This window comes from Daphnia magna, unplaced genomic scaffold, assembly GCF_020631705.1.
Source record: "Daphnia magna isolate NIES unplaced genomic scaffold, ASM2063170v1.1 Dm_contigs392, whole genome shotgun sequence".
In the NCBI taxonomy this organism is placed as follows: Eukaryota; Metazoa; Arthropoda; class Branchiopoda; order Diplostraca; family Daphniidae; genus Daphnia; species Daphnia magna.
In genome coordinates, this window is record NW_025533289.1 from 1 (window position 1) to 54,397 (window position 54,397).

The 54,397-nt window shown below is 32.2% G+C and overlaps 5 protein-coding genes, 1 long non-coding RNA gene and 1 pseudogene across 8 annotated transcripts; 2 read left to right on the forward strand and 5 right to left on the reverse strand.

The window, feature by feature from the left end:
• Positions 1-18,969: 18,969 nt before the first annotated feature.
• On the reverse strand, positions 18,970-21,109 carry LOC116934915. Its single transcript, XM_045167910.1, is given in 4 exon segments — positions 18,970-19,790; positions 19,793-20,426; positions 20,487-20,786; positions 20,848-21,109. Coding segments are annotated over 4 exon segments (1,884 nt in total). The 5' UTR covers positions 20,977-21,109.
• A 592-nt stretch (positions 21,110-21,701) lies between these two features.
• Positions 21,702-23,119, reverse strand: LOC123468633 (annotated as a pseudogene).
• Positions 23,120-23,366: 247 nt separating this feature from the next.
• Positions 23,367-28,043, reverse strand: LOC123468634. Its single transcript, XM_045167911.1, has 3 exons — positions 27,754-28,043; positions 23,419-27,676; positions 23,367-23,372 (listed from the first exon to the last, which is right to left on the reverse strand). Exons 1-3 carry the CDS (start codon positions 28,041-28,043, stop codon positions 23,367-23,369), a joined length of 4,554 nt encoding a protein of 1,517 aa, XP_045023846.1.
• A 425-nt stretch (positions 28,044-28,468) lies between these two features.
• Positions 28,469-29,979, reverse strand: LOC123468635. The gene is made up of 2 exons (XM_045167912.1): positions 29,924-29,979; positions 28,469-29,307 (listed from the first exon to the last, which is right to left on the reverse strand). Exons 1-2 carry the CDS (start codon positions 29,977-29,979, stop codon positions 28,587-28,589), a joined length of 777 nt encoding a protein of 258 aa, XP_045023847.1. The 3' UTR covers positions 28,469-28,586.
• Positions 29,980-30,078: 99 nt separating this feature from the next.
• LOC116934914 lies at positions 30,079-32,329 on the forward strand. The gene is made up of 7 exons (XM_032942337.2): positions 30,079-30,266; positions 30,330-30,436; positions 30,529-30,884; positions 30,980-31,190; positions 31,257-31,408; positions 31,479-31,713; positions 31,771-32,329. The coding sequence occupies exons 1-7, from the start codon at positions 30,079-30,081 to the stop codon at positions 32,061-32,063; spliced, it is 1,542 nt and encodes a 513-aa protein (XP_032798228.2). The 3' UTR covers positions 32,064-32,329.
• Positions 32,330-34,526: 2,197 nt separating this feature from the next.
• LOC123468631 lies at positions 34,527-36,403 on the forward strand. Of its 3 annotated transcripts, none has more exons than XM_045167908.1 (5): positions 34,527-34,601; positions 34,683-34,823; positions 34,886-35,020; positions 35,080-35,148; positions 35,211-36,403. In XM_045167908.1, the coding sequence occupies exons 1-5, from the start codon at positions 34,598-34,600 to the stop codon at positions 36,314-36,316; spliced, it is 1,455 nt and encodes a 484-aa protein (XP_045023843.1). In that variant the 5' UTR covers positions 34,527-34,597; the 3' UTR covers positions 36,317-36,403. The 3 variants fall into 3 exon arrangements, with proteins under 3 accessions (XP_045023843.1, XP_045023844.1, XP_045023842.1); XM_045167909.1 differs by having other exon boundaries at positions 34,541-34,823; positions 35,211-35,356; positions 35,673-35,814; XM_045167907.1 differs by having other exon boundaries at positions 34,541-34,823.
• A 301-nt stretch (positions 36,404-36,704) lies between these two features.
• On the reverse strand, positions 36,705-37,168 carry LOC123468632. Its single transcript, XR_006642335.1, has 3 exons — positions 37,087-37,168; positions 36,889-37,024; positions 36,705-36,823 (listed from the first exon to the last, which is right to left on the reverse strand). It is a non-coding gene; the product is annotated as an uncharacterized LOC123468632 (long non-coding RNA).
• Between the last annotated feature and the right edge of the window lie 17,229 nt (positions 37,169-54,397).

Genomic DNA, 54,397 nt, shown 5'->3' on the forward strand with positions numbered 1-54,397 from the left:
GTTTACTGCATCAAATATACTTGTATTCAATGTGAATACACTGTTATACCATGAGTTTTAACTTCCATATTAAAACAGCTTCAAATATACTTGTATTCAATGTGAATACACTGTTATACCATGAGGTTTTACTTCTATATGTATACTGCATCAAATATACTTGTATTCAATGTGAATATTCTGTTATACCATGAGTTTTTACTTCTATATGTAAAAGGCTTCAAATATACTTGTATTCAATGTGAATACACTGTTATACCATGAGTTTTTACTTCTATATGTAAACTGCATGGAATATACTTGTATTCAATGTGAATACACTGTTATATCATGAGTTTTTACTTCAATATGTAAACTGCATGGAATATACTTGTATTCAATGTGAATACACTGTTATACCATGAGTTTTTACTTCTATATGTAAACAGCATCAAATATACTTGTATTCAATGTGAATACACTGTTATACCATGAGTTTTTACTTCTATATGTAAACTGCATGAAATATACTTGTATTCAATGTGATTACACTGTTATACCATGAGTTTTTACTTCTGTATGTAAAATGCATGGAATATACTTGTATTCAATGTGAATACACTGTTATAGCATGAGCTTTTACTTCTATATGTAAACAGCATCAAATATACTTGTATTCAATGTGAATACACTGTTATATCATGAAATTTTATTTCTATATGTCAACTGCATGGAATATACTTGTATTCAATGTGAATACACTGTTATACCATGAGTTTTTACTTCTATATGTAAACAGCATAAAATATACTTGTATTCAATGTGAATACACTGTTACACCATGAGTTTTTACTTCTATATGTAAACAGCATCAAATATACTTGTATTCAATGTGAATACACTGTTATACCATGAGTTTTTATTTCTATATGTATACTGCATCAAATATAGTTGTATTCAATGTGAATACACTGTTATACCATAAGTTTTTACTTCTATATGTATACTTTATCAAATATACTTGTATATATGTGAATACACTTTTATACCATGAGTTTTTACTTCAATATGTATACTGCATGGAATATACTTGTATTCAATGTGAATACACTGTTATACCATGAGTTTTTACTTCTATATGTAAACTGCATCAAATATACTTGTATTCAATGTGAATACACTGTTATACCATGAGTTTTTACTTCTATATGTAAACAGCATCAAATATACTTGTATTCAATGTGAATACACTGTTATACCATGAGTTTTTACTTCTATATGTAAACTGTATCAAATATACTTGTATTCAATGTGTGAATACACTGTTATACCATGAGTTTTTACTTCTATATGTAAACTGCATGCAAATATACTTGTATTCAATGTGAATACACTGTTATACCATGAGTTTTTACTTCTATATGTAATACTATCAAATATACTTGTATTCAATGTGAATACACTGTTATACCATGAGTTTTTACTTCTATATGTAAACTGCATCAAATATACTTGTATTCAATGTGAATACACTGTTATACCATGAGTTTTTACTTCTATATGTAAACAGCATCAAATATACTTGTATTCAATGTGAATACACTGTTATTCCATGAGTTTTTACTTCTATATGTATACTTTATCAAATATACTTGTATATATGTGAATACACTGTTATACCATGAGTTTTTACTTCTATATGTATACTTTATCAAATATACTTGTATATATGTGAATACACTGCTATACCATGAGTTTTTACTTCTATATGTATACTGCATCAAATATACTTGTATTCAATGTGAATACACTGTTATACCAAGAGTTTTTACTTCTATATGTAAACAGCATCAAATATACTTGTATTCAATGTGAATACACTGTTATACCATGAGTTTTTACTTCTATATGTAAACTGCATCAAATATACTTGTATTCAATGTGAATACACTGTTATACCATGAGTTTTTACTTCTATATGTAAACTGCATGGAATATACTTGTATTCAATGTGAATACACTGTTATACCATGAGTTTTTACTTCTATATGTAAACTGTATGGAATATACTTGTATTCAATGTGAATACACTGTTATACCATGGGTTTTTACTTCTATATGTAAACTGCATGGAATATACTTGTATTCAATGTGAATACACTTTTATACCATGAGTTTTTACTTCTATATGTAAACTGCATTGAATATACTTGTATTCAATGTGAATACACTGTTATACCATGAGTTTTTACTTCTATATGTAAACTGCATGGAATATACTTGTATTCAATGTGAATACACTGTTATACCATGAGTTTTTACTTCTATATGTAAACAGCATCAAATATACTTGTATTCAATGTGAATGAATACACTGTTATACCATGAGTTTTTTTATTTCTTATATGTAAACTGCATGGAATATACTTGTATTCAATGTGAATACACTGTTATACCATGAGTTTTTACTTCTATATGTAAACTGCATGGAATATACTTGTATTCAATGTGAATACACTGTTATACCATGAGTTTTTACTTCTATATGTAAACTGCATGGAATATACTTGTATTCAATGTGAATACACTGTTATACCATGAGTTTTTACTTCTATATGTAAACTGCATGGAATATACTTGTATTCAATGTGAATACACTGTTATACCATGAGTTTTGACTTCCTTATGTATACTGCATCAAATATACTTGTATTCAATGTGAATACACTGTTATACCATGGGTTTTTACTTCTATATGTAAACTGCATGGAATATACTTGTATTCAATGTGAATACACTGTTATACCATGAGTTTTTACTTCTATATGTAAACTGCATGGAATATACTTGTATTCAATGTGAATACACTGTTATACCATGAGTTTTTACTTCTATATGTAAACAGCATCAAATATACTTGTATTCAATGTGAATACACTGTTATACCATGAGCTTTTATTTCTATATGTAAACTGCATGGAATATACTTGTATTCAATGTGAATACACTGTTATACCATGAGTTTTTACTTCTATATGTAAACTGCATGGAATATACTTGTATTCAATGTGAATACACTGTTATACCATGAGGTTTTTACCTCTATATGTAAACTGCATGGAATATACTTGTATTCAATGTGAATACACTTTTATACCATGAGTTTTTACTTCTATATGTAAACTGCATGGAATGTACTTGTATTCAATGTGAATACACTGTTATACCATGAGTTTTTACTTCCTTATGTATAAGGCATCAAATATACTTGTATTCAAAGCGAATACACTGTTATACCATGAGTTTTTACTTCTATATGTAAACTGTATTGCAAATATACTTGTATTCAATGTGAATACACTGTTATACCATGAGTTTTTACTTCTATATGTAAACTGCATCAAATATACTTGTATTCAATGTGAATACACTGTTATACCATGAGTTTTTACTTCTATATGTAAACAGCATAAAATATACTTGTATTCAATGTGAATACACTGTTATACCATGAGTTTTTACTTCTATATGTAAACAGCATCAAATATACTTGTATTCAATGTGAATACACTGTTATACCATGAGTTTTTACTTCTATATGTATACTTTATCAAATATACTTGTATATATGTGAATACACTGCTATACCATGAGTTTTTACTTCTATATGTAAACTGCATCAAATATACTTGTATTCAATGTGAATACACTGTTATACCAAGAGTTTTTACTTCTATATGTAAACAGCATCAAATATACTTGTATTCAATGTGAATACACTGTTATACCATGAGTTTTTACTTCTATATGTAAACAGCATAAAATATACTTGTATTCAATGTGAATACACTGTTATACCATGAGTTTTTACTTCTATATGTAAACTGCATCAAATATACTTGTATTCAATGTGACTACACTGTTATACCATGAGTTTTTACTTCTATATGTAAACTGCATCAAATATACTTGTATTCAATGTGAATACACTGTTATACCATGAGTTTTTACTTCTATATGTATACTGCATCAAATATACTTGTATTCAATGTGAATACACTGTTATACCATGAGTTTTTACTTCTATATGTAAACAGCATCAAATATACTTGTATTCAATGTGAATACACTGTTATACCATGAGTTTTTATTTCTATATGTATACTGCATCAAATATACTTTATTCAATGTGAATACACTGTTATACCATAAGTTTTTACTTCTATATGTATACTTTATCAAATATACTTGTATATATGTGAATACACTGTTATACCATGAGTTTTTACTTCTATATGTAAACTGCATCAAATATACTTGTATTCAATGTGAATACACTGTTATACCATGAGTTTTTACTTCTATATGTAAACTGCATGGAATATACTTGTATTCAATGTGAATACACTGTTATACCATGAGTTTTTACTTCTATATGTAAACTGCATGGAATATACTTGTATTCAATGTGAATACACTGTTATACCATGAGTTTTTACTTCTATATGTAAACAGCATCAAATATACTTGTATTCAATGTGAATACACTGTTATACCATGAGTTTTTTTATTTCTATATGTAAACTGCATGGAATATACTTGTATTCAATGTGAATACACTGTTATACCATGAGTTTTTACTTCTATATGTAAACTGCATGGAATATACTTGTATTCAATGTGAATACACTGTTATACCATGAGGTTTTTACTTCTATATGTAAACTGCATGGAATATACTTGTATTCAATGTGAATACACTGTTATACCATGAGTTTTTACTTCTATATGTAAACTGCATGGAATATACTTGTATTCAATGTGAATACACTGTTATACCATAAGTTTTTACTTCCTTATGTATAAGGCATCAAATATACTTGTATTCAAAGCGACTACACTGTTATACCATGAGTTTTTACTTCTATATGTATACTGTATCAAATATACTTGTATTCAATGTGAATACACTGTTATACCATGAGTTTTTACTTCTATATGTAAACTGCATCAAATATACTTGTATTCAATGTGAATACACTGTTATACCATGAGTTTTTACTTCTATATGTAAACAGCATAAAATATACTTGTATTCAATGTGAATACACTGTTATACCATGAGTTTTTACTTCTATATGTAAACAGCATCAAATATACTTGTATTCAATGTGAATACACTGTTATACCATGAGTTTTTACTTCTATATGTAAACTGTATCAAATATACTTGTATTCATATGTGAATACACTGTTATACCATGAGTTTTTACTTCTATATGTAAACTGCATCAAATATACTTGTATTCAATGTGAATACACTGTTATACCAAGAGTTTTTACTTCTATATGTAAACAGCCATCAAATATACTTGTATTCAATGTGAATACACTGTTATACCATGAGTTTTTACTTCTATATGTAAACAGCATAAAATATACTTGTATTCAATGTGAATACACTGTTATACCATGAGTTTTTACTTCTATATGTAAACTGCATCAAATATACTTGTATTCAATGTGAATACACTGTTATACCATGAGTTTTTACTTCTATATGTAAACTGCATCAAATATACTTGTATTCAATGTGAATACACTGTTATACCATGAGTTTTTACTTCTATATGTAAACTGCATCAAATATACTTGTATTCAATGTGAATACACTGTTATACCATGAGTTTTTACTTCTATATGTAAACAGCATCAAATATACTTGTATTCAATGTGAATACACTGTTATACCATGAGTTTTTATTTCTATATGTAAACTGCATCAAATATACTTGTATTCAATGTGAATACACTGTTATACCATGAGTTTTTACTTCTATATGTAAACTGCATCAAATATACTTGTATTCATATGTGAATACACTGTTATACCATGAGTTTTTACTTCTATATGTAAACTGCATCAAATATACTTGTATTCAATGTGAATACACTGTTATACCATGAGTTTTTACTTCTATATGTAAACTGCATGGAATATACTTGTATTCAATGTGAATACACTGTTATACCATGAGTTTTTACTTCTATATGTAAACTGCATGGAATATACTTGTATTCAATGTGAATACACTGTTATACCATGAGTTTTTACTTCTATATGTAAACAGCATCAAATATACTTGTATTCAATGTGAATACACTGTTATACCATGAGTTTTTACTTTCTATATGTAAACTGCATGGAATATACTTGTATTCAATGTGAATACACTGTTATACCATGGGTTTTTACTTCTATATGTAAACTGCATGGAATATACTTGTATTCAATGTGAATACACTGTTATACCATGAGTTTTTACTTATATGTAAAGATGGATATACATGTGAATGTACTGTTATATGTTTTATTCTATATGTAACTGCATGAATATACTTGTATTCAATGTGAATACACTGTTATACCATGAGTTTTTACTTCCATATGTAAACGATGGAATATACTTGTATTCAATGTGAATACACTGTTATACCATTTGACTGTATGAAATATACTTGTATTCAAATATACTTGTATTCAAGTGAATACACTGTTATACCATGAGTTTTTACTTCTATATGTAAACTGCATGGAATATACTTGTATTCAATGTGAATACACTGTTATACCATGAGTTTTTACTTCTATATGTAAAACTGCATGGAATATACTTGTATTCAATGTGAATACACTGTTATACCATGAGTTTTTACTTCTATATGTAAACTGCATGGAATATACTTGTATTCAATGTGAATACACTGTTATACCATGAGTTTTTACTTCTATATGTAAACTGCATGGAATATACTTGTATTCAATGTGAATACACTGTTATACCATGAGTTTTTACTTCTATATGTAAACTGCATGGAATATACTTGTATTCAATGTGAATACACTGTTATACCATGAGTTTTTACTTCTATATGTAAACTGCATGGATATTACTTGTATTCAATGTGAATACACTGTTATACCATGAGTTTTTACTTCCTATATGTAAACTGCATCAAATATACTTGTATTCAAAGTGAATACACTGTTATACCATGAGTTTTTACTTCTATATGTAAACTGCATGGAATATACTTGTATTCAATGTGAATACACTGTTATACCATGAGTTTTTACTTCTATATGTAAACTGCATGGAATATACTTGTATTCAATGTGAATACACTGTTATACCATGAGTTTTTACTTCTATATGTAAACTGCATGGAATATACTTGTATTCAATGTGAATACACTGTTATACCATGAGTTTTTACTTCTATATGTAAACTGCATGGAATATACTTGTATTCAATGTGAATACACTGTTATACCATGAGTTTTTACTTCTATATGTAAACTGCATGGAATATACTTGTATTCAATGTGAATACACTGTTATACCATGAGTTTTTACTTCTATATGTAAACTGCATGGAATATACTTGTATTCAATGTGAATACACTGTTATACCATGAGTTTTTACTTCTATATGTAAACAGCATCAAATATACTTGTATTCAATGTGAATACACTGTTATACCATGAGTTTTTTTATTTCTATATGTAAACTGCATGGAATATACTTGTATTCAATGTGAATACACTGTTATACCATGAGTTTTTACTTCTATATGTAAACTGCATGGAATATACTTGTATTCAATGTGAATACACTGTTATACCATGGGTTTTTACTTCTATATGTAAACTGCATGGAATATACTTGTATTCAATGTGAATACACTGTTATACCATGAGATTTTTACTTCTATATGTAAACTGCATGGAATGTACTTGTATTCAATGTGAATACACTGTTATACCATGAGTTTTTACTTCCTTATGTATACTGCATCAAATATATTTGTATTCAAAGGGAATACACTGTTATACCATGGGTTTTTACTTCTATATGTACACTGCATGGAATATACTTGTATTCAATGTGAATACACTGTTATACCATGAGTTTTTACTTATATATGTAAACTGCATGGAATATACTTGTATTCAATGTGAATACACTGTTATACCATGAGTTTTTACTTCTATATGTAAACTGCATCAAATATACTTGTATTCAATGTGAATACCACTGTTATACCATGAGTTTTTACTTCTATATGTAATACTGCATGGAATATACTTGTATTCAATGTGAATACACTGTTATACCATGAGTTTTTACTTCTATATGTAAACTGCATGGAATATACTTGTATTCAATGTGAATACACTGTTATACCATGAGTTTTTACTTCTATATGTAAACAGCATCAAATATACTTGTATTCAATGTGAATACACTGTTATACCATGAGCTTTTATTTCTATATGTAAACTGCATGGAATATACTTGTATTCAATGTGAATACACTGTTATACCATGAGTTTTTTACTTCTATATGTAAACTGCATGGAATATACTTGTATTCAATGTGAATACACTGTTATACCATGGGTTTTTACTTCTATATGTAAACTGCATGGAATATACTTGTATTCAATGTGAATACACTGTTATACCACGAGTTTTTACTTCTATATGTAAACTGCATGGAATGTACTTGTATTCAATGTGAATACACTGTTATACCATGAGTTTTTACTTCCTTATGTATACTGCATCAAATATACTTGTATTCAAAGTGAATACACTGTTATACCATGAGTTTTTACTTCTATATGTAAACTGCATCAAATATACTTGTATTCAATGTGAAATACACTGTTATACCATGAGTTTTTACTTCTATATGTAAACAACATCAAATATACTTGTATTCAATGTGAATACACTGGTATACCATGAGTTTTTACTTCTATATGTAAAATGCATGGAATATACTTGTATTCAATGTGAATACACTGCTATACCATGGGTTTTTACTTCTATATGTAAACTGCATGGAATATACTTGTATTCAATGTGAATACACTTTTATACCATGAGTTTTTACTTCTATATGTAAACTGCATGGAATGTACTTGTATTCAATGTAAATACACTGTTATACCATGAGTTTTTACTTCCTTATGTATACTGCATCAAATATACTTGTATTCAAAGTGAATACACTGTTATACCATGAGTTTTTACTTCTATATGTAAACTGCATCAAATATACTTGTATTCAATGTGAAAACACTGTTATACCATGAGTTTTTACTTCTATATGTAAACAGCATCAAATATACTTGTATTCAATGTGAATACACTGTTATACCATGAGTTTTTACTTCTATATGTAAACTGCATGGAATATACTTGTATTCAATGTGAATACACTGTTATACCATGAGTTTTTACTTCTATATGTAAACTCCATGGAATATACTTGTATTCAATGTGAATACACTGTTATAACATGAGCTTTTATTTCTATATGTAAACTGCATGGAATATACTTGTATTCAATGTGAATACACTGTTATACCATGAGTTTTTACTTCTATATGTAAACTGCATGGAATATACTTGTATTCAATGTGAATACACTTTTATACCATGAGTTTTTACTTCTATATGTAAACTGCATGGAATGTACTTGTATTCAATGTGAATACACTGTTATACCATGAGTTTTTACTTCCTTATGTATACTGCATCAAATATATTTGTATTCAAAGGGAATACACTGTTATACCATGGGTTTTTACTTCTATATGTACACTGCATGGAATATACTTGTATTCAATGTGAATACACTGTTATACCATGAGTTTTTACTTCTATATGTAAAATACATGGAATATACTTGTATTCAATGTGAATACACTGTTATACCATGAGTTTTTACTTCTATATGTAAACTGCATCAAATATACTTGTATTCAATGTGAATACCCTGTTATACCATGGGTTTTTACTTCTATATGTAAACTGCATGGAATATACTTGTATTCAATGTGAATACACTGTTATACCATGAGTTTTTACTTCTATATGTAAACTGCATGGAATATACTTGTATTCAATGTGAATACACTGTTATACCATGAGTTTTTACTTCTATATGTAAACTGCATCAAATATACTTGTATTCAATGTGAATACACTGTTATACCATGAGCTTTTATTTCTATATGTAAACTGCATGGAATATACTTGTATTCAATGTGAATACACTGTTATACCATGAGTTTTTACTTCTATATGTAAACTGCATGGAATATACTTGTATTCAATGTGAATACACTGTTATACCATGAGTTTTTACTTCTATAAGTAAACTGCATCAAATATACTTGTATTCAATGTGAATACCCTGTTGTACCATGGGTTTTTACTTCTATATGTAAACTGCATGGAATATACTTGTATTCAATGTGAATACACTGTTATACCATGAGTTTTTACATCTATATGTAAACTGCATGGAATATACTTGTATTCAATGTGAATACACTGTTATACCATGGGTTTTAATTCTATATGTAAACTGCATGGAATGTACTTGTATTCAATGTGAATACACTTTTATACCATGAGTTTTTACTTCTATATGTAAACTGCATGGAATGTACTTGTATTCAATGTAAATACACTGTTATACCATGAGTTTTGACTTCCTTATGTATACTGCATCAAATATACTTGTATTCAAAGTGAATACACTGTTATACCATGGGTTTTTACTTCTATATGTAAAGTGCATGGAATATACTTGTATTCAATGTGAATACACTGTTATACCATGAGTTTTTACTTCTATATGTAAACTGCATGGAATATACTTGTATTCAATGTGAATACACTGTTATACCATGAGTTTTTACTTCTATATGTAAACTGCATGGAATATACTTGTATTCAATGTGAATACACTGTTATACCATGAGTTTTTACTTCTATATGTAAACTGCATGGAATATACTTGTATTCAATGTGAATACACTGCTATACCATGGGTTTTTACTTCTATATGTAAACTGCATGGAATATACTTGTATTCAATGTGAATACACTTTTATACCATGAGTTTTTACTTCTATATGTAAACTGCATGGAATGTACTTGTATTCAATGTGAATACACTGTTATACCATGAGTTTTTACTTCCTTATGTATACTGCATCAAATATACTTGTATTCAAAGTGAATACACTGTTATACCATGAGTTTTTACTTCTATATGTATACTGCATCAAATATACTTGTATTCAATGTGAAAACACTGTTATACCATGAGTTTTTACTTCTATATGTAAACAACATCAAATATACTTGTATTCAATGTGAATACACTGTTATACCATGAGTTTTTACTTCTATATGTAAACTGCATGGAATATACTTGTATTCAATGTGAATACACTGTTATACCATAAGTTTTTACTTCTATATGTAAACTCCATGGAATATACTTGTATTCAATGTGAATACACTGTTATACCATGAGTTTTTACTTCTTTATGTATACTGCATCAAATATACTTGTATTCAAAGTGAATACACTGTTATACCATGAGTTTTTACTTCTATATGTATACTGCATCAAATATACTTGTATTCAATAAGAATACACTATTATACCATGGGTTTTTACTTCTATATGTAAACAGCATCAAATATACTTGTATTCAATGTGAATACACTGTTATACCATGAGTTTTTACTTCTATATGTAAACTGCATGGAATATACTTGTATTCAATGTGAATATACTGTTTTATACCATGAGTTTTTACTTCTACATGTAAACTGCATGGAATATACTTGTATTCAATGTGAATACACTGTTATACCATGAGTTTTTACTTCTATCTGTAAACTGCATGGAATATACTTGTATTCAATGTGAATACACTGTTATACCATGAGTTTTTACTTCTATCTGTAAACTGCATGGAATATACTTGTATTCAATGTGAATACACCGTTATACCATGGGTTTTTACTTCTATATATAAACTGCATGGAATATACTTGTATTCAATGTGAATACACTGTTATACCATGAGTTTTTACTTCTATATGTAAACTGCATGGAATATACTTGTATTCAATGTGAATACACTGTTATACCATGGGTTTTTACTTCTATATGTAAACTGCATGGAATATACTTGTATTCAATGTGAATACACTGTTATACCATGAGTTTTTACTTCTATATGTAAACTGCATGGAATATACTTGTATTCAATGCAAATACACTGTAATACCATGAGTTTTTACTTCTTTATGTATACTGCATCAAATATACTTGTATTCAATATGAATACACTGTAATACCATGAGTTTTTACTTCTATACGTAAACAGCATCAATTATACTTGTATTCAATGTGAATACACTGTTATACCATGAGTTTTTACTTCTATATGAAAAAGCATCAAATATACTTGTATTCAATGTGAATACACTGTTATACCATGAGTTTTTACATCTATATGCATACTGCATCAAATAAACTTGTATATATGTGAATACACTGTTATACCATGAGTTTTTACTTCTATATGTATACTGCATCAAATATACTTGTATTCAATAAGAATACACTGTTATACCATGGGTTTTTACTTCTATATGTAAACAGCATCAAATATACTTGTATTCAATGTGAATACACTGTTATACCATGAGTTTTTACTTCTATATGTAAACTGCATGAATATACTTGTATTCAATGTGAATATACTGTTTTATACCATGAGTTTTTACTTCTATATGTATACTGCATCAAATAAACTTGTATATATGTGAATACACTGTTATACCATGAGTTTTTACTTCTATATGTATACTGCATCAAATATAAATGTATTCAATGTGAATACACTGTTATACCATGAGTTTTTACTTCTATATGTAAACTGCATCAAATATACTTGTATTCAATGTGAATACACTGTTATACATTGAGTTTTTACTTCTATATGTAAACTGCATGGAATATACTTATATTCAATGTGAATACACTGTTATACCATGAGTTTTTACTTCTATATGTAAATAGCATCAAATATACTTGTATTCAATGTGAATACACTGTTATACCATGAGTTTTTACTTCTATATGTATACTGCATCAAATATACTTGTATTCAATGTGAATACACTGTTATACCATGAGTTTTTACTTCTATATGTAAACTGCATGGAATATACTTGTATTCAATGTGAATACACTGTTATACCATGAGTTTTTACTTCTTTATGTATACTGCATCAAATATACTTGTATTCAAAGTGAATACACTGTTATACCATGAGTTTTTACTTCTATATGTCAACTGCATGGAATATACTTGTATTCAATGTGAATACACTGTTATACCATGGGTTTTTACTTCTATATGTATACTGCATCAAATATACTTGTATTCAATGTGAATACACTGTTATACCATGAGTTTCTTCTTCTTTATGTATACTGCATTAGATATACTTGTATGCAATGTGAATACACTGTTATACCATGAGTTTTTACTTCTATATGTAAACAGCATCAAATAAACTTGTATTCAATGTGAATACACTGTTATACCATGAGTTTTACTTCTATATTTATACTGCATCAAATATACTTGTATTCAATTTGAATACACTGTCATACCATGAGTTTCTACTTCTATATGTAAACAGGATCAAATATACTTGTATTCAATGTGAATACACTGTTATACCATGAGTTTTTACTTCTATATGTAAACTGCATGGAATATACTTGTATTCAATGTGAATGCACTGTTATACCATGAGTTTTTACTTCTATATGTAAACTGCATAGAATATACTTCTATTCAATGTGAATACACTGTTATACCATGAGTTTTTACTTCAATATGTCAACTGCATGGAATATACTTGTATTCAATGTGAATACACTGTTATACCATGGGTTTTTACTTCTATATGTAAACTGCATGGAATATACTTGTATTCAATGTGAATACACTGTTATACCATGAGTTTTTACTTCTATATGTAAACTGCATGGAACATACTTGTTTTCAATGCAAATACACTGTTATACCATGAGTTTTTACTTCTTTATGTATACTGCATCAAATATACTTGTATTCAATATGAATACACTGTAATACCATGAGTTTTTACTTCTATACGTAAACAGCATCAATTATACTTGTATTCAATGTGAATACACTGTTATACCATGAGTTTTTATTTCTATATGTATACTGCATCAAATATACATGTATTCAATGTAAATACACTGTTATACCATGAGTTTTTACTTCTATATGTAAACTGCATGAAATATACTTGAATTCAATGTGAATACACTGTTATACCATAAGTTTTTACTTCTATATGTAAACTGCATGGAATATACTTGTATTCAATGTGAATACACTGTTATACGATGAGTTTTTACTTCTATATGTATACTGCATCAAATATACTTGTATTCAATGTGAATACACTGTTATACCATGAGTTTCTACTTCTTTATGTATACTAAATTAGATATACTTGTATTCAATGTGAATACACTGTTATACCATGAGGTTTTACTTCTATATGTAAACAGCATTAAATAAACTTGTATTCAATGTGAATACACTGTTATACCATGAGTTTTTACTTCTATATTTTATACTGCATCTAATATACTTGTATTCAATCTGAATACACTGTCATACCATGAGTTTCTACTTCTATATGTAAACAGGATCAAATATACTTGTATTCAATGTGAATACACTGTTATACCATGAGTTTTTACTTCTATATGTAAATAGCATCAAATATACTTGTATTCAATGTGAATACACTGTTATACCATGAGTTTTTACTTGTATATGTATACTTCATGGAATATACTTGTATTCAATGTGAATACACTGTTATACCATGAGTTTTTACTTCTATATGTAAACAGGATCAAATATACTTGTATTCAATATGAATACACTGTAATACCATGAGTTTTTATTTCTATATGTAAACTTCATCAAATATACTTGTATTCAATGTGAATACACTGTTATACTATGAGTTTTTACTTCTATATGTAAACTGCATCAAAAATACTTGTATTCAATGTGAATACACTGTTATACCATGAGTTTTTATTTCTATATGTAAACTGCATCAAATATACTTGTATTCATTATGAATACACTGTTATACCAGGAGTTTTTACTTTTATATGTAAACAGCATCACATATACTTGTATTCAATGTGAATACACTGTTATACCATGAGTTTTTACTTCTATATGTAAACAGCATCAAATATACTTGTATTCAATTTGAATACACTTATATACCATGAGTTTTTACTTCTATATGTAAACAGCATCAAATATAGTTGTATTCAATGTGAATACACTGTTATACCATGAGTTTTTACTTCTATATGTAAACAGCATCAAATATACTTGTAAAAATGTGAATACACTGTTATACCATGAGTTTTTACTTATATATGTAAACAGCATCAAATATACTTGTATTCAATGTGAATACACTGCTATACAATAAGTTTTTTCTTCTATATGTAAACAGCATCAAATTTACTTGTATTCAATGTGAATACACTGTTATACCATGATCTTTTACTTGTATATGTAAACAGCATCAAATATACTTGTATTCAATGTGAATACACTGTTATACCATGAGTTTTTAATTCTTTATATATACTGCATCAAATATACTTGTATTCAATGTGAATACACTGTTAAACCATGAGTTTTTACTTCTATATGTATACTGCATCAAATATACTTGTATTCAATGTGAATACACTGTTATACCATGAGTTTTTACTTCTATATATAAACAGCATCAAATATACTTGTATTCAATGTGAATACACTGTTATACCATGAGATTTTACTTCTATATGTAAACAGAATCAAATATACTTGTATTCAATGTGAATACACTGCTATACCATAACTTTTTTCTTCTATATGTAAACAGCATCAAATATACTTGTATTCAATGTGAATGCACTGTTATACCATGAGTTTTTACTTCTATATGTAAACAGCATCAAATATACTTGTATTCAATGTGAATACACTGTTATACCATGAGTTTTTACTTCTATATGTATACTGCAACAAATATACTTGTATTCAATGTGAATACACTGTTATACCATGAGTCTTTACTTCTATATGTAAACAGCATCAAATATACTTGTATTCAATGTGAATACACTGTTATACCATGAGTTTTTACTTCTATATGTAAACAGCATTAAATATACTTGTATACAATGTGAATACACTGTTATACGATGAGTTTTTATTTCTATATGTAAACAGGATCAAATATACTTGTATTTAAAATGAATACACTGTTATATTATGAGTTTATACTTCTACGTGTAAACAGAATCAAATATACTTGTATTCAATGTGAATACACTGTTATATTATGAATTTATACTGCTACATGTAAACAGAATCAAATATACTTGTATTCGATGTGAATACACTGTAATATTTTGAGTTTTTACTTCTACATGTAAACAGAATCAAATATACTTGTATTCAATGTGAATACACTGTTATACCATGAGTTTTTACTTCTATATGTAAACAGGATCAAATATACTTGTATTCAATGTGAATATACTGTTATACAATGAGTTTTTACTTCTATATGTAAACAGAATCAAATATACTTGTATTCAATGTGAATACACTGTTATACCATGAGTTTCTACTTCTCTATGTAAACATGATCAAATATACTTGTATTCAATGTGAATACACTGTTATACCATGAGTTTTCACTTCAATATGTATTCTGCATAAAATATACTTGTATTCAATTTGAATACACTGTTATACCATGAGTTTTTACTTCTATCTGTAAACAGCATTAAATATACTTGTATTCAATGTGAATACACTGTTATACCATGAGTTTTTACTTCTTTATGTATACTGCATCAAATATACTGGTATTTTATGTGAATACACTATTATACCATGAGTTTTTACTTCTATATGTAAACAGCATCAAATATACTTGTATTCAATGTGAATACACTGTTATACCATGAGATTTTACTTCTATATGTAAACAGCATCAAATATACTTGTATTCAATGTGAATACACTGTTATACCATGAGTCTTTACTTCTATATGTAAACAGCATCAAATATACTTGTATTCAATGTGAATACACTGTTATACCATGAATTTTTACTTCTATATGTAAACCGCATCATATATACTTGTATTCAATGTGAATACACTGTTATACGATGAATTTTTACTTCTATATGTAAACAGGATCAAATATACTTGTGTATATGTGAATACACTGTTATACCATGAGTTTTTACTTCTATATGTAAACAGCATCAAATATTCTTGTATTGCTTGTGAATACACGGTTATACCATTAGTTTTTACTTCTATTTGTATACTGCATCATATATACTTGTATTCAATGTGAATACACTGTTATACCATGAGTTTTTACTTCTATATGTAAACAGCATCAAATATTCTTGTATTGCTTGTGAATACACGGTTATACCATTAGTTTTTACTTCTATTTGTATACTGCATCAAATATACTTGTATTCAATGTGAATACACTGTTATAATATGTGTAAACAGGATCAAATATACTTGTATTCAATGTGAATACACTGTTACCCGTGCGAAAAATATAGCTAGCCGTCCCCTCCACTTACTAGCGACAAGCGTGTAATTCTTAAGAATAATGAAAAACAGCTAGCTACAAGGATAATCCTAACAATTTGAGGTTATCCCATAAAGAAACAAGGTAAAAACTAGGTTGCGGGTAGCTCGAAGAAAAAACTCTTACCGATTTTTACTCATCGAATGGTTGTTTATCGACACTGATGCATTAGCTTTCAGAAAACCACTATGTTGTGCGCATTGAACTACCTTGCACATTTTAGCTACAGAAAATAGTTGTTCGTGACTTGTATATGAACAACATATGTATAACTACCATGTTAATTACATAAAATTTTCTTGCTCTTTTCTTGTTCGTATTTTTTCCATAACCAATATTTAATTAATAACCATTCATAGAATTATTATTAACCGTGGTTTGAAGAATTAATATAACATAAAACCCATTCCCAAAATGAAGATATTGTAATTCAGATTTTTACTTTTTATTGTATTTAATGCTCGCATGTATACATAAGATTATTCATTCAGTATTAGCAAACAGGTTTAAGATCCAAATTAATCACTTTCAAAGTGATTTACCAATGCGGTAATTAGATAAGTATCTGTTAACACATTATTCATCGCCAAAACACACTTTTTCTTAATTTGCAAAGGATCAAAAGCCAACTGATGTTTTGATTTTCCCACAAGTCGTGTTGTTTGTCCGTGAGTTGGACTAAAATCGATTCCGTTCAAAGAGGGAGGCAAAAACGTTTGCTTCGATTCTGAACCATATTTTCTACCTATAATGAATGTCATGAATATCAATGGAAAATAAACTATGCTGTCAATAGCAACAAAGTCTCCGCTTTCAAGTAATGCACAGTAATTGATTCTTTTTGGCGATTTCTCATAATCGGTAGTAGTGAAAACAGAGCCAATAGAATGAAGTTGGAACCGAGGAAAAAAATCAAAACTTTCTTGGAAATCTAATTGGTCTAGAAGATTATAAGACTCTGGGAGGTATCGCATCTTATTTCTTACTGCCACTTCCTCGCTGACTGACAATTTACGACTGCTTGATCCACCAATTAATTTGACTGCACCCGAATTAGTGATCTTTCCCTTACCCAGTTGACGCACAGAGTCGTTGGATAAATGAAGTAATTCTTTAAAAAGGTTTTCGACATTTGGTGGGACCTCTTCATTTGTCAGTAAACTAATTGCCTCCTCTCTAACTGCCAAATTCATTAGATAATTAGTACTCATTTGTTCGGTAATTGCCTGAGTCCCTTTGCACATTGAAATTAATACCACATTAAACCATTCAGGTATATAAGCCGATGTTGCCCACAAACACCCCCATTTCATTACACATTCTGGCAAATGAATCAAAAATGCATATTGATTCCAATGTGTTCGATCCCGTAAAGAATTTCTGAATCAATGACAAATTTGTGAAACAGAGCCTCTACTTTAGAAACATCAGCCACATTCACACGTTCTTGTAACAACAGGGACATGCCGTAAACGAGGCCTGAGAAATGTTCAAAAAAAGGTGATGGTAAGAGACCCTCTAACAGATGGAAATAGTATAGGACAAAAGTACGATACATAGAAGCCTTCCAGTCAGTCAAATCGTTGAGTGAATCAATGGTGCGGGATATATCATATGGAGGTTTGGCTTGAGAAAGGCGGGCATTGATAAATGCTAGATAGTAACCTATATACCATTTTTCCTTCTTATGTTTCTTATCAGTCCAAAGCTTGATGAACATCTTGAAAACACCAAGGCAACAAGAGTGCATATACTCCGGGACGTATGCTTCGACATGGTCAAAATCAGCCAATTTTTGGAAGGGATTAGGGCCGACAATTCCATGGACTGGTTTATTTTTCAACATACCAACCAGTTCTAGATCCTTTTTGTGCTGTTCCATGGATCTTGGCTTGAAGGTTGGGTAGGAATTTGGCTGCGGATATACCCGGACACTCCCTTTTCCTTTTGGCACTCGCTCACCAGGATGAAGGCAAAAGTCGCATCCAAACTCGCCGTTGAATTGGGTTGAATTGCGAACAAGTGGACGAGCGACAGTATCAGTAGAAATAATCAAGACGCGTACTTTGTAGATAATTCCGTTCACTTCTATGCCATGTTTTTGAAGCTTATTCAGTTCTTCAATGGCTTGTTCAAGCAGAGTATCTCTAGGGGTTTTTTGTTACCATACCATAGGGCTAATAGTATAATGCAGGATCGTCGTGTCTTGAAACTTGCTTCATTGATTATCCCCATCAGAGGCCAAATTCCGAACTTGCTAGATTTAAACTTTTGAGCTCCATCAGTATTGATCTGCGTGGTAATGGTGTTTTCATCGATAACACCGGCCTCTTGTAGTCTTCTGTAATTTCCGCCAGAGTTAACATCGCTGCGAGTGTCAGGATCATCTGAAGGGCTTGTTGATTTTTGCTGTTTATTATGATAAGTTTTGATGTAATAAGAAATCTGTTCTGCAATCGGAAGTTGAAGAATGTAGCAGTCACTTGAGCGATTATTTGTGTATTTGTGTCCACAAGGTTGTTTTTCGACAGGGACTTTTTTGTCGTCCAACACAAGGTGAGAATTACAATCCTTTAACCTACAGACGAAGGTCTTTTTAATAGTTGTCTTCAGGTGACGGTATTTTGATAGCAGGTTGTGCACACTTGTTAGTTTTCTTATGCTAGTCTTTGTAGCCACCATCAATATTTTGAGATGATGCTGTAAGGCAGCCTTAGTCAAATGATCTCTTAGGTAGAAGAGTATGCAAAGTAATGGCAGGTATACCGATGAATCAGTTTTTGTTTTTCCCTAAAATGTATGTTTTTATTAGTATAACCACCAATTAATAAAAAAATTACTATAATATACTTGATATCCTAAATCTTCTTCTTCCATTTCATCACAGCTGCCATCATCTATCATGCTATCGGTATCTCCCCAACTTTCATCATCTATTAATTCATTTGACTTTTCCAGTGGTGGGATGCTAGACATATCTTGAAATACACTATCTGAAGCTTGGTGTGAAGTTTCGCTACCTGCTGCAGCATGAATTATTGCTTGATGTTCACAATCTTCTGCTTGAAGAGGCAATATTGTCTGAGTATCACCGTGTAATGGAGATTCAACTGTAATGTCTCTAGCTTCTTCTCTAGTAAAAACAGTAGTCTATACAAAAAATAAATAAATAATTGTGAAATCCTTAATATTAATTGGAAAGTCTGCATACTTCTTTGTTAATTGTCTCGCAATCAGGATTCAACAATTTATTAACTAATTCAGAGGCTTTCTTTCTCCCCATTCTGTTGAGAGTCCATCTGGAATATCCAGCTCTTTTTTTGTTTTGACGGAAACTCATGGTTAGAAAGAGAATTTAGTCTTAATGTAATGATTAAAATCCAAATTCAGTACAAAATCATTTTTAAAAAAGATCACAATTTTTATTCTGTCATCACTAATCACGATTTTCTATTTTGTCTGCTATACAAGCTTGTCATATTGTTTTCCCCAGCAATAAGTCTTATTATTACATACAATACGTAAATTTCCACATCAAAATTTCACCGAAATTTATTTAATGTTTTTAATATAGTTTATTCTGAATTCACTTTTATCTAAATTAAAATTATGAATTTTTTCCATTTGTTATATTAAATGCAACCTTGTGGCAGCAGAAAATAGCGCCAAAAAACTCTCATCACATATTAAAGTCTGCTAAGTTTTGGCCTATGCGAGGTATATATATGGTTCATCTTCGGTATTTTTTTTTATAATTTGATGTTTATCAGCATTTTACTCATTATTGTCAAAAATTGTTGCTTTTGATCGAGAAAGGTAATTCAAGGCGTCATTATATTGGCAATTATTAGTCAAGAACACTGTGTAATGTTTTATTTCTTAGAAATGGAGAAATCGTCAAAGCATGCTTCACTTCCATTGGTTTTGTTCGAATTCTCAGATAATTTTAATGACTCTGTTTGTTCGGAAGGAATCGTGTGTCTAGCGTTACCTTACCGAATTGAGTTGTAAATAATTAAAGTTGATGACACAAGTTTGAGATTGCGACACTGACTGTATTGTCTGACTCGTTGGATAGATAGCTTGAGACTCTCTCGGCCCGACCCCCTCCAAAATATGACATTGACACCAGGGGGGGAAAGGGCACAAAGAATCAGTACAGTCGGGCGGGTGACAAGGGGCCACCTATCGGGGGCCCCGAAGATCGTATTCCCGTAAATGGGCCGGAATCCTGGTTGTTCGGCCGGATCTCATCGTCGGCCGTTGGGGACGTCTTTCGTTTCCAACATACTCCCCACCAGAGCCCATGCCTTGGGCCTCGACCTCGCCGACGTCAGTTGCGGCCGGATTGGCCACATGATCATCTTCTTCGACGTCAGCTGGATCGATCGAAAGCAATGGGAATGGAGCCGGATCGGGTGGATTTGGAAATTGCGGAGCAGTTGTTTCAGCTGGCTCCGGATTCAATACACCGTCTGCGATCTCTACACCTTCCGGTTGATCTTCTCTAAGTTCTACGGGATACAAACATTGAATGGCTCGGGTTAATAAATTACCGGATGGGAACTTGACGATCGCGGATCGGACTAAGCCGTCGCAGCTGGGGAGTAATTCCTTGACTACTCCCGTCTTCCACATGAGCCGTTTGGAAAGTTTGTCGTGGATTACGACAACTTCTCCGACGCGGATTTTTCTACCCGACGCTCCCTTTGCGTGAAAATTATCCAGCTGCATCAGGTAATCGGAGACGAACCGCGAGCACAAGTTGCTGACGTAGTCACGCCTGTTCTGATCCATTTTCTTAAGTAGTTCACTTGTTGAATCGGGAGCCAATAGGTTGACTGCTGGCTCCGGCGTAGCACAAGTTGAACGACGATTGTTGAGAAACTGATTCGGAGTGATCGGGAGCGGATCGTCCACTCCTTCGCCAATGTAGTTCAACGGTCTCGCGTTAATCACACTTTCCGTTTCGATTAAACTCACTTCCAGCTCGTCGTACGTGAGACATGCGCGCCCGTTGATTCGTCTCAAAAGATCTTTCGTGATCCTCACCATCCTCTCCCAAAATCCGCCCCACCATGGAGCGAGGGCTAACAGAGAAGATCCAGCTGGTTCTTCTCATGGCGAGGAGGTCGTGAACGGATGGGTCGGATCGAATGTTTTTAAGATATCGAGACACACAGCGGAATGTTTGGGCGTTGTCACTGTACATCACTGACACTGGGCCTCTTCTGGCGGAGAATCGACGGAAAGCTAACAGAAAGGAGCGAGCCGTCATGTCCTTGGTCAACTCCAGATGAATCGCTCTCGTCACGGCACAAGTAAAGATGCACATGTAACTCTTGGGTTGCTTTTTGTTGACTTGTTGTGTCGGATCCGGTTGGTCGCCATCGTCTTCTTCTTCGGGAGCTTCTTCGGTGGGAAGCTCCGCTGCATCCGGGTTCTCTTCTTCTGGTGGAGGTTCCGGAATGACTTGTTCGACGGATGGCGCCGACTTGGATTTCCTTTTCGGAGTTGCTTTTTTGTAGTACAGCGGGCCAGCGAAATCGGTTCCGGTTATTTCGAATGCCCTGGCATCGCGGAGTCGGTTGGCTGGTAGCGGCGCTGCTATTTGTCGGAAAGGAGGTGAAGTCAGCTTCTGGCACTTCACACAGGCGAACCAAACGTTTCTCACTTGTTGGCGTCCTTTCACGATCCAATATTTTTCTTTCAGTTCTGACAGTGTCGTCTTTACTCCTGTGTGTGAATTAAATACATGTTTGTTAGTTATTAACATTTTTACAACAGGATGGTTTGCTGGGAGAAGGATCGGTGGTTGAATGTCTCGATCCCTGAGGGCGAGCGCCACTCTTCCAGTGACTCGGATGAGTCGATCTCGATTGTCCCAGACCGGTCGGAGCGATGCGATTTTCTCCTTTGGGTGAATCTGCAGTCCGAGCTGGAGTGTCCGAAAAGCTTTGGGATAGCGTTCTATTTGGAGCTGTCTGCAGATGGCTAGCTCCGCTTCGTTCAGCTCTTCGGTGACTACCTTGTCGATCGTTATTTCTTTTCCGGCGACTGTAATGACTTCTTTTAGTTCAAGTCCTGGGTCGCGCGTTCTTTTCTTCATACGGTTGAGTGCTCTGAGGACCCAGGCTGTTCTGAAAAGTAGTTTTGTCCATGTAGAGGTTTTGTCGAGGTACCATTCAATCGGCTGGGCTGTTTCGACTGCTGCAAAGGAGACAGTTGCCGTTTTCTTTGTCTCCTCTTCCTCGATTTTCTCTTGAGTTTCGGTGGAGTGGTTTTCTGGAGAATTCGGCCATTCGCTTTCTCCTTCTGTCAGCCAGGCTGGTCCGTGCCACCAAAGTTTCGATTCCACCAGCGCATGCGCTGGCGCTCCCCGTGAAGCGAGATCGGCTGGATTCTCCAATCCGGGGCAATGTCTCCACCAATCCGCGTTGGAAAATTTTCTGATGGTTTCCACCTGGTTTCGCACGAACGGTCTCCAACGATAAGGATCTCCTCGTATCCATCCAAGTGTGACGAGGGAGTCTGTCCAGTAAGTCGTTTTCCATGACTCGGTGTGAAGGGAGGTTCGGATTTTCTCTCCTAAACGAATTGCTAACAAAGAGCTTAGTAGTTCGAGTCTGGGTAACGTTACTTTCTTTTTTGGGAGAGGTGCCACTCTGGTTTTGCTTGCAAGGAGGATGGTGTAGGGAATTCCGTTCTCCAGTCGGAGCCGTGCGTAGGCTACTGCTCCGTATGCTGCTTCTGATGCATCGCCGAACACGTGAATTTCTGCGGAGACGATGGAAGTTTTTGAATATCTAATCCATCGTGGGATCTCCAAATGATGTAGATCCTTCAGGCCTTTCATGATGCTGCCCCAGGTGTTCTTCACTTCGGGTGTGGCGTCATCGTCCCAACCTATGTCTCCTTCCCAAAGTTTTTGATAAATTATTTTTAAAAGTAGGACTGTAGGAGCTAGGAAACCAATTGGGTCGAATATCCTTGCTGATATGCTCAGAATTTTTCTTTTGGTGATTTTTTCTCCTATCTGCACGGCTGCTTCCATTATAGATGTAGGGTCAAATTTAAATGAATCGGAGCTCGTGTCCCATCTAAGACCCAGTGCCTTTTGCTGGCCGTCTATTGTGGGTGAAAGAATTCCGACAATCTGGTCCGACATTTCTTTATCGGTGAGAAAGTCACGGAGCTGCTTGTTGTTTGTTGCCCAGCTCCTCATGTTGAGTTGGGCCTCTGAGAATAACGTGACGGTTTCTTCTACCGTAGTTATGGCTGTTGGCACGTCGTCTGCTCCTCCGAGGTAGTCGTCTACGTAAAGCTGCTCTTCTATCTGCTCGACTGTCGTAGAAAATCTAGATTTGACTGAGAGCAAATATTTGTTAATAGTGACTCTTAAAAGGAATGGACTTGAGCTTAGCCCAAATGGAACTCTTTTCCATTTGTACGCGATGAAATCGGAGTTGGGTTCTTCCGGTTTTCTTGGCCATAAAAATCTGACAGCTTCAGCGTCTTCGGGCTGCAGCGCGATGTTGAGAAAGGCCTTTTCGATATCCGCAATCCAGGCGATCCGGTTCATCCGGAAGCGCATTAAGACCGAGAGGAGATCAGGATTAAGATTTGGTCCGGTCTCCAGAACATCGTTGAGGCTCGGTCCATATTTGGATCTTGCGGCGCCGTCGAAAACTGGTCGGATTTTTGTGGTGGCCTTGTCTGTTCGGTAGACTGGATGATGCGGTAGATAAGTGTGGAGGCCATCGTAATTGAAATCAGCCTCTTCTACAAATCCGTTTGCTATGAGTTGTTCGATTTCTTTTGTGTAGTTGGCCAAGTCGACTGGAGATTTTCGGAGCTTGTGCAGCATGCTTCTCAGTCTTACTGCTGCCATCTGGTGGTTGATTTCCAGTCTCCATCTGTCAGTTGTCCATGGTATTGGCGTGCAATATCTGCCGTCTTCAAATCGCGTGATTTCTTCGCAGAAGGAGCGGAATTGATCGTCCTTCTCCACAGCAACGCAGTCGTTTAAGTTCGCGAAATTTTCTAGACGCCAAAATAACGACATATCAAAATTTAACTTCTCCATTTCAAACCTTTTTCTTTCTTTTGTTGAGTCGAAAAAGCAGATTTGTTCAGAATTTTCTGGTAGTGGAAGGAGACTGGAGTTTCCTGTCTCCCTGCTTTCCGACTTGTTTGATTGGATGCTGTTAAAAATTTCTGATGGCTGTGAGGTGATCTGTGGTAGAGAGCAATTTGAATTGATTAGTAGTTGACTGACAATTGATTGACTTTGCTTCGATGTTGTTTCTTGGGATGGACCGCCGATGACCTTTCCAAGTTTCGAACTGTAGGCTCTGAGTCCGCACGGGCTTGTAATTGCTGGCTCGTTGAACATGATGTTGAACATTTGGTCCATTCCAACAAGAATTCCGACGTCCTCGTCTCCTTCTTCACGTTCGAAGCGGTCGTCTGCCAAATTTTCATTTTCCAACCACAGCTTTCTTGCAAATTCTGTAGTTTGGTACGTGCCGGTGCTTCCTACTTTGTCGGTTGCCTCCAAAGCTTCTATGCGCACCGTTGGGGCTCCTTGCCAGGTGCCCCGCACCGTCATTTCGACCACGTTGTGAGTCTCTGCTGGAGGGGCCTCTGTCTGGCGGAAGGCCCTGGTCGCGATTTGTTCCACCTGGATTATCTTCAGTTGAAGCTCTCTTGAAATCTGCTTTTTAATCCATGTTCTATGGCTGCCGTCGTCGAGGAAGAGAATTGCTCGGATCTGCTTTCCGTATGGGCCTAAAATGTAAACGGTTGCTGTTTTGAGAATAATCTCACCAAAGGAGCTTGCGCACGCTGTAGTTGAGCTGCTTCTAGCGGCCGGTTTATTTGGAATTATGGTTGAGGATCCGAATCTGGTGTCTTTCTCGGCACACAAGGATGTGTGGTGCTTTGCTCGGCATCGCTGACACCTGTGGGGATTGAAACAAACGGTGGTCTCGTGTCGACCGAAGCAGTTTGAGCATCTTCTTTCGTTGGTGATGACTGCCTTTTTTTCTTTCAGCTCCATTGGGCAATTCGTGGCCCAATGCATCTCCTTGCAGAACACGCAGGGCAGCATTGGCTTTCTTGAAGATGATGCTGTCGCTTCTCTCCTTGGTGGTGGTGGGCTGCCATTTCTTCTTGTTTTGCTTGGATGGTTTGTTTGTGGAGTCGGCTTGCTGCTGACTCCGAGCTGGGAAGCTGTCGGTGTTGTTGCTGGTTTTATTTTTGCCGGTTGCGGAGAATTTTGGGCCGGCTTTGGTGTAGTAGCTCTCAGACGGCTGAGTCGCTCTGCAGCTTCAACTTGCTCTTCGATAAATTTTAACACTTGATCAATGTCTGTTACCTTGTTTGTTGCGGATTCTGCCCACTTTTCTTGAAGTTTGAGTGGGATCGAGCGTAAAATGCTTGATCCAAGGAGGCATCCGTGGCTCGTTCTTGCAACTCCCAGTGTCTCCAACGCATTGATATGTGACTGGATAGTCAGCTGGAAGCACCTGAGCGCCGCGGTATCAGCTATGTCTTTCACTGGTTGCAGCGTTGCTAACTTGTGGGTGTGGGCCTCGATCAGGACGTCCGGTTTGCCGTACATCGCCTTCAGTAGATTCACTGCAACGGTGTAGTTGGCGTCTGTCAGCTCAAGGTTCTCCACGCACAGCTGTGCTTCACCTTTCAAGTAGTCTTTAAGATATCCAAATTTTTGAACTGCTGGAATGGCTGATTCATGGACGGCTGCGTTGTAACCTTCCCAGAAGGCCGTCCATTCGAGCACGTCCCCTTTGAATGGTTTAATTTGACGTTTTGGGAGCTTAGTCGATGTAACTGCGGCTGGAGCTGCTGGTGCTCCTAGTGCAGCTGCTGCTGGAATGGCGGCAATCAATTGTCGGAACAAGTTCTGTTGATCTTGAAATTCTTGTTGACGGATGATTATCTCTTGTGCTCTTGCAGCGTCTTGATCGGTTTTTTCTTGGGCCCTTATGGCGTCCTGATCGGCCTTTTCTTTGGCCCTGATTGCGTCTTGATCGGCTTTTTGCCGTTTTTTTCTTCAGCTTCTTTGAGTGCTTTGAATTCATCCTTTTTTCGCCTGACGATCACGTATGCAGCGTTGCACTCATCCTCCAGAGTGATCACGCTTTCGACCTCGGCATCGAATTGTGCACGGGTCGCGTTTGATGCTTCCATGTCTCTGGCGACCGCCTCTGAGAGTCGATTGTATTTAGCTTGCATGCTTTTTAGACTGGTTTCAGCTCCTAGCAATATATTGTAGATTGTTAGGTCTATTTGTACGATGTCGTATTGCTGGATGTTGTGGATCCAGCGTCTGACGTGGCCCTTGATGGCCCTCCGGGATGTTTCGTTCGTTGGGGTGGTCATCTTGGGTGTGATTGGATGAAAGAAAATAGTTATTAATTTGTTTTTGTTTGATTTCTAATTGTTAAGCCTGTCTTTAGTTGTTGTTTGCTTGGCGCGTGATTACAGCGCCTCTTGCGGTGTTTTTTGATTGAGTTGCTGCTTCAAGTTGTGAGTGCAGCGCCTCTTGCGGTGTTGTTGGAGAGTGGCTGCTTCAAGTTTTGATTGCAGCGCCTCTGCCGTTGTTGTTGGAGAGTGAAAGTTTTTCGTCTCTCCCTTCTCTCAGTAGGTGGCGTGACGAGCGGTGGGTCGGCTAAGTTTTGGCTCGACCCTAGTTCACCTAATCGCCTTCGGAATGCTGTGTTCTGTCTGCTGAGAGAAAAAAAGAAAAGGGTTTTTTTTTTTATGGAGTTCAGCTGTTGCTTATCTCCCAACTGATGTAAGAAGGCTTTTTTTTTTTTGAATATTATTAGAGTAAATTTATGGAAGAAAGACACATCCTGTATTTATCGACGACAAGACGACATTCCTAGAATACAGTGATGTTATTGGAACAATGGAGGGAATCTAATTTCCTTCTTGTTTCTCCGCCAGTCTTCGAATCCAGGCGATCCTGGATTTGGATCGTTCTCTGGGGCTCTCTTGCGAGTGCATCAGTAGCCCCCTTCCTCTTGCTCGGCCTTGCCGTGTTGGCTCTATTGGTTTAGGTGGTGTCAGGATGGGAGCTTGTGTCGGCTCTTCAATTGACAGGCTCTCGTAGAGCAACTGCAGAGTATCGTCCTCCTCGCTGTCCTCACCTCCAACTGCCCCTTCTACTCTTTTCTCTTTTCCGCCAACGGCTCCTGCTTCTTCGGCGGCGGCTGCCTGGACTGGTACGTTTGGTTGATGTTGTTTGGGGCCGTGAAACAGCCCCCTGGTGATCCGGAAGTCTTGAGTGGCAGGTGCCGATATTTGTCTGGCGAATTCGGCTCTCTCAGCCGGTGTCGGGAAGTATCGCCTTGGAGGAGGGTCAGTGGCTGCAAATCGATCCAAGACCCGACGGAGATTTATTTCCAGCTGTTCGGGTGATGGGCCAATGATGATTGGACGGGATGGTGGTATGATTGGCCTGTTGCGATATTCTTCACGCCGACTTTCACGTTGACCTTCTCTGGTGTTTTTGTATAGTGGCTCCCGGATTGGGCCCGTCCATGGGGCAATCTCTCCTCGTAGGTGGGCCAAGTGCCGCTTTCTTTTTTGTTCGGGCCTAATTTTTGCTGAAAAAAAAGGAGCCCTTCTTGGAGCTCCACTAAAATGGAGCGTTGAGAGAAAAAAAGAAAAGGTTAAGTTGTGAAAAATTGATGCAGGAATAAGCAGAGAAAGAGACAGATCAATAGTAAACTTTCTGAATTTAATTTAAGTTGATGTTTAGGGAGAGAGGAAGAAAGAATTATCAAATGTTTTTACTTTTAAAAAGGTCAAAAAAGGAAAGGGGTGAATTGCTTTTACAGTCGAGTGTGTGTGTGTGTGTGAGGCGTTCAGATTGTCTGACGCCTCAGGCCGCCACGCGGTTTGTCAAAAAAAAAATGGCGATGACGGCTAGACGAATTGTCGAAAAGCACACACACATATACACTTAACTAAATTTTTTGGAAATTTGATTAAAGGGAGAGTTTTAAGTTTGATAGTAAGAGCAGTTTAAGTTGAAAGAGTCAGTGGGTCTTTTGTTGCCAAAGAGACCCGAACGCTTTGCCGAGAGGCGTTCAGTCAGTTTCACAAAAAATATACCGGTTCAAAAAAGGAAGGTTCGAAGGACCATGTTCGGAAGGAATCGTGTGTCTAGCGTTACCTTACCGAATTGAGTTGTAAATAATTAAAATTGATGACACAAGTTTGAGATTGCGACACTGACTGTATTGTCTGACTCGTTGGATAGATAGCTTGAGACTCTCTCGGCCCGACCCCCTCCAAAATATGACATTGACACCAGGGGGGGGGGGAAAGGGCACAAAGAATCAGTACAGTCGGGCGGGTGACAAGGGGCCACCTGTCGGGGGCCCCGAAGATCGTATTCCCGTAAATGGGCCGGAATCCTGGTTGTTCGGCCGGATCTCATCGTCGGCCGTTGGGGACGTCTTTCGTTTCCAACACTGTTTTTGGTGTTGGAACACTAAGTTCCATTTTTAAACCTCCCCTTCCAGACAGTTTGAGTGAAAGTGTTCTTGTGGTGCATTCTTGGATCTCAGACAACGAACAACTCACTATTCGGTATAAAACTTCTACCTTTTTATCCATTAAGAGATGTTCAAACTCTTTTACTTATCGTTTTAGGTGGCACAAGAGAACTAAGAACAATTGGAATGACAAAATCTATGGAAGTAATTCAACTGAAGGGCCGGATGATGAATTTAGATCTGGTCGACCACTCATGTTATCTGGTAAGTTCAAAGTCTTGTTCGTCCTTGTTTCCCTGGTATTTTTTTGGACTATTATTACTGTGTCATTAATTCTAATTTCTATGTATTTACAGAGGACAAAGATTTTCTTAAGAAAAATCTACTGCAATTAAAAAAGAAATCCCTGTCGAAAGATGTCACACAGCATAGTAATAATGCAAGCAAAGGTAAACGATCAACAACGAGCAAACCGAATACCACAACATCAAGCTCGGCTGCTATTGCAACCAAAAGCAAGCCTTTGTCTCTTAACCAAACTGCACGAGAGGATGACGATCATACCAAGAAGACTCGAAGTCGTCGTCACCTAGATTTTTATCAAGCAGAAAGTGCAGCTTGCATAGGTGGCAAAGAAAACGATGAAGATCAAACAACCAGCACATCATTGGAAAAGGATGACTCAGCTCGAATTAAACGTCGGTTGGAACAAGTTAGTTATATTCGACTGACTTTTGTATTCTGACTCGAACTGATTTTGTTTAAGTAATATGATTATTTGAATATTTGTTTGTTTGTGTATTATAGGAAAACGATGAACTTAAGAAAAAAGTTGCTCGTCTGGAAAACGAAAAGGAAGAAGAGCGAAAAATTCTTAATGGACAGATAACGGAACTCGAAATACAATTGAATACACTCGAAGATGTCTGCAAAGAAAAAACCAACGACGTATCTGGCCTAAATGATACGCTAGAGAAAATGCACTCCGATCAACTTCTTCCAACAGTTCTTATTCAACGTGAGTATGAAGAATTGCAATAAAATAATAACATCTGCTAACACAATTACTAATAATACTATTTAGATATCACGGGCCTTATTGATGTCATCAAGGCCGATTCTGAGAAAAGGCAGGCGGAGCTTTCGCGTCTACAGTCAATGAAACTGACCACTGTCCCTGCATCTGCCGTTTCAACTCCTTGTTCTTCTCCACACGCTACTCCCTCGAAGCGATTAGTAAGGAACATAGTTTATTTTCTTTTTAAAAGTAGGAAAAATAACTAATAGTCCATATACATTCATTTAGGTAAAGCTTGATGGTGATGTATTTATTGATCGAGATGCACTTAAAAATGCCGTTGCCTATGGATCTACTGCTAATACGGATCATAACCTAAACTTAATGATCAACACGATCTTGGATGCATTCTTCACACAAAGCCAATTGGCAGGCTATAGTTTATCGGGAAAGGCGTGCCCAAATATGAAGGGGAGTAAACCGAAGCCCAAGATTCCCTCAAACATCATTCAAGCTCTCAAAAGTACTTTTTTAATTCAAAGCCCTTTTTATTCCACAATATGACAATTTTTTTTCTTAGATTTTGTGCGAAGAAATTGGAAAGAATGGTACAAATTGGTACCAACTGACAAAGCAATAAACAGTGGCGTGGGTGCTAAACTTCGTTCATGTCATACGGCAGCTAAGAACAAAGGAAAAAAATCATCACTTACCAAACAGCCTTTGTTTATCGGAGATAATGACAGCGAAGATGACAACGGTAATTCTAAAGATGGTGTTGACGATAACGAAGACAATATTTCCGTACGTAGTTCTGATTTTGAAAATGAAGACTCGTCATCACAAGCTGCCGAAGAAAACGACGTTATCTAGCTTATATGTGTTCTCCACTGTCATTTATCATCTTCCACAGCTTTTGGTCTGATTGTCAACTTGATTTATTTATTATTCCAGTTTCGGCGTTTTAATAACCTGCCCCTTTTTTATAACCGTTACCTTTTATTGTTCGTCGTTGATATTATGTATACTGCCTCCGGCCTCTCTACTTACGGTTAATTTTCTTTGTGACTTATTTAATTAAGTCATACATGGAAGAGTTTTTGTATGCGCAATAGCAAACTCGTGTGCAATAAACAGAAATAAAAATGAATCTATATTTTCGATTAGTGATTTTTATCATTATTAATTAATTGTTCTATGTAGGTTCAAATTAAGTATTTTAAATGCTGTTGTTTAGCTAGCTTAAAAGTAGGTTTTTTCATAAAACCAAGAAACTAGCTTTATTATTAAATACTCGATTTCACCAAGTAAAAATCTTGCTCGTGGGGGTGCAAAGCTAGCACGCAAAAAACATGCTATTGCCACTTGACACCAACCTTTTTTATCAACTAGCTACTAGCTAGTTTTCAACTACATTTTTCGCACGGGTATACCATGAGTTTTTACTTCTATATGTATACTGTAACAAATATACTGGTATTTTATGTGAATACACTGTTATACCACGAGTTTTTACTTCTATATGTAAACAGCATCAAATATACTTGTATTCAATAAGAATACACTGTTATACCATAAGATTTTACTTCTATATGTAAACCGCATCAAATATACTTGTATTGAATGTGAATACACTGTTATACCATGAGTTTTTATTTCTATATGTAAACAGCATCAAATATACTTGTATTCAATGTGAATACACTGTTATACCATGAGTTTTTACTTCTATATGTAAACAGCATCAAATATACTTGTATTGAATGTGAATACACGGTTATACCATGTGTTTTTACTTCTATTTGTATACTGAATCAAATATACTTGTACTTAATGTGAATACACTGTTATACCATGAGTTTCTACTTCTATATGTAAACAGGATCAAATATACTTGTATTCAATGTGAATACACTGTTATAGCATGAGTTTTTACTTCTATATGTATACTTCATCAAATATACTTGTATTCAATGTGAATACACTGTTATAGCATGAGTTTTTACTTCTATATGTATACTTCATCAAATATACTTGTATTCAATGTGAATACACTGTTATACCATGAGTTTTAACTTTTATATGTAAACAGCATCAAATATACTTGTATTCAATGTGAATACACTGTTATACCATGAGATTTTACTTCTATATGTAAACAGCATCAAATATACTTATATTCAATGTGAATACACTGTTATACCATGAGTCTTTACTTCTATATGTAAACAGGATCAAATATACTTGTATTCAATGTGAATACACTGTTATACCATGAGTTTTTACTTCTATATGTAAACAGGATCAAATATACTTGTATTCAATATGAATACACTGTTATACCATGAGTTTTCACTTCTATATGTATTTTGCATCAAATATACTTGTATTCAATGTGAATACACTGTTATACCATGAGTTTTTACTTCTATATGTATACTGCATCAAATATACTTGTATTCAATGTGAATACACTGTTATACCATGAGTCTTTACTTCTATATGTTAACAGGTTCAAATATACTTGTATTCAATGTGAATACACTGTTATACCATGAGTTTTTACTTCTATATGTAAACAGGATCAAATATACTTATATTCAATGTGAATACACTGTTATACCATGAGTTTTCACTTCTATATGTAAACAGCATCAAATATACTTGTATTCAATGTAAATACACTGTTATACCACGATTTTCTACTTCTATATGTAAACAGGATCAAATATACTTGTATTCAATGTGAATACACTGTCATATCATGAGTTTTTACTTCTATATATAGACAGGATCAAATATACTTGTATTCAATGTGTATACTCTGTTATACCATGAGTTTTTACTTCTATATGTAAACTGCATCAAATATACTTGTGTATATGTGAATACACTGTTATACCATGAGTTTTTACTTCTATATGTATACTGCATCAAATATACTTGTATTCAATGTGAATACACTGTTATACCATGAGGTTTTACTTCTATATGTAAACAGGATCAAATATACTTGTATTCAATGTGAATACACTGTTATATTATGATTTTATTCTTCTACATGTAAACAGAATCAAATATAGCTTTATTCAATGTGAATACACTGTGATACCATGAGTTTTAACTTCTATATAAAAACAGGATCAAATATACTTGTATTCAATGTGAATACACTGTTATATTATGAGTTTATACTTCTATATGTAAACAGGATCAAATATACTTGTATTCAATGTGAATACACTGTGATACCATGAGTTTTTACTTCTATAGAGTGGTTCGAGGTTGCCATCTTGGATAGTTATTTCTCCCAGTTTGGTGCAACCTCAAACCCAAAAAGCATTGGCAATTTTAGATAAATATTGCCAGCCAACTGTCAGTTTACATTCTCTTCTTTGTTTAAAAAAATGGGTAGGCGTTATTGCTGTGTTGAAAACTGTTCTAACAAAGAAGGGAATCATACAGTTTTAAGTTTTTTTTCTATTCCCAAAGTGAATGTGCACTCTAAAGTGAATTCTGTTGTGGCTATTCGAACCCAAAACCGACGAAAAAAGTGGCTTGAAATTATCGATCCTTTAAACAAGCTAGATTTGTCACGTACAAATTTTGTCTGTTCTAAGCATTTTGTCTCAGGTAATATTGCTACAATGATATTTCTAAAATCAAGTTAAAAAAGTGTTGTTCTTGCATATTAGGGTCACCCGTAGATGATTGTGAAGATGTAGCTTGGGTTCCTTCACTGATGATAAATAATGAAAATGACATTCAAGAAAATAACGAAGAAGTTAATGCTAGTAATTCTGAATGTAACTTGACTGATGTCATCGAAGGTAATTTATTTGTGATGTGTAATAATTCACAACAGTGATTGCAATACTTTTATTTCTAGATGATCACATTACTGATTCAGTTGTCATTAAAAACTATTTAGAAGCTAATACGAGTGATGTGCAAAAAGGTATTTTATCAATATGTTTCATCAACCCCACAAAACATTTATTAAAGTGTTTTTTATTTCAGAACATCAATCTTCTCGTTCTGTGGCTTTCTTGGAAAGTGAAATATTACACCTAAAATTGGAGTGTGAAAAGTTGAAGGAAGAAAAGACGAGATTCATGGATCATCTCAAGGATTCCTCAAACCAAATTCTTGAGTTAACAAAGGAGGTAAAAAACCTAAACCAAATTAACCAAGAATTGAAGAAAAAAGTAGCGGATACTGACATAAGTAAATTCATTATTAATAATGACAAGCGTTGTAAATTTTACACTGGCATCGACTCTTATGAAAAATTTATTGCCTTATTTGACTTCATCGAACAATCTGCTCCGAAACCACATCCACTAGAAGTCCTTACGCATTTCCAACAGTTTGTCCTAACCCTAGTAAAATTACGTTTAAATCTCAGGCTTGAAGATCTTGGACATCGATTTAACATAGCAAAGTCTACCGTCTCTAAATATGTGCACATTTGGGTCACAGGCATGTATCAAGTATTCGTACCAACATTTCTATTTTGGCCGGGAGAACGAGAAGTAAAAGCTACACTTCCGATGGTTTTTCGTGAACATTTTGAGCGCTGCATTTCAATTATTGATTGCTTTGAAATTTTTGTCCAGCGATCTACCAAATTCAAAGAGCGCGCTTCAACGTTTTCATCCTACAAACATCACAACACAATCAAATACTTGATTTCTCTTACTCCACAAGGAACTGTATCGTTTATTTCCCTCGGCTATGGAGGTCGCTGTAGCGACAAATTTATTGTCGAGGATTCTGGATATATTGATAATTTAAAAGAAGGGGATGTAGTACTAGCTGATCGCGGATTTTTAGTAAATGATCTCATTAATCTTTGCGATGCCGAGCTAAAGACAACTGCATTCAAAGGCAAACGATCCCAGTTGAGTCAATTAGAAGTGGAAGAGTCTCGCACACTCTCTAAAGTAAGAATTCATGTGGAAAGGGTGATTGGCACATTAAAACAACGTTTTTCAATTTTGAGTGGACCGTTAATCACTGAAATGTTTTTCACGGACGAGGATGAAATATGTTTCGTAGATAAAATAGTGAAAGTGGCGAGTGCGTTAAATAATTGTAATTTCAGTATTGTTCCTCGGGATTGATAACTTCTTTATTATTTAATGTTTAAATACAAATGCAACTGAGTGTTAATTTGATGGGAAACCATTAATTACAAACTTTGTTTTTTAGCAGACGTTTTTCTTCATTTTTCTTTTTTGACATGGCTTTTGTACAGAGATCACACTTCCATGAACTATAAATTCGTTTTAAATTCAAATGACTTAGAACACAACTTCTATGAAATACTTTTCTCAAACAAGTAATTCCCCAATTAATAAAGGGAAACCATAATATAATACAAAAATGAAATCTTACTCAGATGTCATGGCTCGATAAAATTGCTGCCCATCTATATCCAAAAAATTGACTTTGCTTATCTTGAAAAACCGAGATATTAAACAAAGATATTAATTACAAACTATGAATATACTTAAAAGTAATGAAATCAACTTGTGTACTCCTTTGTATCAAACTTCTGGCTGATGAAGAGCAGCCTCCTTTCCTTGCTGCTTGCGAGTCTCCTCTGACCAATGCTGGTGTTGAAATCACTATGTAAGAAGTTTGGAGATTAACTAGTTTTAAATGATGCCAATTACATTGCAAACACACATACCAGCACACGAATAAATAAAACATATCGTGTTAACACAGGGCACGCCAATCATGACGCTAACACAGGGCACGCCAATCATGACGCTAACAGGGCACGCCGATCACGACGCTAACGGGGCACGCCATCATGACGCAATCTTTACAACCAAGTTTAATATTATATTGGAATAGAAATTGACAACATTATAACCTTATTTACCTGAAATTGCTCACTCCAGCAGTAACAATGCAATCACATAGCACAGACCACGCTATTGATGCTTGGCGTCTGCTTGAAATGAAACCGATTCAAAATTGATTTCTAACAAATCAAATGTTTCAGAAAATGCAATTTACATATTTAAAAAGATAAATAATAAAAAATAGATACACGAAAGTTAATTTTATTTGATAATTTTACTTTTTTCTTATTTGTAAATTAACGCTGAGGTTGATGATGAACAGATGACGCCATCTTCATAACGCTATCGAACCATGCGACCTTTACCGATAGATGGAGAATTTTTGAACCAGGCTTTGGTATAGAGCAGTAAAACATTCTACGTTGCACGTTCTCCACAAATGCGAAAATCTCATTTGTGTCCAAGTTGGTCTGCTGCGGCTGCAGCGTCTTATGGAGAAACCAACTTCTTCATGTTTAAAAATAAGTTTTCATAAATATAATTCAGATTTTCCCCCTTTTCTTCCTAGCAGAGGGTACCCTATTCATTTTTTCATTTCCTAATTTTTTTTCTAGCCCTAGTTCTATCTGGTTTATTTTTATTTAGCTATTGTTTGTGAATGGTTTGTTGTTCATCCCCTTGTAGCAGACGAATTTCTGGCAGCAAACGAAATTCTTCGGCTAAAAGAGACGAGCAACTTACAAACAAAAATAAAATAAATAAAGTAGATAGAACTGGAGCTAGAAAAAAATATTGGGAAATGAAAAGATGAATAGGGTACCCACTGCTAGGAAGAAAAGGGGTAAATCTAAATTATAGTTATAAAAACTTAATTTTTAACGTGAAGAAGATGGTTTCTCCATAAGACGCTGCAGCCGCAGCAGACCAACTTGGACACAAATGTGATTTTCGCATTTGTGGAAAACGCGCAACGCAGGATGTTTTACTGCTCTATTAAAATATTATACAAATATTCGTTTCTTGCTTTAAAATATATTTCATAGTTAATAAAAACGTAATCAAAAACATCGTACAAATTATTTCATCGAAATTTTTTGATTGAATTCATCTCCAAAGCACTGGGCATTGCCTTGGCATCGGTAGAGGGAAGACGCGTTGAAGGACAGGGGAGATCTGGCTAGGGGAGAAAAAACTGCAGAGTGAGCACGTTTCTTTACTTATTCTTTAAAATTTATCATTTCTGAAAGGAAATTGAAATTTTTAACAAATGAACTTCATAGTTATGGCTACAGTTAATATGTTTAAAAAATTAAAACTTGAATTCGGCTAAATTACGCGTGATTTACAAGACGGTAAAATGATATCAGATGTCATAGCGGTTTGAAAAAAGGCAAAGTATATACAGAGTGCCTGTTTCTATCAAGCCGCCATCTCTTGCTTAGACTTGGTTGGTCAATTTTTTGAAAATGTTTTCCGAGGCTCTTATGAGACTTGAAATTATTTGGTAGAAATAGGCCCATTTTATTGTAGAAATAGGACCGCTTTAAAATATTTTTTAAAGTGGTCCTATTTTGTAGGGTCCTATTTCGTAGGTCCTATTTGACGGACCTATATTGTAGGGTCCTATATTGTCCGGGCCTATTTCACCGGCTACCGTGTATTCACATTGAATACAAGTATATTCCATGCAGTTTACATAAAGAAGAAAAACCCATGGTATAACAGTGTATCCACATTGAATACAAGTATATTCCATGCAGTTAACATATAGAAGTAAAAACTCAAGGTATAACAGTGTATTCACATTGAATACAAGTATATTTGATGCTGTTTACATATAGAAGTAAAAACTCATAGTATAACAGTGTATTCACATTGAATACAAGTATATTCCATGCAGTTTACATATAGAAGTAAAAACTCATTGTATAACAGTGTATTCACATTAAATACAAGTATATTCCATGCAGTTTACATATAGAAGTAAAAACTCATGGTATAACAGTGTTTTCACATTTAATACAAGTATATTTGATGCAGTTAACATATAGAAGTAAAAACACATGGTATAACAGTGTATTCACATTGAATACAAGTATATTTGATGCTGTTTACATATAGAAGTAAAAACTCATCGTATAACAGTGTATTCACATTGAATACAAGTATATTCCATGCAGTTTACATATAGAAGTAAAAACTCATGGTATAACAGTGTATTCACATTGAATACAAGTATATTTGATGCTGTTTACATATAGAAGTAAAAACTCATGGTATAACAGTGTATTCACATTGAATACAAGTTTATTCCATGCATTTTACATATAGAAGTAAAAACTCATGGTATAACAGTTTATTCACATTGAATACAAGTATATTCCATGCAGTTTACATATAGAAGTAAAAACTCATGGTATAACAGTGTATTTACATTGAATACAAGTATATTTGATGCAGTATACATATAGAAGTAAAAACTCATGGTATAACAGTGTATTCACATTGAATACAAGTATATTTGATGCAGAATACATATAGAAGTAAAGCTCATGGTATAACAGTGTATTCACATTGAATACAAGTATATTCCATGCAGTTTAGATATAGAAGTAAAAACTCATAGTATAACAGTGTATTATTATTGAATACAAGTATATTCCATGCAGATTACATATAGAAGTAAAAACTCATGGTATAACAGTGTATTCACATTGAATACAAGTATATTTGATGCCGTATACATATAGAAGTAAAAACTCATGGTATAACAGTGTATTCACATTGAATACAAGTATATTTGATGCAGTATACATATAGAAGTAAAAACTCATTGTATAACAGTGTATTCACATTGAATACAAGTATATTCCATGCAGTTTACATATAGAAGTAAAAACTCATGGTATAACAGTGTATTCACATTGAATACAAGTATATTTGATGCTGTTTACATATAGAAGTAAAAACTCATGGCATAACAGTGTATTCACATTGAATACAAGTATATTCCATGCAGTTTACATATAGAAGTAAAAACTCATGGTATAACAGTGTATTCACATTGAATACAAGTATATTTGATGCAGTATACATATAGAATTAAAAACTCATAGTATAACAGTGTATTCACATTGAATACAAGTATATTCCATGCAGTTTACATATAGAAGTAAAAACTCATGGTATAACAGTGTATTCACATTGAATACAAGTATATTCCATGCAGTTTACAAAAAGAAGAAAAACCCATGGTATAACAGTGTATTCACATTGAATACAAGTATATTCCATGCAGTTTACATATAGAAATAAAAACTCATGGTATAACAGTGTATTAGCATTTAATACAAGTATATTTGATGCTGTTTACATATAGAAGTAAAAACTCATCGTATAACAGTGTATTCACATTGAATACAAGTATATTCCATGCAGTTTACATATAGAAGTAAAAACTCATGGTATAACAGTGTATTCACATTGAATACAAGTATATTTGATGCTGTTTACATATAGAAGTAAAAACTCATGGTATAACAGTGTATTCACATTGAATACAAGTATATTCCATGCAGTTTACATATAGAAGTAAAAACTCATAGTATAACAGTGTATTATCATCGAATACAAGTATATTCCATGCAGATTACATATAGAAGTAAAAACTAATGGTATAACAGTGTATTCACATTGAATACAAGTATATTTGATGCCGTATACATATAGAAGTAAAAACTCATGGTATAACAGTGTATTCACATTGAATACAAGTATATTTGATGCAGTATACATATAGAAGTAAAAACTCATGGTATAACAGTGTATTCACATTGAATACAAGTATATTCCATGTAGTTTACATATAGAAGTAAAAACTCATGGTATAACAGTGTATTCACATTGAATACAAGTATATTTGATGCTGTTTACATATAGAAGTAAAAACTCATGGCATAACAGTGTATTCACATTGAATACAAGTATATTCCATGCAGTTTACATATAGAAGTAAAAACTCATGGTATAACAGTGTATTCACATTTAATACAAGTATATTTGATGCAGTATAGATATAGAAGTAAAAACACATGGTATAACAGTGTATTCACATTGAATACAAGTATATTTGATGCAGAATACATATAGAAGTAAAAACCCATGGTATAACAGTGTATTCACATTGAATACAAGTATATTCCATGCAGTTTACATATAGAAGTAAAAACTCATGGTATAACAGTGTATTTACATTGAATACAAGTATATTTGATGCAGTATACATATAGAAGTAAAAACTCATGGTATAACAGTGTATTCACATTGAATACAAGTATATTTGATGCAGAATACATATAGAAGTAAAAACTCATGGTATAACAGTGTATTCACATTGAATACAAGTATATTCCATGCAGTTTACATATAGAAGTAAAAACTCATAGTATAACAGTGTATTATCATTGAATACAAGTATATTCCATGCAGTTTACATATAGAAGTAAAAACCCATGGTATAACAGTGTATTCACATTGAATACAAGTATATTTCATGCAGTTTAAATATAGAAGTAAAAACCCATGGTATAACAGTGTATTCACATTGAATACAAGTATATTCCATGCAGTTTACATATAGAAGTAAAAACTCATGGTACAACAGTGTATTCATATTGAATACAAGTATATTCCATGCAGTTTACATATAGAAGTAAAAACTCATGGTATAACAGAGTATTCACATTGAATACAAGTATATTTGATGCTGTTTACATATAGAAGTAAAAACTCATGGTATAACAGTTTATTCACATTGAATACAAGTATATTTGAGTCAGTATACATATAGAAGTAAAAACTCATGGTAGAACAGTGTATTCACATTGAATACAAGTATATTCCATGCAGTTTACATATAGAAGTAAAAACCCATGGTATAACAGTGTATTCACATTGAATACAAGTATATTCCATGCAGTTTACATATAGAAGTAAAAACCCATGGTATAACAGTGTATTCACATTGAATACAAGTATATTTGATGCAGTATACATATAGAAGTAAAAACTCATGGTATAACAGTGTATTCACATTGAATACAAGTATATTTGATGAAGTATACATATAGAAGTAAAAACTCATGGTATAACAGTGTATTCACATTGAATACAAGTATATTCCATGCATTTTACATATAGAAGTAAAAACTCATGGTATAACAGTGTATTCACATTGAATACAAGTATATTTGATGCTGTTTACATATACAAGTAATAACTCATGGTATAACAGTGTATTCACATTGAATACAAGTATATTTGATGCAGTATACATATAGAAGTAAAAACTCATGGTATAACAGTGTATTCACATTGAATACAAGTATATTTGATGCCGTATACATATAGAAGTAAAAACTCATGGTATAACAGTGTATTCACATTGAATACAAGTATATTTGATGCAGTATACATATAGAAGTAAAAACTCATGGTATAACAGTGTATTCACATTGAATACAAGTATATTTGATGCTTTTTACATATAGAATTAAAAACCCATAGTATAACAGTGTATTCACATTGAATACAAGTATATTCCATGCAGTTTACATATAGAAGTAAAAACTCATGATATAACAGTGTATTCACATGGAATACAAGTATATTCCATGCAGTTTACATATAGAAGTAAAAACTCATGGTACAACAGTGTATTCACATTTAATACAAGTATATTTGATGCAGTATACATATAGAAGTAAAAACACATCGTATAACAGTGTATTCACATTGAATACAAGTATATTTGATGCAGAATACATATAGAAGTAAAAACTCATGGTATAACAGTGTATTCACATTGAATACAAGTATATTTGATGCTGTTTACATAGAAGTAAAAACTCATGGTATAACAGTGTATTCACATTGAATACAAGTATATTTGAAGAAGTATACATATAGAAGTAAAAACACATGGTATAACAGTGTATTCACATTGAATACAAGTATATTCAATGCAGTTTACATATAGAAGTAAAAACTCAAGGTATAACAGTGTATTCACATTGAATACAAGTATATTTGATGCAGTATACATATAAAAGTAAAAAGTAATGGTATAACAGTGTATTCAGATTGAATACAAGTATATTTGATGCAGTATACATATTAAAAAAAACTCGTGGTATAACAGTGTATTCGCATATATACAAGTATATTTGATGCAGTTTACATATACAACTAAAAACTCATGATATAACAGTGTATTCACATTGAATACAAGTATATTTGATGCAGTTTACATATAGTAGTAAAAACTCATGGTATAACAGTGTATTCACATTGAATACAAGTATATTTGATGCAGTATACATATAGAAGTAAAAACTCATGGTATAACAGTGTATTCACATTGAATACAAGTATATTTGATGCAGTATACATATAGAAGTAAAAACTCATGGTATGACAGTGTATTCACTTTGAATACAAGTATATTCCATGCAGTTTACATATAGAAGTAAAAACTCATGGTATAACAGTGTATTCACATTGAATACAAGTCTATTTGATCCTGTTTATATATAGAAGTAAAAACTCATTGTATAACAGTGTATTCACATTGAATACAAGTATATTTGATGCTGTTTACATATAGAAGTAAAAATTCATGGTATAACAGTGTATTCACATTGAATACAAGTATATTTGATGATGTTTACATATAGAAGTAAAAACTCATGGTATAACAGTGTATTCACATTGAATACAAGTATATTTGATGCTGTTTATATATAGAAGTAAAAACTCATGGTATAACAGTGTATTCACATTGAATACAAGTATATTTGATGCTGTTTACATATAGAAGTAAAAACTCATCGTATAACAGTGTGTTCACATCTAATACAAGTATATTTGATGCTGTTTACATATAGAAGTAAAAACCCATGGTATAACAGTGTATTCACATTCAATACAAGTATATTTGATGCTGTTTACATATAGAAGTAAAAACTCATGGTATAACAGTGTATTCACATTGAATACAAGTATATTCCATGCCGTTTACATATAGAAGTAAAAACTCATGGTATAACAGTGTATTCATATTGAATACAAGTATATTCCATGCAGTTTACATGTAGAAGTAAAAACTCATGGTATAACAGTGTATTCACATTGAATACAAGTATATTTGATGCTGTTTACATATAGAAGTAAGAACTCATGGTATAACAGTGTATTCACATTGAATACAAATATATTTGATTCTGTTTACATGTAGAAGTATAAACTTATAATATAACAGTGTTTTCTCATTGAATACAAGTATATTTGATCCTGTTTACATATAGAAGTAAAAATTCATGGTATAACAGTGTATTCACATTGAATACAAGTATATTTTATTCTGTTTACATGTAGAAGCATAAACTCATAATATAACAGTGTATTCACATTGAATACAAGTATATTTGATCCTGATTACATATAGAAGTAGAAACTCATGGTATAACATTGTATTCACATTGAATACATTCAAGTATATTGATTACAAGTATATTTGATGCAGTATACATACAGAAGTAAAAACTCATGGTATAACAGTGTATTCGCATATACACAAGTATATTTGATGCATTTTACATATAGAAGTAAAAAGTCATGGTAAAACAGTGTATTCACATTCAATACAAGTATAGTTGATGCAGAATACATGTAGAAGTTAAAACTCATGGTATAACAGTGAATTCACATTGAATACAAGTATATTTGATTCTGTTTACATATAGAAGTAGAAACTCATGGTTTAACAGTGTATTTACATTGTATGCAAGTATATTTGATGCTGTTTACATATAGAAGTAGAAACTCATGATATAACAGTGTATTCACATTGAATACAAGTATATTTGATTCTGTTTACATATAGAAGTAAAAACTCATGGTATAACAGTGTATTCACATTGAATACAAGTATATTTGATGCTGTTTACATATAGAAGTAAAAACTCATGGTATAACAGTGTATTCACATTGAATACAAGTATATTTGATCCTGTTTACATATAGAAGTAGAAACTCATGGTATAACAGTGTATTTACATTGAATACAAGTATATTTGATGCAGTTTACATATAGAAGTAAAAACTCATGGTATAACAGTGTATTCACATTGAATACAAGTATATATGATCCTGTTTACATATAGAAGTAGAAACTCATGGTATAACAGTGTATTTACATTGAATACAAGTATATTTGATGCTGTTTACATATAGAAGTAAAAACTCATGGTATAACAGTGTATTCACATTCAATTCAAGTATATTTGATGCAGAATACATATAGAAGTAAAAACTCATGGTATAACAGTGTATTCACATTGAATACAAGTATATTTGATCCTGTTTACATATAGAAGTAGAAACTCATGGTATAACAGTGTATTTACATTGAATACAAGTATATTTGATGCTGTTTACATATAGAAGTAAAAACTCATGGTAAAACAGTATATTCACATTCAATACAAGTATATTTGATGCAGAATATATATAGAAGTGAAAACTCATGGTATAACAGTGAATTCACATTGAATACAAGTATATTTGATGCTGTTTACATATAGAAGTAAAAACTCATGGTATAACAGTGTATTCACATTGAATACAAGTATATTTGATCCTGTTTACATATAGAAGTAGAAACTCATGGTATAACAGTGTATTTACATTGAATACAAGTATATTTGATGCAGTTTACATATAGAAAGAAAAACTCATGGTATAACAGTGTATTCACATTGAATACAAGTATATTTGATGCAGTATACAGATAAAAGTAAAAACTCATGGTATAACAGTGTATTCACATTGAATACAAGTATATTTGATCCTGTTTACATATAGAAGTAGAAACTCATGGTATAAAAGTGTATTCACATTGAATACAAGTATATTTGATGCAGTTTACATATAGAAGTAAAAACTCATGGTAAAACAGTGTATTCACATTGAATACAAGTATATTTGATGCAGTATACATATAGAAGTAAAAACTCATGGTATAACAGTGTATTCGCATATACACAAGTATATTTGATGCAGTTTACATATAGAAGTAAAAACTCATGGTATAACAGAGTATTCACATTGAATACAAGTATATTTGATGCTGTTTAATTATAGAAGTAAAAACTCATGGTAAAACAGTATATTCACATTCAATACAAGTATATTTGATGCAGAATATATATAGTAGTGAAAACTCATGGTATAACAGTGAATTCACATTGAATACAAGTATATTTGATGCTGTTTACATATAGAAGAAAAAACTAATGGTATAACAGTGTATTCACATTGAATACAAGTATATTTGATGCAGTATTCATATCAAAGTAAAAAGTAATGGTATAACAGTGTATTCAAATTGAATACAAGTGTATTTGATGCAGTATACATATAGAAGTAAAAACTCATGGTATAACAGTGTTTTCACATTGAATACAAGTATATTTGATGCTGTTTACATATAGAAGAAAAAACTTATGGTATAACAGTGTATTCACATTGAATACAAGTATATTTGATGCTGTTTACATATAGAAGTAGAAACTCATGGTATTACAGTGTTTTCACATTGAATACAAGTATATTTGATGTGTTTACATATAGAAGTAAAAACTCATGGTATAACAGTGTATTCACATTGAATACAAGTATATTTGATGCTGTTTACATATAGAAGAAAAAACTAATGGTATAACAGTGTATTCACATTGAATACAAGTATATTTGATGCAGTATACATATAGAAGTAAAAACTCATGGCATAACAGTGTATTTACATATATACAAGTATATTTGATGCAGTTTACATATAGAAGTAAAAACTCATGATATAACAGTGTATTCACATTGAATACAAGTATATTTGATGCAGTATACATATAGAAGTAAAAACTTATGGTATAACAGTGTATTCACATATACACAAGTATATTAGATGCAGTTTACATATAGAAGTAAAAACTAAAGGTATAACAGTGTTTTCACATTGAATACAAATATATTTGATGCAGTATACATATAAAAGTTAAAAGTTATGGTATAACAGTGTATTCACATTGAATACAAATATATTCCATGCAGTTTACATATAGAAGTAAAAACTAAAGGTATAACAGTGTTTTCACATTGAATACAAGTCTATTTGATGCTGTTTATATATAGAAGTGAAAACTCATGGTTTAAAAGTGTATTCACATTGAATACAAGTATATTTGATGCAGTATACATATAGAAATAAAAACTCATTGTATAACAGTGTATTCACATTGAATACAAGTATATTTGATACAGTATACATAGAGAAGTAAAAACTCATGGTAAAACAGTGTATTCACATTAAATACAAGTATATTCCATGCAGTTTACATATAGAAGCAAAAACTCATAGTATAACAGTGTATTCATATTAAATACAAGTATATTCCATGCAGTTTACATATAGAAGTAAAAACTCATGGTATAACAGTGTATTCACATTGAATACAAGTATATTTGATGCAGTATACATATAGAAGTAAAAACTCATGGTATAACAGTGTATTCACTTTGAATTCAAGTATATTCCATGCAGTTTACATATAGAAGGTAAAACTCAAGGTATAACAGTGTATTCACATTGAATACAAGTCTATTTGATCCTGTTTATATATAGAAGTAAAAACTCATGTTATAACAGTGTATTCACATTGAATACAAGTATATTTGATGCTGTTTACATATAGAAGTAAAAACTCATGGTATAACAGTGTTTTCACATTGAATATAAGTATATTTGATGCTGTTTACATATAGAAGTAAAAACTCATGGTACAACAGTGTATTCACATTGAATACAAGTATATTTGATGCTGTTTACATACAGAAGTAAAAACTCATGGAATAACAGTGTATTCACATTGAATACAAATATATTTGATGCAGTACACATATAAAAGTTAAAAGTTATGGTATAACAGTGTATTCACATTGAATACAAGTATATTTGATGCAGTATCCATATCGAAGTAAAAACTCATAGTATAACAGTGTATTCACATTGAATACAAGTATATTTGATGCAGTATACATATAGAAATAAATACTCATTGTATAACAGTGTATTCACATTGAATACAAGTATGTTTGATGCAGTATACATAGAGAAGTAAAAACTAATGGTATAACAGTGTATTCACATTAAATACAAGTATATTCAATGCAGTTTACATATAGAAGCAAAAACTCATAGTATAACAGTGTATTCATATTAAATACAAGTATATTCCATGCAGTTTACATATAGAAGTAAAAACTCATGGTATAACAGTGTATTCACATTGAATACAAGTATATTTGATGCAGTATACATATAGAAGTAAAAACTCATGGTATAACAGTGTATTCACTTTGAATTCAAGTATATTCCATGCAGTTTACATATAGAAGTAAAAACTCAAGGTATAACAGTGTATTCACATTGAATACAAGTATATTTGATGCTGTTTACATATAGAAGTAAAAACTTATGGTATAACAGTGTATTCACATTGAATACAAGTATATTTGATGCAGTTTATATATAAAAGAAAAAACTTATGATATGACAGTGTATTCACATTGAATACAAGTATATTTGATGCAGTATACATATAGAAGTAAAAACTCATGGTATAACAGTGTATTCACATTGAATACAAGTATATTTGATGCAGTATACATAGAGAAGTAAAAACTCATGGTATAAGAGTGTATTCACATTGAATACAAATATATTTGATGCAATATACATATAGAAGTAAAAACTCATGGTATAACAGTGTATTCACAATAAATACAAGTATATTCCATGCAGTTTACATATAGAAGTAAAAACTCATGGTATAACAGTGTATTCACATTGAATACAAGTATATTTGATGCAGTATACATATAGAAGTAAAAACTCATGGTATAACAGTGTATTTACATATATACAAGTATATTTGATGCAGTTTACATATAGAAGTAAAAACTCATGGTATAACAGTGTATTCACATTGAATACAAGTATATTTGATGCTGTTTACATAAAGAAGTAAAAACTCATGGTATAACAGTGTATTCACATTGAATACAAGTATATTTGATGCAGTATTCATATAAAAGTTAAAAGTAATGGTATAACAGTGTATTCAAATTGAATACAAGTGTATTTGATGCAGTATACATATAGAAGTAAAAACTCTTGGTATAACAGTGTATTCAAATTGAATACAAGTGTATTTGATGCAGTATACATATAGAAGTAAAAACTCATGGTATAACAGTGTTTTCACATTGAATACAAGTATATTTGATGCTGTTTACATATAGAAGAAAAAACTTATGGTATAACAGTGTATTCACATTGAATACAAGTATATTTGATGCTGTTTATATATAGAAGTGAAAACTCATGGTATAACAGTGTATTCACATTGAATACAAGTATATTTGATGCAGTATACATATAGAAATAAATACTCATTGTATAACAGTGTATTCACATTGAATACAAGTATGTTTGATGCAGTATACATAGAGAAGTAAAAACTCATGGTATAACAGTGTATTCACATTAAATACAAGTATATTCCATGCAGTTTACATATAGAAGTAAAAACTCATGGTATAACAGTGTATTCACATTGAATACAAGTATATTTGATGCAGTATACATATAGAAGTAAAAACTCATGGTATAACAGTGTATTCACTTTGAATTCAAGTATATTCCATGCAGTTTACATATAGAAGTAAAAACACAAGGTATAACAGTGTATTCACATTGAATACAAGTCTATTTGATCCTGTTTATATGTAGAAGTAAAAACTCATGTTATAACAGTGTATTCACATGAAATACAAGTATATTTGATGCTGTTTACATATAGAAGTAAAAACTCATGGTATAACAGTGTATTCACCTTGAATACAAGTATATTTGATGCTGTTTACATATAGAAGTAAAAACTCATTGTATAACAGTGTATTCACATTGAATACAAGTATATTTGATGCAGTTTACATATAGAAGTAAAAACTTATGGTATAACAGTGTATTCACATTGAATACAAGTATATTTGATGCAGTATATATTTAGAAGTAAAAACTCATGGTATAACAGTGTATTCACATTGAATACAAGTATATTTGATGCAGTATACATAGAGAAGTAAAAACTCATGGTATAAGAGTGTATTCACATTGAATACAAGTATATTTGATGCAATATACATATAGAAGTAAAAACTCATGGTATAACAGTGTATTCACATTAAATACAAGTATATTCCATGCAGTTTACATATAGAAGTAAAAACTCATGGTATAACAGTGTATTCACATTGAATACAAGTATATTTGATGCAGTATACATATAGAAGTAAAAACTCATGGTATAACAGTGTATTTACATATATACAAGTATATTTGATGCAGTTTACATATAGAAGTAAAAACTCATGGTATAACAGTGTATTCACATTGAATACAAGTATATTTGATGCTGTTTACATAAAGAAGTAAAAACTCATGGTATTACAGTGTATTCACATTGAATACAAGTATATTTGATGCAGTATTCATATAAAAGTAAAAAGTAATGGTATAACAGTGTATTCAAATTGAATACAAGTGTCTTTGATGCAGTATACATATAGAAGTAAAAACTCATGGTATAACAGTGTTTTCACATTGAATACAAGTATATTTGATGCTGTTTACATATAGAAGAAAAAACTTATGGTATAACAGTGTATTCACATTGAATACAAGTATATTTGATGCTGTTTACATATAGAAGTAGAAACTCATGGTATTACAGTGTTTTCACATTGAATACAAGTATATTTGATGCTGTTTACATATAGAAGTAAAAACTCATGGTATAACAGTGTATTCACATTGAATACAAGTATATTTGATGCTGTTTACATATAGAAGAAAAAACTAATGGTATAACAGTGTATTCACATTGAATACAAGTATATTTGATGCAGTATACATATAGAAGTAAAAACTCATGGCATAACAGTGTATTTACATATATACAAGTATATTTGATGCAGTTTACATATAGAAGTAAAAACTCATGGTATAACAGTGTATTCACATTGAATACAAGTATATTTGATGCAGTATACATATAGAAGTAAAAACTTATGGTATAACAGTGTATTCACATATACACAAGTATATTAGATGCAGTTTACATATAGAAGTAAAAACTCATGGTATAACAGAGTATTCACATTGAATACATGTATATTTGATGCTGTTTACATATAGAAGTAGAAACTCGTGGTATAACAGTGTATTCACATTGAATACAAGTATATTTGATCCTGTTTGTATATAGAAGTAAAAACTCATGGTATAACAGTGTATTCACATTGAATACAAGTATATTTGATCCTGTTTACATAAAGAAGTAGAAGCTCATGGTATAACAGTGTATTCACAATGAATACAAGTATATTTGATGCTGTTTACATATAGAAGTAAAAACTCATGGTATAACAGTGTATTCACATTGAATCCAAGTATATTTGATGCTGTTTACATATACAAGTAAAAACTCATGGTATAACAGTATTTTCACATTGAATACAAATATATTTGATGCAGTATACATATAAAAGTTAAAAGTTATGGTATAACAGTGTATTCACATTGAATACAAATATATTCCATGTAGTTTACATATAGAAGTAAAAACTAAAGGTATAACAGTGTTTTCACATTGAATACAAGTCTATTTGATGCTGTTTATATATAGAAGTGAAAACTCATGGTATAAAAGTGTATTCACATTGAATACAAGTATATTTGATGCAGTATACATATAGAAATAAAAACTCATTGTATAACAGTGTATTCACATTGAATACAAGTATATTTGATACAGTATACATAGAGAAGTAAAAACTCATGGTAAAACAGTGTATTCACATTAAATACAAGTATATTCAATGCAGTTTACATATAGAAGCAAAAACTCATAGTATAACAGTGTATTCATATTAAATACAAGTATATTCCATGCAGTTTACATATAGAAGTAAAAACTCATGGTATAACAGTGTATTCACATTGAATACAAGTATATTTGATGCAGTATACATATAGAAGTAAAAACTCATGGTATAACAGTGTATTCACTTTGAATTCAAGTATATTCCATGCAGTTTACATATAGAAGGTAAAACTCAAGGTATAACAGTGTATTCACATTGAATACAAGTCTATTTGATCCTGTTTATATATAGAAGTAAAAACTCATGTTATAACAGTGTATTCACATTGAATACAAGTATATTTGATGCTGTTCACATATAGAAGTAAAAACTCATGGTATAACAGTGTACTCACATTGAATATAAGTATATTTGATGCTGTTTACATATAGAAGTAAAAACTCATGGTACAACAGTGTATTCACATTGAATACAAGTATATTTGATGCTGTTTACATACAGAAGTAAAAACTCATGGAATAACAGTGTATTCACATTGAATACAAATATATTTGATGCAGTATACATATAAAAGTTAAAAGTTATGGTATAACAGTGTATTCACATTGAATACAAGTATATTAGATGCAGTATCCATATCGAAGTAAAAACTCATGGTATAACAGTGTATTCACATTGAATACAAGTATATTTGATGCTGTTTATATATAGAAGTGAAAACTCATGGTATAACAATGTATTCACATTGAATACAAGTATATTTGATGCAGTATACATATAGAAATAAATACTCATTGTATAACAGTGTATTCACATTGAATACAAGTATGTTTGATGCAGTATACATAGAGAAGTAAAAACTAATGGTATAACAGTGTATTCACATTAAATACAAGTATATTCAATGCAGTTTACATATAGAAGCAAAAACACATAGTATAACAGTGTATTCATATTAAATACAAGTATATTCCATGCAGTTTACATATAGAAGTAAAAACTCATGGTATAACAGTGTATTCACATTAAATACAAGTATATTTGATGCAGTATACATATAGAAGTAAAAACTCATGGTATAACAGTGTATTCACTTTGAATTCAAGTATATTCCATGCAGTTTACATATAGAAGTAAAAACTCAAGGTATAACAGTGTATTCACATTGAATACAAGTCTATTTGATCCTGTTTATATGTAGAAGTAAAAACTCATGTTATAACAGTGTATTCACATTAAATACAAGTATATTTGATGCTGTTTACATATAGAAGTAAAAACTCATGGTATAACAGTGTATTCACCTTGAATACAGGTATATTTGATGCTGTTTACATATAGAAGTAAAAACTCATGGTATAACAGTGTATTCACATTGAATACAAGTATATTTGATGCAGTTTACATATAGAAGTAAAAATTCATGGTATAACAGTGTATTCACATTGAATACAAGTATATTTGATGCAGTTTACATATAGAAGAAAAAACTTATGGTATAACAGTGTATTCACATTGAATACAAGTATATTTGATGCTGTTTACATATAGAAGTAAAAACTAATGGTATAACAGTGTATTCAGATTGAATACAAGTATATTTGATGCAGTATACATATAGAAGTAAAAACTCATGGTATAACAGTGTATTCACATTGAATACAAGTATATTTGATGCAGTATACATAGAGAAGTAAAAACTCGTGGTATAAGAGTGTATTCACATTGAATACAAGTATATTTGATGCAATATACATATAGAAGTAAAAACTCATGGTATAACAGTGTATTCACATTAAATACAAGTATATTCCATGCAGTTTACATATAGAAGTAAAAACTCATGGTATAACAGTGTATTCACATTGAATACAAGTATATTTGATGCAGTATACATATAGAAGTAAAAACTCATGGTATAACAGTGTATTTACATATATACAAGTATATTTGATGCAGTTTACATATAGAAGTAAAAACTCATGGTATAACAGTGTATTCACATTGAATACAAGTATATTTGATGCTGTTTACATAAAGAAGTAAAAACTCATGGTATTACAGTGTATTCACATTGAATACAAGTATATTTGATGCAGTATTCATATTAAAGTAAAAAGTAATGGTATAACAGTGTATTCAAATTGAATACAAGTGTATTTGATGCAGTATACATATAGAAGTAAAAACTCATGGTATAACAGTGTATTCACATTGAATACAAGTATATTTGATGCAGTATACATATAAAAGTAAAAAGTAATGGTATAACAGTGTATTCACCTTGAATACAGGTATATTTGATGCTGTTTACATATAGAAGTA

Excerpts from the sequence above, each read along its gene's own strand:
- LOC123468634 (XM_045167911.1), bottom strand. The coding sequence starts at position 28,043 with ATGACCACCCCAACGAACGAAACATCCCGGAGGGCCATCAAGGGCCAC. Across the intron at positions 27,677-27,753 it reads GCTGCATACGTGATCGTCAG|GGCCAAAGAAAAGGCCGATC; the intron begins GCGAAAAAAGGA and ends AGACGCAATCAG.
- LOC123468635 (XM_045167912.1), bottom strand. The coding sequence starts at position 29,979 with ATGTCATATTTTGGAGGGGGTCGGGCCGAGAGAGTCTCAAGCTATCTA. Across the intron at positions 29,308-29,923 it reads TCAAGCTATCTATCCAACGA|TGGAGCTCCAAGAAGGGCTC; the intron begins GTCAGACAATAC and ends GCTCCATTTTAG.
- LOC116934914 (XM_032942337.2), top strand. The coding sequence starts at position 30,079 with ATGGGCCGGAATCCTGGTTGTTCGGCCGGATCTCATCGTCGGCCGTTG. Across the intron at positions 30,267-30,329 it reads AACGAACAACTCACTATTCG|GTGGCACAAGAGAACTAAGA; the intron begins GTATAAAACTTC and ends TTATCGTTTTAG. Across the intron at positions 30,885-30,979 it reads TTAAACGTCGGTTGGAACAA|GAAAACGATGAACTTAAGAA; the intron begins GTTAGTTATATT and ends TGTGTATTATAG.
- LOC123468631 (XM_045167907.1), top strand. The coding sequence starts at position 34,598 with ATGGGTAGGCGTTATTGCTGTGTTGAAAACTGTTCTAACAAAGAAGGG. Across the intron at positions 35,021-35,079 it reads CTTGACTGATGTCATCGAAG|ATGATCACATTACTGATTCA; the intron begins GTAATTTATTTG and ends TTTTATTTCTAG. Across the intron at positions 35,149-35,210 it reads TACGAGTGATGTGCAAAAAG|AACATCAATCTTCTCGTTCT; the intron begins GTATTTTATCAA and ends TTTTTATTTCAG.